Below are 72089 nucleotides of genomic sequence, written 5' to 3'. Positions count from 1 at the left end.
CGGCGACAGCGACAGTGGCAGCTGGCGTTGATAAGAGAAGGGAGAGAGCTCAAGATAGAGAGGTGATTGAGAGAGAGAGAACGAGAGAGTTAGAGAGAGAGAGAGAGCACTAAATAGAGAGATAGTGGTGAGGCGTGCGGCGGTGACGACGGCGACAGTGAGAAGTCATCGGCGAGGAGAGAAAGACAGAGGTAGTGAGGGTGGTGTTGCGACGGCGACGGCAGTGACAGCGGCGGTAGGCCGGCGTCGACAAGAAAATATGTGTGAGAGAGAGAGAGAGAGAGAGGGGAGAGGGAGAGGGAGAGAGAGAATATGTGAGAGAGAAAGAGAGAGAGGGAAGGCGGTGGAGGAGGGGGAAGGGCGGCGGCTGTGGCGGTGGCGGGGCCCGCTGCAGCTAGCTGGCCCGGCTAGCGGTTGTGGGCGCACGTAGCGCCTCCAACATGCGCCCACGTTGCATGGCACAAGCTCGTGCCATGCAACACCAATATATTTTTATTTTTTATTTCTTTCTTTTTGTCTCTTTTTTTCAATTTATACATTATTATTATATTTTTTTTGGTTATTACACAAGAGGGGTCGCGTTTAAACGCCCTTGCAAACGTCTGCATCAGGTTCACAAATATAGAGAACACGTAATGCGCGTTTGAACGCTTGCATCGCGTTCGCACATATAAAGAACGTGATTGGGCCCGTTTGAACGTGATCGGTGGGAATCCTCTAGAATTAGGGTTACTTATTGTTATTAGAACTTGTTGGTTAGCATCTATAAATATGTGAATGGCAGCCAAATTTATTATGCGATTGGAATATTAGTTTCTTGCCTCTCTATCTTTTATCTACCCTAATCTCCCTCCTCCCTCTTCACCATCCTTCTAACTCTATCGTTGGCAAGGTCTCTCCTAACTTCTAATCTCCCTTGTCTGTCGAGTCCTTCCCCTTCGTCTTTATCCCTTAAACAACACCACCCATCCACTCTCATCGTTATTATCATCCATAAGCCTAACTTCCACTCCACCCGTCACCACCACCATCATCCGCACTAAATCGTACGTATGTCTCAGTTGAACTTTGAATCTGTGAAGGGCATAAATACAGAAAACATAGATCAGGGAGTTTTGGATCGATTCCACTTAGTTTCGTAATTTTCTGACTATAGGAGAATATTTTGTGAATATTTTCCCTTGATTGCATAGACTACTTTCTACAATAAATTCAGATCTTAAGGAAATTGTTTCGTAACCTATCAAGCACATATCTAGCCATTGAAAGGCTAACAAGTTAAGGTTTGTCCAACCTTCGGTCACTTTTTGGCCGATATCTCAAGATCTAGCCATCCAAACGCTGCAATCTTGGATTCATTGAAAGCTTTCTTTAAGGGTGACAACATATCCAAAATTCAGCAAGATCGAATGGTTAGATCCTTTGCAATTCCCTTCGAAAGTCACGACCTCAAACTGGTCCAAAACCGTGACGCATCGGATCAAGTCAGTTCGTAACAACTAGTATCAGAGCCAACATTCCTCGGACCGTCATGTCTTCCATAAGATCAAAGGGAGCAAAGCAAACGAGTAACCAAGGCATGGAGATGGACCACATGGCTCCATCAAGATCGCCATCCCCACAGGTTCGCAAGGATGAATGGAAGGCCCTCCCGATCTCTCGCGATCCTTGGCATTCGTTGCACAAACAATGTTACAGATCAAAGTAACCCTGTGGACATGAACCAAAATCTTCCAAGGCATACACTTGAGCATATCAACCGTGGGAAAGTTAATCAAGGCGGTATCCCGCCTAGAAACGAGGAAGAACCAGCTAGGGTTGCGGCTTCTTTGGCTCCACCACTAGTTGCTAACCAACTAGATCGTCGACCTCCATCTTGTGATCATTATTGAAGACTAGAGGATTGTCTCGTACCACAAGATCGGGTCCAGCAAGAACCGATCTTGGTGGCACCATGGCAGCAATGTAATGAATCGCAAGGGCGCTGCATCAATTTGCCGCCTTTGCACCCGAGGGCTCCTATGACACCATTCCCAGAGGAACCGTGGGAGGAGTGGGAGGAGCCCCCATATCAACCAAGGGTCTGGCAACATGAACCGCTTCACCAAGGATGCGAGAACGAATGCGATCAAATGCTACACCCCAGAACCGTTCGAGTCGACTTTCTTAAATTCAGCGGGGGCTTGGATTGGATCTATAGAGCAGAGCAATTCTTCACTTATCAAGGGACACATGACTACCAAAAGGTGCTTCTGGCCTCATTCCACCTTAAAGACGTAGTGGTGAAGTGGTTTCAAGCAGCACATCATGCGCGCGCCTTCACTACTTGGGAGGAGTTCTCTGATACGCTTTGTGTGCGTTTCGGACCCTCTGACTATGGAGACTTCCAAACCACCTTAACGAAGCTAACCTAAAAGACCTCTGTAAGAGCCTACCAAGATGAGTTCAAATGAATTAGCAATCGAGTTCATGGGTGGTCAGACTCTACTCTTAACAACACCTTCATCTCTGGGCTTCATCATGATATCCAAGCAGAAGTCAAGGCGACTCGTCCTACTACCTTGTTGGAAGCCTTCTCAGCGGCTCAAATGATGAAAGAGAAGATATAGGAGTTAAAGGCGACACCGTCCAGCGTGGAGCACTAGCTACCCGTGCTCCAACCCTAGACCACCGATCTCGGGTGTGGCACGTTCGGGGTGGGTTCAACTAAATCCCAATTGGCCACCCCCACCATGGAAAGCCCCTGAACCTAGGGGACAGCCACGGATGATGGGTCGATGCCTCACACTAGCGAAAATTGAAGATCAACGTTGGAAGGGCCTATGCTTTTATTGTGATGAGCATTTCGTACTGGGTCACAAATGCACCAAACAGCCCACTGCCATCATACTCATGGAAGAGATGATCGAGAATGATTATGTAGAAGATCATGAGGTGCAGCAAGAGGAAGAAGGTGGCCACACCGAAGAGGACAGCCTGCTTGATGTACAAGCTTAGCTCTCCCTTCATTCTTTCACAGACGAGATGACTCTGAAAACTCTTCAAGTTGAAGGTACGATCAAGAAGGATAAAGTCCTAATTCTTATTGATTCAGGAAGTACCCACAATTTTGTGGATTCTCAGATGGCGAGGCATTTGGGATTGGAGTCGGAGCCTTCTAATGGCTTCGATATGGCTATTGGTGATGGCACCATGTTGAGAATGGAGGGCATAAGCTGCAAGGACCAACTGCAAATTCAAGGCCATATCTTTCGAATTGATCTATATACGTTGGCTCTACGAGGAACTAACTTGGTGCTTGGGGTGCAGTAGCTTCAAGATTTTGGACCGGTCACCTTCGACTTCACCACCATGGTGATAGAGTTCAGCTATAAAGGCCAACCGATCCATCTACTAGCCACGTCAAGCAAAGAAGCAAGGGGCACTACAGTCCCTAGAAGGGTTGCCAAAACCCAGGTGCCATAGGTACCTCATGCAACTCATCTAGGGGATTAAAGACATGGATGATCCAACGCATTTGCCCGCTGACTTAAAGGCTATTTTGTAGGAATTTGAAGATGTATTCGACCACATAAGATGTAAGATCATCATAGCGAGATCACATCCAGGGCGTGTCTAGCAAATGTTAGTTCATATTGATACTCATTCATTCAAAAGGAGGCTATAACGAAGATGGTCCAAGAGATGATATCTAGAGGGGTGATAAGACCAACTCGAAACACCTATTCTTCACTGGTTTTGCTCGTGCAGAAGAAGGATGGATCGTGATAGTTTTGCATGGACTACCGAGCTCTCAATTCCATCACCGTCAAGGACCGGTATTTCATACTGGTAATCGAAGAGTTGCTAGATGAATTGGCGGGTGTATGCTACTTTTCAAATCTTGGTTTGAGGGTGGGATACTATCAAATCAGAGTGAAACCGTCCAATGTGCACTAGACGGCGTTTCGAACACATGATGGGCACTACGAGTTTCTCATTATGCCCTTTGGTCTTACCAATGCTCCTGTCACCTTTTAGAGCTTAATGAATGATATATTTAGGCCTCATTTGAGGCAATATGTGCTGATATTCTTTGATGACATATTGGTATACAGCCGCACGTGGAAGGAGCACTTGTGGCATCTTCGGACGGTACTTGGCCAATTATGGCAACACAAATTGAAGGCCAATGACTCCAAGTGTTCATGGGGGCAGCGAAGGATTGACTACTTGGGCCATATCATATCTAAAGGTGGCGTGGAAGCTGACCCTAAGAAGATCCAAAGCATAGTAGAATGGCTGCTGCCTAAAACTACTAAGGAGCTATGGCTTCCTCGGCTTAACCGGCTACTACCATCGATTTGTGGCGAACTATGGCAATATTGCGGCTTGTTATGGAGTAGATCTGGACCAATTCGATCATAAGAAAATTAAAAAAATTTAGTGGAGGTAGCCTCATGAGTTAGGGTTCCAATGGCTCTAGTTTCACTTAAATTGGAAGTCGGGATGAAAAGATATAAATAAAATAGTGGAGATAGGTCAGAGAGGGCAGAACAGTAAATATTCGACGTTGCGGCGGTCGTTGGAGGGTGGCAGACGGCCAAGGGTGGTGGTGGACGACCGTAAGTAGGGTGGATGCTTGAGGAAGGTGGTGTCTAGGATTTGAAAGTGTTGGAGGTTCTATGACTATGATCTACTCCTAGAAAGATAAAACGATCTAATAGCTAGATAAAAGATAAGAATGAAAATAATAACTCGCTAAATTCAGATTTCTTCCAATTAATTCTAGTTAATGATTATTATCAACACATGTCCACTCCTATTTATAGGAGTAAAAATATTTAGTAGATCAGATCCACATGTGGATTATCCAATTTATTTGAAATTCAAAATAATAAGATAAAGCTAACTAACTAACTTGACTTAATCAGCTTTCCTTATCTTTGTTAGATTAATCATTTATTTCAGCACAGATAGATTCTGAATCTGGAGATGTTTTGAATATGAAAGTTGTAGATCTAGAGGTTGACGATCTTATCTAGCTAGTTTAATATTATTCTGACGTCTTTAGAATATTCTGCAAATATTTTCCCAAAATTGCACAGAGCTACATTTAGCTAATTAAATAAAATCATGTCCTACTAAAGCTTTAACTAAAACAAATAAGTAAATAAGATAACTAGACTCAATCCATTGAGCCTAATCTCCCCTTGATGTGATCCGATCTGACTCAGTTTGCATCATGGCTCCCCTCACGGCCTTGCTGTGGAAGGGTGCATTCACTTGGATGGACAAAGCAAGAGAAGCATTCGAAGCCATGAAGAAGGCAATGATCTCTACCCTGGTCCTTGCTTTAGCCAATTTCACAAAACTGTTCACCATTGAGCACGATCCGTCAAGAGTCCAAGCTCAACTCGACTTGAGCTCTAGCCGAGCTAGACCCAAGTCCAAGCTAAGCTCGACCTTGATTAGAGAAGGAGGGGGAGAAGGCGGAGGAGACGGGGGGCGGCGGCTTGTCAAATGAGGAGGAGGCAGCTTGCCAAGGCCGGATGAGGAGGATGGAGGAAAAGAAGGCCGACGAAAAGGAGAAGGCGGCAGTGACTTGTCGATGGAGTACAAGGAGGCGGGATGAGGAGGTGGAGGAGGAGAAGATGGTGGGGGTGGCGGGTTGCCGAAGGAGGAGGAGGCGGCTTATCGATGGAGGAGGAGGCGACAGAAGAGGAAGTTGAGGAGGCGATAGAGGAGAAAGATGAGGATACTGACACCGGGGCTGATGATGATAGAGGAGGCTAACACCGATAGAGTAGGAGGCCATCGGAAGAGACTGGATGAATTGGTCGATGGAGGAGGAAGAGGAATGAGTAAGAGATTAGGCGTTGGGTTTATTGGGAGTACTTTTATTAGATTTAGGGTTAGGATTAGGTAGAGATAGGATAATTGTAGTCATTAAATAAAGATCTAATAGTTATAAATATATTTATATAATATATATATAATATTAATAAATATTATATTTAAGTTGAGCCTGAGTGAGCTGGCTTCGGCTCAAGCTTGGCTCAAAATTCAAATTGAGCCTTAAAATAATCAGGCTCAAGGCTCGGTTCAGATCAAGCTAACGGAGCCGAATCCGAGCCGCTAGTTTATTTTAACACCCCTATCTTCCGTTTCCCAAATAAAAAGAAGAATGGAACGATGGTCCAATCTCTTTCTTCAAACTTTTTTGGTGCAACTTTTCAGTTTGTCTAGAAGGAGTGGGACATACAAACCCTTAATTTCTTAGTTGTTCCCATGTCTCCATCGCATGTAACGCATTGTTAAGTAATTGCTGTGGATCTTTGAAAAAAAAAAGTTGTCTAATTTGTTGTGTTTGGGTTGTTTCTTGTTGGATGCGGTTATTGCTAGGAAGTGGCTGAGTGCGGATTACAGACAGCAATGCTACGTGTTCGACGCTTTGTCGATTATTGTACTACCAATGTGTGGATGATGATGACATGCATGGTGTCACAATATATATCTTATTGTACTATATGCTCTGGCTTGTGTAATTAAACTAAAAAGCAAAATAACAAGCTATATTTTAATTATATGAATGTTAAAGCCCTCTCTTTCTATTAATCTACAAAAAATTATAAAAAATAAACAGCGAGCCAGACCCAATCATTTGCTAGATAGATTAATTTAAATCGGTCATCAGATTAATTTATTTATAGAACCAAATTAAGCCTCCAAAATATCTTAGAAATATATCAAAACGGTGATTTCATCAAAATACGATCAAATCAAGCTACTAAAATACTAAAATTGCATCCAAATGTTAAATCTTATAAAATCAACGGATTGAAAACTGTCATGTTTAATTTTAAAATGTCATATTAAAGGAATGGGACAAAGTTAATTTAGAAAATATGAAACTATTATTTAAAATGCACGAAAATTTAAATTTAACACAACATGTAATTAATCCATGTAATTACTCGGTATTATTTGAAATTTTCTTTAATATAAACCAGCCTTTGTTTTCTTGGGAAATTTACAAGAAAACATTATTAAATGCATAAATAAGGAACATAAAGAAATATTTAACATGAAATTAAGATAATAATGACGATAAATGTAAAAAAGAAAAATCATAATTCATGGGGAGATAGGATTTTTAGTTTAACAAAACTTAGAGATAGAAAAAATAAAAGACCAAGTCAAAATTCAATGTCAAAAATTAAAATTCGAATTTGTTTAGAAAAATCAAATTTCACTACGTTTAGAAAATTGATTAAGAATAGAACTTTGAAAGTCGAAATAGAATATGAGATGAAATCCGAATAGTACTCTTTTTGTTTACTCTAACTATGAAAATGAAACTCAAATTAGTGAGAGAAAAATCCAAATAAGAGTAGAATATGTAAAGTAGAATAAGAGTAGGAAAAGGCAAAGCATGACAAATACAATAACATGATTATTTTTAACATGGAAATCATCTCAATATATCAAGTGGTTTATTCCACCTAAACTAGATAAATTGTATCATATCATTAGTAGAAACCAGAAGTACTTACAACCATTTATACAGTTCATCTATGTGTTGGTCCATGTCTCTTCCTCAAAGTCTGTTTCAATTAACCACTCATGATTAGAATGTCTTTGCGGTCTGGTTCATAGTACATTGGTAGTAGAACTCCAGGGAACTGGTAGTAGAAGTCCTTTATACAGTTCATCTAAGTGTTAGTCCATGTCTCCGTTGCTTTAGTAATTGGTAGTAAAACTTCAAGCAATGGACAAAAGAAAGTTGTTCATGACTTTGATAAAAAAATAAGCTTCTTGAGAAAGATAGAACTCTCAAATATTTTATCTTGAATCTCCCATTGAGTTTCTCTAAGTTTTTTTGAGCTCTAGTATGCTTTTATAAGTGTGATAGTTGTTACGAATCAGATTTGGACCGATTTGGAAGGAAGAAAATTATGAAAATTTAAGTGGTAGTAGCTTCGTGAGCTAGGGTTCTAATGGCTTTAGTTTCACCTAAATCGGAAGTTAGGATGAAAAGCTAAAAATAAAATCATGGAGATAGATCAGAATAGGGCAGAACGATAAATATTCGATGTTGCGGCAATCGTCGGAGGGTGGCGGATAACCAAGGTTGGTGGTGAACGGCCGTAAAGTAGGGTGGCTATTGGAGGAAGGTGGTGGCTAGGTTTGGAAGCTTTGAAGATTCTACGGCTATAATCTACTCCTAGAAAGGTAAAAACGATCTAACGGCTACGATAAAATGATAAATGCAATAATAAAAAAAATAATTAAACTCAATTAATTATCAATGCTTGGATGCTTGGATTATTGGATGAATAATAAAGAAGCCCTACCCCTCTATATATAGAGGTGTGCTATAATGAGTCCTACTCAGACTTAGCCCTAGAGGCTAACACGACTCGAATTATGATTTATCTTAAAGGCTTACATGACTTAATTGGATTTGTTTTAAATACTTACTTGACTTAATTAGATTTGCCTTAAGTGCTGTCATGACTTATTTAGACTTACCTTAACTAGACTTGTCTTAAGGGCTGTTATGACTTATTTCGACTTTCCTTAATGGCTCACATGACTAAATTAGACTTGCCTAAAATGCTTATATTATGAAATAATTAAAAAAATAAACAGACTTGACTTGACTTAACCCACATGGTCGGATCGTAACAATAGAACATTCTTGTTTCACTCTAGAAGAATCATATAAGGAAATTTGAATTTTGAAGTTGATTCAGAATTTTCTTCTTTTGTTCAGCCTGTTAGGTATGCACCTGATAAGTCAATTATACACAAAGCTCGGTTGACACACTTGGGTGCACAAGTGACTTATTTATCAAACCCACAACCCTGCTAACATATAAGTTATATGTGTTTCTTTGTGCCTGGATGCGCACCAAACTATTATGGATGCGCACATAGACTATAGAACCAAAAATTAACTAGTTCACCCAGGCTCGGCTTAATTAGGCTTGTATATATATATATATATACATACATGCATACATGAACCATTAGATCTTAGATCGAATGGTTGATATGATCTCTCTAAATAAAGAAGAAACCCTAGCTTCTCCCCAAAAATTGTTGGACTTCAGACCTTCCCTAACCCCAAACCCTATGTAGTCTCCACCGACACTCTATCTTCACTGCCTCACTAGTCACCAAGTCACCACCGGTCACCGACAAGCGACCATCTCCATCTTCACCACCGACGCACCAACGGTGACCCTCTCTAGTCTCCATAGAAACCCCATCTTCACCATAGAGGCAACAACGACAGTGACCGTTTCCATCTTTACCAATGAAGAACCGACGACGACCCTCTCTAGTCTCCATTGAAACTCTTCTTAACCATCGATGGTGATCATCTCCATTTCACCATTAAGGACGGCAGCCCTTTCTAATCTTTATGGAAACCCCATCTTCACCACTGAGGCACCAACGATGACCCTCTCTTGTCTTCATTGAAACCCCATCTTCACCATCGAGGCGACACCGACAACGACCATATCTTTCTTCATCACAAAGGCGACATCTGCGGTGACCCTCTCTAGTTTCCATCCCATTCAGTCCAGGAGTTGGCAAGTCGAGCTCAAGCGTCATTGAACCGGACTCCAGTCGAGCTGAGGGCTGAGCTCTTCTAACGCGAATTGAGCTCGAGCCAGAATAAAATACCTATCGAGCCAAGCTAAGCTTGGTTAATACATAAAAAGGCTTATGATGGTTAAAAGGGCTTATGATATACGAGTATTCTCAAATTTAAATCCAATAGTTCACACCAAGAAAACCATCTCTTCTACAATATAAAACACAATATTTATTAATAAATAAAATGAGATAATTTCACTTAGACTCCTAAAATATTATTATTTTTCAAATACACACCCTAAATTTTTTTTATTATCCATATATACCCCCATAAACTAAGAATATACTTAAAAAAATTAACTATATATACGGATTTCTAAACCAAAAAATATTTTAGATCTAAGGATGTATGTGGTAAAAAGGAAGTTTAGGGAATGCATGCACAAAATAATAATAGTTCAAAAGATCTAAATAAAATACCGAATAAAGAGAACAACTAGAAATTGACACATAAGGTAGGAAATTTTGTATAAATTTCCTAAAGTAATCCCACACTTTAATGCATATTAATCAATTGCCCCGAGAGCTTAATCAGTGAAGTAGAAGGCCAGCAATATTTTTTTATCTTGTCCTACAATGCAAATACTCTTGAGATTAACTTACCATTCTTGAGAAAAAGAAAAGTAGACAATTACTTGGGGCTTTATACTTCAAAGTGTTCAATTTAAGCTGCAGTAGTAAATCTTTGACGAAGGAAAATATGATCACCTTTAATTATTGCGATTTGGTCGTTTGGATACGCGGTGGCTCGGAAGTGGAGAGTGGGGTTAATGGATGATGTGTCTCCAGCTTGGGGATGATGGATGATGTCCATTGCTTGTCTATGGATCATGGTGACATAATGTGAACACAACTGCAATCATAGCATACCCTTGCTTTTAAAGAAGAATAGGTAAAAATATTCAATAAATACTATATTTATGACATTGTGAACAGTTTTAAAGGAATAGTCTTGGAATATTCCCAAAGAGGTGGCCATAAAAGTTAATAGATATATGATCAAATGCCTATCAAATTTCACCAATTAAGGTTATTAGGCTTACATTCATTTCATCACACAATAATTTCATTTATGTCACTTTAGACACTTATTATTATATTCAAACTGAAATCATTACTTTTTTTATCCTATTTGACCAACCTAGTGATTATTTGAAAATACTTATTAAATATATAGTTGCAAATAATTGAATAAATTTTCTAACCCATCAAAATATATTAAATATATGTATATATTTTTTATATATTTATTATCTGAAATTTAATCAGTATTAGTTTAAATTAAGAATGTAAATGAGCCGAGTTTGAGCGAGCTCAGCTCACCGGCTCGAAAGGTAGATCTTTTAGGCTCAAGCTCAACTCGACAGCTTATAAGTAATCTACTATATGCAGCTTCAGGATCCTGACGATAGCGTTGTGCGATGCAGACTCGACAACCTAGATTAGGACAGACTGTTCTAACCTCTTCTCATGCTGCCAAATCGAGACATACCTCACCCATATCCACCATCGTCAATTCCATCACATCCCCAATATTCCCAACCTCCACTAACACCTCTACTCCTCGACCGAGCCTAAGGCACCATTTTCTAGCAAAAGATCAAAGTTCCCAAGGGTCTTGAGGTCCAAGGGCAGAGACAGGTATGTCGTAGGTGGTGGATGACGAGGAGATGTTCTCTTCGGCGTAGAGGAAGCAAGGGACATGGAGCATGGACACCTTTCTTGTGACTTTCTTCTTCTCTGGCAAGCTCTAGACTCCGATGAATGCACCCAAACCGAATCTTTTAAGAATGATTAATGGTCGGAGAGAATGATAGCGATCTCAATGTTAGATTCCCGATGTAGAGTTAAGAGGAAGAAGGTGCTGTTTTTTCGGAGGGTTTGGAGCTTGGAGATGGAGATGGTTTCGATGGCAGTGGAGATGGGTTTCAACCAAGAGAGTTTGGGGATGGGTATTAGAAAGACTAGGGTTTTAGCTTATATACTCATCATATTATCTGTTGGATCTAAGATCTAATTGTTCTAAATATGTTATATATATAGCTAAATCGAGCCGAGCCATAAGCCAATGCTGGCTCGGCTTGGTTCGATAATATATTTGAGCTTAAAAAGTTAGCTCGGTTCAACTCATTTAGAGCTCAAGTCGAACTCTAAACAAGCCAAGCTCGCGAGCCTCATGAGCCCACGAGCTTTTTTGACAGCCCTAATTTAGATGCGTTAAAAAATTTACTAAATTATTTATAAATATTGTCTCTAGTTCGTATATTCAAATTCGACCTCTAAATTGATCAAATATGATAACAAAAATGGTTTCACTATAGGTTATATGCATGTAAAATGAGTGTAAAATAACATAAATGAAACTATAAGAGGTAAAGTAAATTTATTACCTAATTATAGGAGATAAAAATGTAAATACCTACTAAAAATTCAGAATGCATTGTTGGATCCTAACAATCAATCCATTTTAAATAATTTATATAAGAATAAAATGGTCATATCAGCATCCTAGTTAAAATTGTAAGTATGGTTAATTTGATTGAGCTATCAAATAATTAAAGAGAATCAAAGAGAATTTTCAAACCGAGTGTGCATCTCAATCTAGTGAAGAAAATAAGAAAGAAGAAGAGAATAACTACAGAAAGAAACGTTTTAAATTAATGATAAACTTTACATGTCACACTAGATTGGTCCCCTTAATTATAATGACACGTTGGGCCAAAATAGCAAATCTGAACCCCACTCACTTAAAACCAACTGTGATTCAGCTTACCGAAATAAACAAATAGAGTCAATTAATTTATTTTCCAACCTATCTACCCCCACTCTCTCTCTCTCTCTCTCTCTATAATTCTATAAATTCTAACCAATATTAATTGTTCTAAGCTGCAACAAATTTGAAGCATACACAAAGGAAGAGAGAGAGAGGGAGGGAGGAAATGAGACCAAGAAGTCTATCAGGTGCTGCAAAGCCCCAACTCTTGCATTCTCCAATCCCGTATCTCTTTGGAGGAATCGGCGCCGTCTTGATCCTCATAGTTGTCGCCCTCCTAATACTTGCTTGCTCACAGAAGAAGTCGGCAAGTAGGGATTCGGAATCGGCAACGACTGCGAAAGCGGAGCCAGTTGCTCCTCCGTTTGATGCAGAAGCCGGCGTTATCGTCATCATGGCTGGAGATGATAAGCCCACGTTCATAGCGAAGCCTATCGCTCTACTTCATCATGGCCAACGAGCATCACCCTGTCAACCATCTTAAGCTTTTTTAACGTAGAGATTTGTGCTAGATTATGGGTTACTACTAACACCGGATGGTATAAATGTAAACCTTGAGTGTAAGTCTAATTTATATAACTTTTGTTTTGGTTATTTTGGTTTTTGATGGAGTTGAGAAGACACCAGATTAGTCCTTTGAAAGTTGTGTTTGATGTAACTGTGAGTAATTCGTTATGATGTAGTAATGCAATATGTATATTTTTCTATAGGATACTCAATTGGCAAGCAGAATATAAACTTTAAGGATCATATGGGAAGAACAAGTGGTAAGTACCAACTGGGTACGTAGATGATGATATTGACAGCTATATATTAAATCGATCTTTTAATTGCGGGAATTATATCTGCAATACTTATGCTAAGTACTAACTAGTTAAGATCTCAATTCGAACGTTGTCTGAAACTATTCGAAGTGGCTAGGATCTCCTCTTGAAATAAGTCCGTTAATTCAAATGGCCTGCAGAGTACATACAACGATAATTCAGACATTCACTGGCAGGCTGAGAACACCGTTCTATAGCTGTTTGGCCGAGGGGATTAAAGAGGGGTTCTCTATATATATCTCTCAACTATTGTTTCTAAGTCCCTCTACGGTGAAGCACTTGCTTTGTTGGAAGGACTTACAAAGGTTAGCTAGTAGTAGCACTGGTTCTCTGGAATCATGGCTTTTCAGTGGCTCCTCATTTTAGCCAAATTGGTAAGCTTTTTAAGTTATATAAGTTTTTAAGTCAAATTCTAGTTTGAATCTTATAGGCTTTTAGGGCTAGTCCTAATGAGACTCATTATACCTGACCTCTATATATATAAGGAGTCAATCTTTTTTATAAAATTTTGAGCAGACAAAACAAATAGTATAGAGTGTGATGGATTTTGAGCCAAGCCTAGCAATTATATAGAAACAATGTAGTAATAGAAATCAATTAGCCCCATTCATTTGTACAATAGAAATAACATTTTTCTAGAATGAACTATTCTACTCTAGTAAGTAAATAACAACTTAGCTTCTTATGTATACTAATTAATTTAGTATAACTTTAAAATATTAATTTTATAATAATTCAAAATTATAATCTTGCCCTTAGATTAGACAACACCTAATTAATACTACTACTTTACTTCTAAACAAGGATATTTTTATTATTTTATTTAAAATATTATGAATTCTCAATATAAATTTACTATTCAATGTTACTTTAATATCAACTTTATACCACATTAAATATAATTATAATTTTTATATTAGTATTCAGCTAAATAATAAAATTTTGAGTCTCGATATTGTTAGATAACCGTTAGTCTTCCTCTATCGTACAACAAAGATGCATGTACATAATGTGATACAGTATCAGTTCAAATTTGATTTACAAAGTCTAGAAAGTGTTAGAATAAAGTGAAGCTTAAACTAGAGCACGTTGTTACTGGTAGTCTTCTTCAGTAGGTGGAAGTGATCACTCGAAGACATTTCCTCGATTGGAAAACTTTTTCAAAATATGGGATCGATTCCGTAGTGCGCTGCTTATCGTTTTTGTCTCTACTTCTCGAGCAATTTGAAAGCTTCAATTTTACTCCTAGTGCATTTTCTTTTAAGATAAATTTACAGATAGGGCCCTAGATTTAGTCATTTTATTATTAACGTTCTGTCTTTGAACTACATGTCACTATACTAACAAATTTAAGAGTTAATTATATCTTAATCCCACCTTAGTTATCATTTTGTATCACTTTGACTACCTAAAGAAAACACTCCCTAAATTATATTAAATCCCCTCCATCAATATGTCATTTGAAATTCTGATAAAAATAATTTTAAAAGATGACTAACTTAATAGATAGATAAAAATATCTTCCTTCCTTTCATATTCTTCACTTTATTTTATTTAGTGATCTCTATAATAATTTTAAAATATTAAACTCTAAAAACAATTTTTAAATAATAATATTTTGTCCGTCTAATTAGTTAGTTAATTTTTAACATATTTTCTAATATAAATCCTAACTGAAAAGGCTTAGTAATGCAATTAGATAATTTAGATAATTTAGGTGGTATATATGTTGAGAGGTAAAAATGTTACCACGTGATAGTTGAGAGAGTAAAAATATAATCTAACTCTAAATTTAATTTTATACTATAATTTATTTAATAGAATATTATAATTAAAACTCCATATTTTGATTATATTACCAAGAAAACCTATTATTTACAAATTGAACCCTCTATATGTGAAAATGATATCAGACCACACTCTATTAAGCGATAGATACATGAAATTTATCCCGATCATGTGTTACGAACTGACTTGATCCGATGTGTAATAGTTCTGGACAAGTTTGAGTTCGTGACTTTCAAAGAGAATTGTGAAGGATTTCACTGTTGGATATTGCTGAATTTTGGATATGTTGTTGCCCTTGAAGAAAGCTTTCCAACAAATTCAAGATCACAGGGTTTGAATGGTTAGATCTCGATATATCGACCGAATAGTGATTGAAAGTTGGATTAACCCTAGCTTGTTAGCGCTTTAATGGTTAGATAGGTGCTAGGAGAGCTCTTCTACTGTGAAGAGGGGAGAAATTACTGTAGAAGAAGGGGATTAGGAGTTAGAGAGAATCGACCAAGAACTTGGGTAGTGAAAGGAAGGAGGTGGGAGAGGGCGCCAATGGCTAGAGCATGAAGGAGTAGTAATGTGTTGATTAGGGGAGTCGCGAGTTGACGATTAACTTAAGTTATTTCATTATCTCATCTTTATCATTTACCATAACCATTAGATCGTCTTTATCTTTTGAGGAGTAGATTATAGTCGTAGAAGCATTCCGATCTTCCAAACCCTAGCCAACTTCCTCCACTAGCAGCCACCTTACCTTATGGCTGTCCACCACCATCCTTGGCTGTCCGCCACCCTCTAACGATCGCTGCAATGTCGGATATTTACTATTCTGCCATATTTTGACCTTTCTTCACTCTTTCATTTGTAACTTTTCATCCAGATGTCAGATTCTTGCGAACTAGATCTATTAGAACCTAACTTTCGAGGATACGTCTAGATAAATTTTCACAATTTTCTTACATCTAGATCATTCCAGATCTAGTTCTAATATTGGTATTAGAGTCGATATTCCTCGGACGATAGTTATCACACGATCTAAGACGAACGAGGAAGGAGTGACCATGGAGGACCAGGAACTCATCTTCGTTCCTACGGGAGTTTATTCAGCGCTCCCTCCACCACCAGCAACTTACGACGACGAGACACTGATGGGTTCTTGTACCAAGAGATCGGCTATGGAACAATTCCTTTAAGATATGAATTTATAGTAGAAAATAGTTCGCGCAACTATGGGAAAATATTCTTTAGATATTCTCATGTAGTCAAAAAATTACTAAACCAAGTGGATTAGATTCATAATTCCTAATCTACAACTTTTGTATTTACGCCCTTCGCAGATTCGAACTACAGCTAGGACGAAAATATGGAATAATGTGGGTGATGATGGTGATAACGGGTGGAGTAGATGTTAGGGTTATGGATGGCTATGGAGATGAAGGTGGATGGTGGATATGATTAAGGGATATAGACGAAGGGAACGAAGTGGTCGAGATCCCAAAGAAGAGGGGTGGCTCGATAGACGAGGGAGATTAAAAGTTAGAAGAAACTTTACCAACGGTAGAGGTGGAAGGATGGTGAAGAGGGAGGAGGGAGAGATTCTAGAGAGAAGATAGGAGGCAGGAAATCAATAATCCAATAGCATAATGAATTTGGTTGCCATTCATATATATATATAGACTAGCCAATAAGTTCTAAAACAATAAGTAACCCTAATTCTAGAGGATTCTCGTCGATCGCGTCGCGTTCGAACGCGTCCAATCGCGTTCGAACACACAAAAAAAATTCTCTATATGTGCGAACGCAATGCAGGCGTTCGCACGCGCATTACACGTTTTATGTATTTGCGAACCTAATGTAGGCATTCGCAAGGGTATTCGAACGCGACCCTACCTGCGTTCGAACACGACCTACAAGAATTTTATTTTAATAAAAATAAACAACTAATGCAATAAGAAAAGATCATAACTAAGTGTATCAACCCACCATGCTTCCCCCACCTTGCCGTCAAGGTGAAAAGTCGAGGAAACACTCCAAAATGTCAATCTCTAACTCCCCATGTCACCTCATCAAATGGCTTGCCAAGCCACTCAACTAGAATCTCCATCTCTAATCTAGTACCATATCATTGTCGACGCCTAACAAGTACTCGAACTGGCTCTACGATCTCTATCTCCTCCAATGGCTCCAGTAGAACTAATCCAATGACCTCATGATCTCCAATGCACTCCCTCAGCAATGAAATATGGAAGACAGGATGCACTCTCAACCCCTCCAGCAGTTTCAAATGATCCAAACCGGACCAATACACTCTAACACCCGAAACAGACCATAGTAGTAATGTGCTAACTTTGGTTTCGCATTGGACGCAAGGTCACCTATCAATACGGCTATAGTCTCACGAACACCCAACTGCGATGTCGAACTCTTGCTCCCGATGGCTATGATCGTAAACTTGCTTCATGCGGTTCTAAGCAAGTTTAAGATGGGCAAGCAACCTCCTCAATGTGGCGTCTGTATCTATCAAAGCTAAGTCCACCTCTGTCCGATCTGCAAATGCCACTAGATCATAAGCGCGTAATGTTGGAGCCGTGTGCCCATACACCACCTCAAATGGAGTCATGCCAATGCTGCTATGATAAACAGTGTTACAAGCCCACTCCGCCCATGGTAAAAACTCCAACCATCGTCTCGGCATCTCTCAACAAAGCATATCAAGTACTGCTCAATGCTTCGATTGACCACCTCGGTTTGGCCGTCCGTTTGTGGATGGTAGGCCAAACTGAAGTTCAATCAAGTCCCCTACAATCTGAAAAACTCTGTCCAAAAGTCACTCATAAATACACGGTCACGATCCGAGATAATCGTGCATGGCATGCCATGTAATCGAGCAACATCTCTAACAAAAATTTCAACCACCGACTTGGCTAAAAATGAATGTGACAATGCCGAAAAGTATGCATACTTGCTCAATCTATCAACCACCATAAAGATAACAGAATAACTAAGCACCAGCAGAAGACCCTCTATGAAATCCATAGAAATATCTTCCCAAACATGGTCCGGTATAGGTAAAGGCTGAAGTAATCCAGCCGGTTTCAATGTGGTTGTCTTAGCTCTTTGAAAGACTTCACAAGCCCGGACAAAACTCCTCAAATTTCATCTTAACATTGGCCACATGCAACTCTAAGATATCCTCCTATAGGTCCTCAAAACACTCTAATGACCAACCTCTAGAGTTTGGTGGAAGTGCTCAACCAATTTCTGCTGCAATCGCGGTCTAGCAACAAACCGCCTCGGTTCTCTAACTCTGGATGGCGCTCCGGATCATCCAACACCTCCTACAACAACCTCAAAACATCTGGGTCAGATGTACATGCATACGTCAGCTCGTCAAGGAAGGGAAAGGTAGGAGAAGAATAGGCTGCAAGCTCGGCGGTATTGGGTTGGCGCGATAGTGCATCCGCCGCTCTATTTTCCGTTCCCTTCTTGTATTATATTTCATAATCATACCTCAATAATTTTGTGACCCATCTTTGCTGTGACGGAGTGTGAATACGCTGTCCTATAAAGTATGGAAGGCTCCTTTGATCGATTCGGATAATGAATTGCCTACCGATCAAATAAGGCCTCCACTTGGTCATCGCATGCATAATTGCCAACATCTCTCTCTTATAAGTCAATAATTGCTGATATTTTTGTGATAAAGCCTTGCTAAGATAGGCAATGAGACATCCTCCCTGCATTAGTATAGCTCCTATGCCAACTCCTAACACATCACATTCTATAACGGACTCTTTGGTGAAATCCAGTAGAGCTAGAACGGGCGTCGTTGTCATTGCTATTTTCAGTTTTTCAAAGGCTGTAGTGGCTTCATTCGTCCATCTAAAGGAGTTCTTCTTCAACAAAGAAGTGAGAGGAGCAGTGATCTTGCCATATTCCGCAATGAATCGATGATAATATCTTGTCAGCCCTAAAAATCCTCTCAATCTGGTGGTAGTAGTAGGAATAGGCCAAGCGGTCATGCATGCAACATTTTGCGGATCCGCCGCTACACTATCCGCTAAAATGATGTGGCATAAATACTCCACTTGTGGTACTCCCCATAGGCACTTGGACTTCTTGATCTTTAATTGGTTTTGCTTCAACAAATTCAGCACATCCTCTAAATGCCGTCAATGCTCCAATTCAATCTTGCGTTACACTAAAATATCGTCAAAAAATACTAAGATATACCTTCGCAAGAGAGGCCGAATATATCATTCATGAGGCCTTGAAAGATAGCCGGAGTATTGATGAGAGCAAAAGACATCACTCGGAACTCCTAATGCCCGTCCGGAGTCCAAAATATAATTTTGTACACATTCGTCGGTGAACTCTAATTTGATGATACCCGGTCCTCAAGTCAAGCTTACTGAATATGGTCGCCCCTGCTAGCACATCCAGCAGCTCCTCTATAACTAGAATGGGATACTGATCCTTGATAGTAATAGCATTTAGTGCCCGATAGTCGACACAAAAATACCACGTCCCGTCCTTTTTTCGTGCTAATAGCATGAGGGATGAGTATGAGCTTTGACTTGGTTGTATGAAGCCTTGCTCCAGCATCTGGGCTACCATCTTGGAGATAACTTCTTTTTGCACATGTGGATACCGATTTAGCCTCATGTTCGCCGGTGTAGCCCCGGGTGCAATCTCTATGCGATGGCCCACCGCTCTTTTCGGTGGCAACTCTTTTAGCTACTCAAATAGTCCATAAAAGTTATCTAATAAATTAGATAATTCAATTGTAGTACCTAAACTCATTTGAGGCTCATCTCCTACTGGTCATAACTGAAGAAGATATGCCAAATCATACGCACAAGGCAGCCCCATCATAGTCTGCATTGCAGGAATCGGTGAAGACGGGTCCCAAGTTTTGTAATCACCAAGTGCCAAGGACAATGTCTACTTCTCACAGCGCCAATGGATACAAGGCCACAATGATGTCGTGTCCTTAAACCTGTATACCGACCCGGCAACACAAGCTCTCCACCTTAAGCTTTGTCCCGTCTCCAATAGCAACGTCAAATCCCGTGGTCAGTTCTGCATCCAAACCCAATCTCCTCACTAATCTCTCGTCTAGAAAGCTGTGTGTATCCCAAAATCGATGAGGATGTGCACATAATGCTTTCTAATGAGTCTGTTCACGCATAATGTCCTCGATGCGAAAGTACCCGAGTATGCATGCATCAATATTTTAGCTTGGATATCTTCCTCCGCACTCTCCTTAACAGCCTCCTCATGGACCTCATCTGGACACTCTCGATCATCAGCAACATCAACATCCTTCTCGAGACCATCGATGAGCATCACACTCCCGATCGGTTAGAACACCTATGATCGGGGGTGAAACGTTCATCACATCAAAAGCAAGGGCCTTTCGCTCTTCGCTCCTCCACCTGGGCAGGTGTGAGAGTTCAAATGGGGGGTCTTGTGCCTCCTCTAACATCGGAAGAAGGTCTCAAGGGTGGTTGTGGTCTAGTACTAGCAGCCGCTACCTTTGAATTTGTAGAATTTTCAGTTGGGATTCTAATTACAAACTGCCTATCTCGGTTGCCCTAACTTGTTTTTGCTACCATCTTGAGAACTTTATATTTTTGCTCCATCCTCATGGTCTTCTCAAAGGTCTCCTCAAGAGTGGTAGGACAAAAAGTACGAACATCCGCTTGTATCTCATCCCATAGTCCTGAAATAAATGTGCTTATCAATATTGGTTCGGCTAAGGTGGCTCACAACGACTATTAACTCTTTTAAATTCTACTTAGTACTCCAATATGGTCGTTCTCTGAACCATCTTGCTTAATGTGGTAGCAAAATCTTCATATGTCGTTGTACCAAATCTGCGTATAATCCTCCTACAAAAATCAACCCAATCGATAAATCCTCCACCACGAATAACTGATCTATACCAATGAAATACCGTTCCTTGGAGGTGAAAGCTTGCCATCTAGACTTTTGTGTCCTTCACTGTCCCTTCACAATCAAAGTATTGTTCAACTTGAAACATCCAATCCGTTGGATCACTGCCATAGAATTTTGGAAAGTTCAAGCATGTAGTTCTCCCTCAAATAGCATTGTCGGGTTCACGAAAGATCCTTGGTTCAGGTCTGAACCTTTGTGCATGCTTGATCAACTTCTCTAAATCCTCGAGCATGTACATCACCATCTCCAAAGGAATCAACCTCATCCTTAAAGTGCCAATCCTCCTCATCGATGAAGCGCACCGGTGTCGCATGCCTCTCAATTTCCACCACCGTTGGTCTTGGGTTTTGTAATAGAGGTAGGGATGATATGTAGGCATAGGTAAGAGGGGATCATTGACACTCATATGATGCACCTAGACTTATGGGGTATCGGTTCGATGGGGTCCCACCGCTAGTCTTTCTTGAGGCTCCGATCTTCGTTGAGGAGATGACGAACCCAATCGGTTCATGACATATTCCTTTAAATCATTGTGATCCTTTTGAATTCCGTCAACTCTATGTAGCAATGTTTGGAACATGCCCCTAAGTTCATTATCTAAGCTCATATTCACACCTATGGACGTTGGTTGACTCAGTCCTGCCGTGGTCGCTCCAAAGGAATCGGCCTCACGGTTAGGGTCATCGTGGATTGAGTCTTCCCTTGTCGGTGTGCTCTCCATAGGTCTCCTTGTTGAAGTCATCTTCCTTGGCGCTGTGACTTACAAAAATTTTATTTTAATAAAAATAAACAACTAATGCAATAAAAAAAGATCATAACTAAGTGTATCAGCCACCGGCGTGGGCAATAACATTTTTTAAAGAATTTTTAGCCGAGTCGAATGAGAACTTGAAGGAGATCCAAACCGCCGTCGAGGACTCGATCTAGGCCTTCACAGATGCCCTACTAGCCACTCTCTACCAACTTGCGTTGCCAGCGCGGCCGACCATGATAGAATCCGGCTAGATGTAGCTAGAGAACTCCACCTATGAAGGAGGCGGAGGGGAGCCCCAAATCGCGATCTTGACCCCTCCTTTGGCCACGATGGAGGTTCCTCCACCATTGTAGTCCTAGGCCGACACCATAGTGACACTGGGGAAGCCCCTAGCGGCAGCCCCGACGCCATCTTCCTTAGCCACAGTGGAAGCTAGGGTTGAAATACCTAGCTTTCCACCTAAGGCTATCTAGCAGCTTCGGGCCCCTCCGCCGCATCCGATACCTTCCACTGGACTCCCGTATAAGAGCCAGGCCGACGACAGCCGTAATAGGAGGTCGAAAGAGCGTCGTCAACGACCCTCCTCGCTGTAGCAAAACCATGGCAGGTGGTCACGGGTTCGATGTTCCAGTGACCACCGGCGACCATGATCGGCTCCCACTAGCTGACTACAAGACTATGGTGGCCACCGCAACCACCGGTGACCACCGCATGGCGGAACCAGACGGCCACGCTCGCGGCTATATTGCTCGAGCGAAGCCATGTCAAGGTGGCTTCCACAGGCCTTGCCACCAAGGGGGCCCCATAGTTGCTGCAACCACTTGGAGGTCGATTGCCGACGACCCACAACCTTGCCCTACTGCCGCCGATGCCCATGCAACCCATAGTAGTGCCCCTAGGCTGAAATATAAATTCAGCCTTAGGGTTAAGTTTTTGCTAATTTTTTAGGCATGCTAAATTTTTGCTCATATCTCGAGGCATGCTGAATTTTTGCGATCCCGTTTGATCAACTTGTGTGAACCAAATGGGAGGCCATGAACACGACTTGGACCTTGAGGTCAACTGGTCGAACGAACCAGCAGGCCGCTATCCAACTAAATCGTATCTGCATGTAGACCCATGGGCCTACAAGCATAATGTAAGTCAGAAGATTCAACTCATGTACTAGTTATCTTGGAGACAAGGTGTTTGGAAGCATGGTGGATTGTTACGATCCGACCACATGGGTTAAGTCGAGTCGAGTCAAGTTAGATTAGCTTTATCTTATTATTTTGGATTTCAAATAAATCAGATATTTCATATGTGGATCTGATTCGTTAGAGATTTTTACTCCTATAAATAGGAGTAGTCATGTGTTGGTTAGGCTAATCGTGAAATAAAGATTAAGTTAAGTTATTTCATTATCTCATCTTTATCTTTTACTATAGTCATTAGATTATTTTTATCTTTCTAGGAGTAGATCATAGCTGTAGAAGCATTTCGATCTTCTAAACCTAGCCATCTTCCTCCAGTAGCAGCCACCCTATCTTACGGCCGTCCACCACTACCCTTGGCCGTCCGCTACCCTCCGACGACCGCCTCAACATCGGATATTTACTATTCTGACCTATTTCGACCTTTCTTTACTATTTTATTTATAACTTTTCATCTAGACGTCAGATTCTCATGAAACTAGATCTATTAGAATTCTAACTTCTGAAATTTTTTTATAATTTTGTTACATTCAAATCATTCTAGATCTGGTTCGTAACACAAGGGGAGAATCCCATCAGTGGTCAAAGGGTGAGAGTGGGCTAGGTAGTGATTTATAATTTTCTTACATTCAAATCATTCTAGATATGGTTCGTAACACAAGGGGAGAATCCCATAAGTGGTCAAAGGGTGAGGGTGGGCTAGGTAGGTGGGAATGATAGGAGAAAAGGAAGGAGGGTGATGGGGGAAATAAAGAGGGAAGAGGGCAGCAACTCTTTGACAGAGAGGCTGGCCACCTAACACACCGCTGATGGTGTGTGTAAAGGCCCTCTTGGCTTGCCCCTTCTCGTCCTCTATCTAACAAAGGGCCTTCCCCTCTGTCAAGCAAGTAGGGAAGAGAGGTAAGAGGTGGCAAGATTGTTTTTTTTTTAGGGTGTTACAAACAGAGTTACCTAGATTGAAACACTCCAAGATAGTGGTACAAAAGTTTGACAACTTCATGATATAACATTGGTATAGTTGTTACAACTCAAATCTCCCTTGCTACTTTGAAAATCTGAAAATTTGTATATTATGCCACTCTTTTATGTAGATGACATATTAGTTGTAGGCTTTAACCATAATAAAATTAAGAACTCAAAGATTAATTGCCTCGTGTATTATCTATTACTTGTTAGATCTGTTTAATTCCTTAGAATCAAATGTTTACTACAGTGATTTTAGTATAATTATTTAGCATCAAATGTTTACTGTAGTGTTAGTTCAATGTTTACCATGGTGTTTTTAGTTTAATTTTAATTTAGTTTCATGGCTATTATTTCTCTTATTTAATATTGATGTTTTACATGAGAATCTCAACTTTATCTTTCTCTCTGTAGTGTTAGTCCAATGTTCTCCTATCTTGATTATTTACATTCTCTTTTGTTCTTTTTGATAGGGTCATGATCTTTGGACAATAAAATGGACGGCTTAATGTTGTTGTTTACTAATTTTGAACTATTTGTAATTTGTAATGAATTGTAAACTTTAAAGTTTATTCTAATTGTCATGGGATTGTTAGATTTGAGAGTTATAACTAAAATTTGTTGTATGTATTTGTTCTAATTGTTCTAAACTTTGTTCCATACAATGGATTTGGCTTAGAGTTGAAACTTTGTTCTAAACTCCAAATTTTGTGTATGGATGTGCTATTGTGAATTATTAGAATTGTAATTTTTGTGTTTGTATGAGTTTTGAGTTAGAAATAAGTTATTTTGTTTATATAATACTAGAAAAAATCAATAAATATTGAATTTTATATAAAGTTAATATTATTGTGTTATTTATGAAACGGGTTAGACGGGCCGTCTTAACGTGTCATGTTAATATACGACCCGTTTAATAAATGGGTTAGACGGGTCATGTTAACGTGCCGTGTTAACAAAACCCATTTATTAAACGGGTTAGACAGGTCGTGTCATGTTACTTGTTTAATAATGGGGTCGTATTTGTGTCTATCAAATGCAACTCGTTTATTAATCAGGCCGTATTCATGCTAGAGGAAAGTTGACCCGACCCAAATCTGACCTGACCCGAACTCGCTTAACTCGACCCAATTGCCACCCCTATACAATGCCAAAAGAGTTGCAATGCTAAGGTAAGTGCGCAAAGCCAACTAAGTATGCATTGCAAGGGCTTCGGTATACAAATATTTTTCATACTATATACAATTAAATACTATATTACTAAGAATTTTATTTAAGTATATACAATTAAAATAATATTTAATAATAATAATACTTTTTAAAATGTGCTTATTTTTAAGAAATATTAAATTTTTGATATTTATGCTGCTTACGTTGAATTTTATTTATTTAGTGTAAAATAAAAATATGAGTAGAGAGGAGATGATACAATTGGGGTTGGACGTAGTTGTCTCAAGCTGAATCACTTTTGTTTTAAAGAATAAGAATTTTAGCTGTCGCGTTCAAATTTTTGCATACGTTGGTAAATACAAAGAATGTGTTTTGTGTGACCCCGTTTGAACGCGCTTGGCAATGATGCATTATTTTTAGGGTTATCTTTTATTTGTTTTGCTTGTTAGATTACCCTCTAAATATGTGGAAGGCAACCTTATTGTGGGTGAATGAATTGAGTTTCTTCCTCAAAGATTCCCCTCTCCATCTCTGTTGTTCCCTCCTACCATAGGTATGCCGCTTCTAACCTCGTCAACCAGCCTACCATCCTAGACCCTTAGGGGAGGCCCACTTCTCCCTCTTCTTCTATTCTCCCTACTATCACCTTAACCCCATCCACCATCCCTAACCTTCCACCACTATCAACCCTACCGATGCCACCTCATTATCGTTGGTTTATCACTACCATATTCCACCTAGTAGTCGGTGCCTTCACCCACGAATCTCAATTCTCACTCGAATCTGAATTGATTAGTTTAAACCTTCCGACCTTACGACCTCCGTACACTATGTTAACGATATCTGTCGATCTCGCCATCCGATTCGAGTGAAATTAGATTAATTAGAAAGCTCTTTCAAATCGATTCAATAGTTAGATCCATCAGAAAATATCTCGAAAGTTTTGTGCAAATTCCTACCATACCTAGTTTCAAGTCGCATCAACCCTTTTGAAGGGGATATTTACCATAAGAGATAGTAGAAATGAGTAATAAATTATGATAAGATGTTTGAAAGAGATAAAATATAAGTAATAAATTATAATAAAATATTTAAAAAAAATTATAGTCAAATTAAGGATATATTGATAATTAGATTAGTGTGTGGTATAAAATATAATTTTAATAAATAGTGTTTATATTCTGGAATACAATTAATATGATGTTTAGATGTTATTCTAAAATAAGAGGTTGTATTCTTGAATAAAGATTTTTGTTATTCTTGAAATGAAAGTTCCAAGTTATGTTTCCTATTCCATAATCATTTAAACATCCTTTTGACACTGAAAGTTTCAAGTTATAGCTTTAAGTTCCACAATTATTTAATACATTCCTTTGTTTTTACCTTTTATGTTCCATCAACTATCACCTATACTCATCCGACATAAATGCTCCCATCATAAAATAGACCTTGTTGATAGAATCGTCTACCCATTATCAACAACTAGTTGCTACCCATATGAGCTCGCGGTTCAACTTCATCGCATCACTTGTGTTAAAATCATAAGCTGTTGCTCAAGTATGCCTTCATCTTATATCATCGGGTACCGTTATGTCTATGTCATCATACTCTTCGATCTCCAACTTAAATATCCTAAATGGTTTGTCTCTTGTCAACTAATAGTATAATTGCTCCTTTCCCGGCAAATGACATGCATGGTTATTTATAATCCATAGTCTAAGGAGGTGTCGAGTATTATCGAGACGTAGAGACCACACTTTTTATGATAGTGCATGTGTGCTAGTTACATGATATTATGCAAATTAAGCAAAACAAAAATGTTATCATCATGAAGTAATATGTGCTATCATACAAAAACATGCTAATAGATATGCATAGCTATTATGATAAAAACAATCATATCAACAAATAGGTTATATGAACACGTGCAACTACAATATTCAGGGTACTATGTCATATGTAACTATTTTAAAATATAGCCAAGCACATCATATCAAATAATAATAGCATGGAAAATAGCCCACTTATCTAAATATGCTAAATCTCCAACTAACAAGAAAGCCCTAATCTAAAGTGGGTTTGCTTTGATTTCACATTGGTCCTTGAGAAATCTTTGGCAAAATACCAAGTTACTGCTAAAATTATTAGGTTTTTTAGTGTTGGTAAATGTGGACAAAATATCCTAAGTATTTTATTTCATATATATGAGCGTATCTACAAGTTTTCATAAGATTTAGATTGAAGAATTTTGAGATTTGAAGATTTTATGTTGGCAAGTTCGAAGGGTGTTCGAATGCACCTATAGGTGTTTGAAGATACAAAGATAGGGTTTTGAGCGTTTGAACGCACTTTGCGGCATTTGAAGATACAAAGATCTATTTTGGGTCATTCGAATGCACTTGGAATTCAAGTCAAGCTGTTTAAATGGGCACAACTTATGTTGAATGGGCCACAAAAAATTAGCAAAATATAGGACTATATTTAACTTATATTTGGCTTTAGCTTCATAAGGTTATAAGGGTTAGGATGCCCTAACTCTAGGAATGTTAGTTATTGTTTTAGAAGAGAAGTTTTTTGAAGAACTAATATTTTTCATCAACGAAGATTTTGCTCATTTTCTTCAACTAAAATATTCATCTTAAGGGTCATAAAGATGGAAGATCATTCTAGAGGGTTACTAAGATTAGAGATTAATCATAGAACGAAGTGAATCGTTGGGACTAGCAGTCAAGACCGTGTCAAATAAAGTCATGGGGATCGACGGGTTGTTTTGTAAGTTAGTCTTGTAAATTGCTACATTTATTAGTGATTGATTTGATCCGAGTTTGGATCCATAGTTTTTTATCCGTTTAGAGTTTCTCCACGTAAAAATTTTGGTGTTCATCTTTGTTTTACTCGTTTGACTTTTATTCCATGTTTTTTACTTAAGCAAAGGTAAGAATCGTGTCTAGATTGAGATACATACATGTGTCTAAGTATTTTAAAAAATGATAACACAAAAAAAAAATCAGAAAAATAATAAAAATTTAAATCCCACTAGGCTCAAGCTAATGCCCAGCATGAAATAGGCTCTCGCCAGCCAGCTCAAGGGATCAAGCCTAGCCTACCATCCCAGTCTAGGCCAAGCTTGCCTGGGTTTAGGCTAGCTCAGCCAACTTGCTCAAGCTTGGGCCAAGCGTGCTTGTCCATACTCAGTTGCCCCTTGCCTAAGGGAATTCAGCTCCCTCTCTCATTCGCACCCCACAACAAGAGGGGAGAAGAGAAGAAGGTGAAGTGGACGCCTAGATGGGTTTGACATTGGGAAGGGAAGAAATCAACATGGCAAGTCAACATGGCAAGGCATTGGGAAAGGTGGTGAGGTCAGGGAAGGTGATGAGAGGCTCGTTGTGGTCTGCGGACAACGCAACCAAAAGAAAAAGAAGCCCACACTAGCACAAAATAGGGTGGCACGGTCGGGCTCACCTTGGTCATGGACGATTGGGAGGGTCCCAAGCCGCGGTAACAACTCCCGCAAGCTCGTCGACCTTGAAGGTTATTGATAGGGGCTCATCCTTTGGCCAAGCCATCCCTTCCAAACAATGCTAATAAGTGGCCCAAAAATACCAATGTGATGAGTGCATGTGAACAAAAAGGAACTACAAGTCTTCATCGACGATAATACCAATGTGATGAGTGCATGTGAACAAAAAGGAACTACAAGTCTTCATCGACGATAAAGGAAGCGGGAAGGGTGGTTGTCGAATTTCGATTAGGATAGTGATGACTCTGATCGACAAAACAGGGAGAGGTCGATTGGAAGAGTTATAATGGAAAAAAATGGAGGAGGGGAAAGAGATACGGCAGGGCATCCAACCGTCAGTGAAACCTGGGTGAGGTCAACCGTGCTACCTTATTTTACACCTAATAATAGGCCGAAATGCACACTGCTGTTGTAGCTACTGTGGCTGGCTATTGCGTCTACAGTGGCGAGGGAGGCTGCGGTTGCTGTAGAGTCAGCGAGCTCGAGGAGTGACGCGGCAGCTCTCAACCGCGACGATGGTGAAAAACAATCAAAGAGGGACATGACTATTGGAGAATAAGAGATCCAACTTAAAATATCTCTAGAGATCGGGATGTTTTAATATCATGAAACGATAGTGAGTTTACAGTAGATTGGGTTAAAGGAGAAAGTGCAGAAGAAGAGAAGAGTTTGGTAAAAAAATGTTGTGTATTTCATTGATCATCAAAGAGGGGGCTGATCCCCATTTATACAAAAGCACAGTGAAGTGAAATAAGATAAATAAATAATATATAAATCTAATAACTCTAATAGACCCAAACATGAGAAGATTGCATACTAATACTTATTTGTCAACCACCCGGAATTGCAATACATTCTCTTCTACAAGCTCAAAGATGCATCTGTCTCCTTCTTTTATGTTGTTGTCCCCACATAGCTTCGCCCATCCCTTTCCCAGGTAGTTGTTATGACCGCTGATGCCAAAGTTCACAGGCCATGATGTTTGCTGTGAGTTCCTCAGTATAATCTCTCGCTTTGTCGAGAGACCGGCTGATGAGCAAAACCCTTTTGGAACATTCTGCATTAGCACAAAAGTTTATAGACATTGTTAGTTTAAGATAAACTATTTTATTTAATGAAGCACTCACCATAGACTTTCTAGTTAAGTGATAAGCTTTAATTGTCCTCTTAAAATGAGGTAGAGAGGGCTTTGCATAGGCAGAAATCTTCTCTGCCGAAGTAATCTCATTCTTTCTTTTCGTGTTTGACGATGGCATGTTCCTCTGCTCCTCGTCTACACAGAAACATTTCCATGCTCAGCAAATCAAATACTACAAAAATGAGACTGTAACTCAAAAGATCATTCAATTTTGTAACTTTTACCATGGCTAACTTGGTCTCTCGTGGCAATGGGATCAGAGAAGTCTTTGCAGCATGCGCTGAGGTCAAACACTTTTATGGTGAAGACCAAATTCCCTTCGTAGCGAAACACTAACAGGTAACCAGCAAGTAGATCATGAGCCTTCAAAAATTCCTTCCAACCCCTGCCGAAGAAAACTTGTGATCCATCTCGAATGAGCTCGACATGCCAAAACTTGCCGAGGGGACTGAAAATGGTAGCCTCTCGACCATCAACGATATTGTTATTCAGAAGATGGACTGCAAACTTAGGCGGTATTCGCTGCAAGATGCAAAGTTAATATAGTTTGTAAGGTCATCAAATCCAAATAACAAATAGTATTGAGATAGATAGATAGAGAGAGAGAGAGAGAGAGAGAGAGAGAGAGAGAGAGAGAGAGAGTTGCACCAATTTCTCCAAGGACTCGGGAAGCAACACCTTGAAGAACTGGAGACGCTTATGGCTGTGAGCAGCACTTGAGCTCCCGTTTGTCGCCATTTGTGGATGCGCAGCAGCAATAGAAGAGCAAGAGATATGTAACGTATGAAATTTTAGAGCTAAATCTTAAGACTTCTGAAATGCATCAACAGCAGATAAGTAGTGTGTAGTCCTTCCTCTGCCATCTCGCACTGAAACAAGTTTTCTTTTTAAAGCAATCAAAGGGGTAGGTTATTGATAAAGATATATATCCTTTTGGGAAAAAAAAAATATATATATATATATATATATATATATATATATATATATATATATATATATATATTTGTTCTACTTTGGTCAAAATTCCATCTGCCCTTTAAACTTCCATTTGTGACATTTAACTATATTGTGGATGGGAAATTTGCATCCAAAACACACTATGGTTTTCGATTTTGTCACCAAAGCCCACTATGCATTTAGTACAGTTTAAGAATTTTTGTATAATATACTATTATGTCTTTTTTTTTGTTTGCCTCGAGAAGATGGGCATAATAATAAGTATTTACTCTCTCTCATATATTTATATACTACTTGTACCTTCTGCGACTTATTGTGACTTTTTGTAAAGATATATTGTTATGTCAATTTTGCTACCACAAAAGTAGTAATAAATATTTAAATATTTTATAAATTATATCTTATATTATATCTATTTTGTGATTCACACGCATTGTTATTGAAGATTTTATAAATCGATCATTTCTTTTTCTTTATAATTTTTATTTAACAACTTGCAATTATTTTTATTAACTAATATTAATCAAATTACTAAAATATGCCTATCGCTCGCTTCTCTTCTACTTCTTCCCATATCCTCCTCTTATGCCATACTTTCTCTCACCAAGGGTTCGCCAAAAAAGATAGAGTGAGTCGGATTTCGACCAGACTCTAATTTGAGAAAGATGGGAGAGAATGAGAGGATGAAGGAGATATGGATAATTCAAGTATTATATAAATTATTTAGTATATTATAACAAAATATATCTTTGCTAATACAATTCAAGTTAATCTGGGGTTTAAATAAAAATTAGGGAAAAACTGAGGTTGCTGGGTTACAAAATAGTTAAAAGACGAGGATGTGAATCATAAAATAGGTAAAACATAAAATGTGATTTATAAAATTTTCTAAATTTTTACTAACTACTAAAGACTAGGAATTATGTATTAACTATGACCTAAATAGTACAAATTAGGAACTAAGAAGCTATGAAGTTTGAAAAAACAAATTAAACACCCTAGGAAATAAGATTACAGGATATCAATAATAAATATGCGAAAGTAAAGCGTGAAAAAAATATAGCAAACACAAAAGTTTTTATGTGAAAAATCACAAATAGTTGAATGCTGAGTTATTCCAATGTTCTTATGAATTTTTTCATACTACTTCAATCGTCATGACACATTTTAAGCATTTCATTGATGATTCTAAAATCATTTTGAATACTTTGACTTCAAAATTAATTTTCAGCTTTAATATTCTTTATCAAACATCTCATGACTTTTGCATATGCTCGTATATAAAATATAAACACATTATATAAATAAAAATTATATTTCTGAAACATAATATGCCAATTAAATAAGCACAAATAAAACCTTACAAACTTCCTATAAATACAAGTTATAAAACTACAAATAGAAAATACAAGTACTTTTTTTATAAAAAAAGATATTTTGATAACTGAATTATATAATAAAACTGTGAAATTCACAAAAGTACAGTTGTTTAATAACTATGCCTTTTGGCTCATTTTATGCTATTATTTGCCGATACTGCAATTATAGAACAGGAATTGCATTAAACAACTATAACATGGAGTGTTAAATGCAAACTCTCTAGAAAAAGAGATCTGCCAAACCTTTACCAAAATTTAAAGCTGCAACATCCAAAAATAGCTTTTGCTATTCCAAAGCTAGAATTTAGTCCCAGGCCTTGCAGCTTCCTGACAACTTAATACCCAAAAATCACAAAATTATTCCGTCACAAAGTACACAGCGAATAAAGAGTACTTGCGGATTATTTGCTTTTCTTTTCAGCTCGAATATTCTTCGATTAATTTTTAAGGAAAATTTACATATAACACCCTGTCTTTTAATAAAATTATAGTTTATACCCTATATTTTTACTATTTATAAATCAAGCCCTATTATTTAGTGAATATGTTTAACAAATACCCTATCATTAGATTAGTTAGTTAAACTTAATTAAATTTTTGAGTTAACTTAACTAAATTAAAAAGATTACGAAAATATCATCAACCAGTCATATTAAGAGCATTTTAATCATTTTAAAAGTAAGGGTATTCTAGTCATTTTAAAAATAAAATATCTCTAATTAATAGAATATTCTAACGATGTTAGCTTAAATCTAGCCCAGAGTGTTTTCTGCACATATTTACTAAAATTAGATGACTCGATTTGTAGTGAAAATATAGGGTGTAAACCATAATTACATTATAAAATAGGGTGTTATATATAAATTTCCATTCTTTTAACACCCATTACGTAACACTCAGACACTCAGCATAAGAAAACAGTTGGGAAATAAGTTGGAACTATAACCATGTGAATTAAGAACCCATTTTATGCTTGCATGAATATTCTTTGATTAGTTTTTGTAATTAAATGTGAAAATTTGAACCAATTTTAACACAGATGTTTCTGTATTTCTTGGCTCAGTGCCTACCCTGCCTTAGCCGGTGTGCACCTAAGTCATATATTTGCACTAGGCGTGCATCGACCTTTGTTACGAACACGCTTGATCCGATCCTTGACTGTTTTGGATAGGTTTGAGGATGTGACTTTCAAAGGAAATCCTAAAAGATTTAGCCATTGGATCTTACTCAAATTTGGATATATTGTTGCTCTTGAAGAGAGATTTTCAAAGAATCTAAGATCTTAGAGTTTGGATGGCTAAATCTTGAGATATAGGCCAAATAGTGACCAAAGGTTGGTGAACCCTAGCTTTTTATTCCTTCAATAGCTAGATAGATGCTAGGATAACTCCTCTTAAGAGTGAAGTGGGAGAAGTTATTGCACAAGAGGTGGATTAGGAGTAAGAGGAGGCCAACCAAGGACTTGGGCGGTTGAAGAAAGAAGGAAAAAGAGAGCGCCAATGGCTAGAGTAAGAAGGAGGGGGATAAGGGCAATGATGCCGATCCAATTATCCGATAAAACTCCAATTAGGGTTACCTCCACATATTTATAGAGTCTCACCCTTTTGGCCCAAACAACCCAATTAAAAACCCTAAAAACTAAAAGTTCTTGTCGCGATGCATTCGAATGCGCCCGATCGTTTTGAACACGCAAATACCGTTCTTTGTCTTTGCAAATGTGTGTAAGCGTTCAAATGCGCAATTTCCATTCTCTATTTTTGTGAATGCGTGCAGGCGTTTGCATGGCCCGTTCGAACGTAAGTCCCTAGCGTTCGAACGCCCCCTAATAAAAGGTTTTATTTTCTCAAGCAAAATCAAACTAGATAAATAGGCTCATCCCAATGAATCCAATGTCGCGAGTGGATTCAATCTGACCGAGTCGTATCACTCCACAACGCTTCCGTTCACCTTGTCCTTAAGGTGTCAAATCTAGATAGCAATTCATGAAGTCAGATTCAGGCATCCAAGTCCCCTTGTCCACGGTGCTTCCGCACCACTCCACGAAAATCTCAGTCACCCAATTATCTTGGACTCGAGTGCGTTTTCTGGCTAGGATCCGAACTGGAATAGGGGGGTACTTAATTCGGCTTCAAACTCATCCGGATCAGTCCTTATTAGCTCGGGTGGAATAGCTCCAATCAGCTCGGGTGGAATAGCTCTGATCACATCAAGAGGACATTAGACTCAATAGATTGAGTCTAGATATCTTATTTGCTTATTTAGTTTAGTTAGAAGGTTAGGATTTTATTTAATTAGCTAAATCCAGCTCTGCGCAGTTTCAAGAAAATATTCGCAAAATATTTTACAGACGTCCGAATAATATCAAACCAGCGAAATAAGATCACAGCCTCCAGATCTACAACTTTGGTATTCAAGACTTCTCCAGATTCGGAATCTATCTATGACAAAATGAAGGATTATTCTGAGAAAGATAAAGAAGGCTGATTTAGTTAGTTAGCTAGCTTTATCTTGTTGTTTGAATTTTAAATAAATCGGATAATCTGCATGTGAATCCGATCTGCTATGGATTTTTACTCCTGTAAATATGAGTGGACATGTATTGATAATTATATGAAAGTGAATAGAGAGAAATCTGAGATTAGCCAGTTATTATTCTCGTCCTTATCTTTTTTTTATTAGCCGTTATATTGTTTTTATTTTTATAAGAGTAGATCATAACCGTAGATCCTCTTCAAGCATCCAAACCCTAGCCACCTCCTACCTCCAACAGTCACCCTACAATACGGCCGTCCACCACCACCTTGGCCGTCCGCCACCCTCCGACAACCGCCACAACGTCAGGAATTACTATTCTGCCCTCTCTGATCCATCTCTACTATTTTAATTGTATCTTTTCATCCCGATATCAGATTTAGGTAAAACTAGATCCATTAGAACCCTAACTCATGAGGCTACTTCCACCTAAATTTTCATAATCATCCAATGGACGGATCATTCCATATCTAGTCCATAACATTGGTATTAAAGAAGATGTTCCTCAGAAGATGATTAACACACGTTCCAAGGCCAACGAGGAGGCATCGACCATGGAGGACCATGATCTCATCTCCGTTCCTATGGGAGTTGATTTGGCACCCCCTCCAATCCCAGCAATTATCGATGAGGAGCCACCGACATGGGCAAAAGCTTTTTTTAAAGCATTTTCGATTGAGTTGAAGGAGAATGCGAAGGAGAACGTGAAGATCCAAACCGCCCTCAAAGACTCGATCCAGGCCTTGACGGAGGCCTTACTAGCCGGCCTCCACCGACCTGCGCTGCCAGCGCCACCGGCCATGACGAAACAAAGCCAAACTCAGCCACTATTAAAAACCCGTGAAGGAGGGGATGGACCGGCCCAAATCGCGGCCTCAACCCCTCCTCCGACCTCGGTGGGGATCCCTCCGGCCTTGCAGACCTTCCCGGAATGCCGCTTCCATGCCTCGGTGGGGACCCCTCCGGCTGAAAACCCTAGCTTCCCACCGGCGGCTGTCTAGACGCTCACGGCCCTTACCGCCACGACCGATCTTTTCCATGACGTCCCCTACACCCGAGCCGAGGCTGCCTTTCGCGCCGGCATCGGCTGGAAGACCGCCAGCCACGACGGTTCGTGTTGTAGTAAATATGTGGTTGGTGGCCGCAGGTCCGACGACCACGGCTGGCTTCCTAGGGCTGACTATCGGCCAGTGGTAGCCGTTGCAGCCACCAGTGACCGTCGGGTGGCCAAACCCGACAGCCAAAGCCGTAGGAAGCTACCCCTACGTCGAGGTAGCTCCGCCGTAGTTTTCCGTCGCCACTGCTCCATTATAGTGGGGTCACTATCCCTTCCGCAGCCGCCGGGGGTCAGTGGACCGACCGACGACACACTAGGACCGCCGCTGCAACAGCTCGAGCCTGAGCTCGAGTTTGGCCCTCCACCGCCACTCACCGCCATTCCACCATCGCGAGGACCAGCTAGGGGTCGACTGTCAGTGATCCTTGACCGAGCCCAGCTGCCGCTGCCCCCCATGCAGCCTGTGACGCACCCGTAGGCCGAGTTCTAAATTTAGCCCTATGGTTAGGTTATTGGAATGAAGGAGATAAAGTGCACGATTTTTTAGGCACACTAAATTTTCGCGAATCGATTCGATCACCTCATGCGAACTAGTTTGGAACCCATGAACAAAACCCCGAGCATGAGTACGAGCCTGAGGATGAATAGTGGAATGAACTGGTGGGCCCGTGTCGTCAGACTGAGTCGAACTCGCGTGTAGCCCGAGGGCGACATGAGCCAAGCCCGAGGGCGACATGAGCCAAACCCGTGGGCCTATGACCCAAGAGACCAGCCTCGACCTCGAGGTCACTTCGCCCGTGATGACAGGCCACATTTTGGGATCCAAGCTTGGAGCGTCAAGCTTGACTTTTTAAAATTCTATGGAGGAGACTCACTAGATTGGACCTATCTAGCGAAGTAGTTTTTCACGTACCATGGCACGCCCGACCACCAGAAGGTCCAGCTAGCCTCATTTAACTTCAAGGGCGTGGCGATTAGGTGGTACGAGTCGGCTGAGCGGACTCGACCATTTGAGTCTTGGCAGGACTTTATGGATGCGATTTGTGCTTAATTCGGTCTGACTCAGTACGAGGACTTTCAGGTCATGTTGACTAAGCTAATTCAGTCAACAATAGTTCGAGCTTACTAGGAGGAGTTCGAGCGGATACGCAAGCGAGTCACTAACTGGTTTGACTCGGCCTTGAAGAGTACCTTCATTAGTGGGCTTAGGCCTGATATTCAAGTTGAGGTCAAGGCTTTGAGGCCCACTACTTCTGAAGTGGCATTCTCCTTAGCTGTTCTGATGGAGTCCAAGTTGGATCAACTGAACCAAATCTGCATGTAGGAGAGAAGAAAGACGGCCCAAGCCCACGGCCCACTAGAGACGGCATCTGCCCCGACTCAGACTGCACCAATTGCTCAGCCTAACTGACAGATGATCACGCGTCGCTTTTTACCCAACGACTTCGAAGAGCGCCGAAGAACAGGCTTGTTTTTTTACTGTGATGACCGATTTACCCTCGGTCATAAATGCAAGCATCAGCCAGCCCACGTCATGTTCCTAGATGGACTCGAAGAAGACGAACCTGAATCTACTGATTGGCACGACAAGTTATATGAGTACAAGGGTGCGAAAGACTAGTCACCTTGAGGACAAGGTGATCGGAAACGTGGTGAATTGATGCGAACCGGGTCAGATCAGATCACATCAAGGGGAGATTAGACTCAATGGATTGAGTCTAGTTATCTTATTTGCTTATTTGGTTTAGTTAGAAGGTTAGGATTTTATTTAATTAGCTAAATCCAACTCTGCGCAGTTTTAGAAAAATATTTGCAGAATATTCTGCAGACGTTTGAATAATATCAAACCAGTGGGATAAGATCACAACGTCCATATCTGCAACGTTGGTATTCAAGAATTCTCCAGATTCGGATTTTATCTATGACAAAATGAAGGATTAATCCAAGAAAGATAAAGAAGGCTTATTTAATTAGTTAGCTAGCTTTATCTTGTTGTTTGAATTTCAAATAAATTAGATAATCCGCATGTGGATCCGATCCGCTATGGATTTTTACTCCTATAAATAGGAGTGGACATGTATTGATAATTATATGAAAGTGAATAGAGAGAAATCTGTCCTTATCTTTTTTTTATTAGCTGTTAGATTGTCTTTATTTTTATAAGAGTATATCATAACCGTAGATCCCCTTCAAGCATCCAAACCCTAGCCACCTCATACTTTCAGCAGACACCCTACAATACGGCCGTCCACCACCCTCCGACGACCGCCACAATGTCATAAATTACCATTTTGCCCTCTCTAACCTATCTCCCCTATTTTATTTTTATCTTTTCATTCTGACTTCCGATTTAGGTGAAACTAGAGCCATTATAATCCTAACTCATGAAGCTTCCTCCACGTAAATTTTCATAATCATCCAACGGATGGATCGTTCCAAATCTGGTCTGTAACACTCGGTAGGAGGAACTCGAGCCTTAAGGCTTGAGACATAAAAAATCAGATGTATCCGTGCCTCCTCAAGTAAGTATAGACAGTATGCCACGAGTCCAATTTGCTCAATCACTTGATAAGGCCCATAAAATTTTAGAGCCAACTTCTGATTAGGAATGGGTCTAACGTTCGGTAGGGGGTGACGTTGTACAGACGAAGCAGGTGAAGCATGTGAGCCACTGATGTCAGTTTCGCATGAGGCATCATATTGCCCTTCCAATGTTCCCCTTTAATTAACATAGTACTAGCAAATTCATTGACATCAGGGAGTGGAGCTGACGACGGATACTGCAACTCACCATCAGGAAGTTGGAGTTCTGCAAGAATAACATCGGAGTCCAAGTAGATCGAAACCCCACGGACAGTAGAACGTATACATCGTTCTAAAACCGTGGCATTACTAAAATATTCCCTAACCACTTCCACATATGCAGTCCCGCTCATCCGACACACGGATAACCATCCTCACTTAGTAAAGATCTGTTCGATCCCTAAGGCAGAAATATCAGAAATGACCACGGGCCGTTCCCAAATAACAGGTCGAGTGTCAAAATTGTGTTTGTAACGCCCCGCAGCCGTAGATGTCGAAAACTTGGGAGCCGAAGTAGGTGAGGAAGGCGGCCTAGGTTTCTTGGAAACTGCAGCTTTTCTTGGCATTCTTGAGAAAGAAACAAGATGCAAGATTCAATACATGCCCAAAGCAAACAAAAAGATAGCAAGAAAATAAAAAAAATTCAAGAAACCATGAAGGCCCTAAATGAAATCCATCATCCACTTGAAAACGCTAAGATATCACGTTCAATCACACAAGAAACATCAAGATTGTAACTTTAACGTGATCAAAACTCGAAAATGAACGAAATCAATCAAGATCAAGAGACTTAATTGAATAAAAAATAGGAAAATTGATAGATGATCATACCTCACAAAAGTGAAGAAAAACTAGGAAAATTCGGCCGAAAGATGCTAGATCCGGAGAACTACCCTTTAAAAGGGTTTGTAGTGAGAAATTTGATGAAAAAGACCAAGATCTTGAAGATTTGGAAGGGAGAAAATGAAGGGTTTCTAGGGTTTGGAAGATGAAAGATAAAAATACTTAGGTTTGGACGCAATATATAAAGAATCCTCGAGTGCGTTCGAACGCACCAGTCTGCGCGTTCGAACACGCCAGTCACCGCGTTCAAACTCAAAAATTTACGTTTGAATGCCCCCTTTTTTTTAAGTAAATTAAAATTTAAGAAAAAATAAAAAATCTTTTTGGAGATGCACCTCTAGAAATTCAAAATAGATTCAAGACATAGAATATGACAATCGAATGAAATAAGTCATACACAGATAAATCAAATCATCAAAAATATATTATAATCAATTCTAATGCATCACTCAAAATTAAATTAATCTTGATTGATCATAACAATATGCATATGCAAGGTGAGCATAGATAACATGAAACATTCTTCTTACATAAACTTTCATATTTAAACAATGATACAATACAGTAGTCAAACCGACTTAGTGTTTAAATTTACACTTTTCGACTTATTCTCCATAACCGAACATGAATTTTTCCTGTATTATTCTTTTATACATAAACCATATAGGTGCAATGATGGCTTTCACACATGAGTAGGTAGCCCTTTTCTTGTAGTACATATCAAACAATGTGCAAGAATATATTCACAAACATCAAAAAAAAATATTTAATTAGCAAACAATGTACTGAGTCAAACTGGACTCTAAACAAGATTGCTTTCACACAAACTCATTGTAGCCCTTTTCATTGATCTTTTATGAACACATTTGTGATAAATAAGCATGAGGTCAAACTGTGCAAATCAACGTCAATAGTGAGCTATTTAAAAACAAATTTCATGATGTCATGCTCACTCAAGAATATACACACGTTAAGAGTACATTAAATTTAGTTTAATTATCATAGAAGTCGAGAGAGTGAACAAATCATAAATGATACAATATACTGCAAGATGACAAAATTGACTATCATAACTCATAATCAAGAGAAAAATTATATTTATATGTCAAGAGTATATTATTGAATCTAGGAGTGCATCAAATTTTTTTTATGACAAAAACTCTTGACAAATCTGAAACTAAAACCAAAAAAAAGTTCAGAGTAAAGAAAACCTAAAAAGAAACGAAAAGAAATAATAAAAAAGAAACACGCAAACTAAACAAAAAAAAAATCAATCCAAAGCACAAATCCCTAAAGAAGTACAAAGATACTCAAATCTCTGTAAATCCAAAGGTTTTGTAAATATATCACCCAACTGTTTCTCCGTCTCAATATGTTCTAGTGCTATTGTTTTGTCTTTAACTAACTCGCGTATAAAATGATGTCGGATATCAATATATTTTGTACGCGAGTGTTGAACAGAATTTTTTGATATATTAATAGCACTCATGTTGTCACAATAAAGCACCAAAGTATCTTGTTCAATGCCGTAATCTTTGACCATCTGTTTCATCCATAGTAACTGAGAACAACAACTTCTCGCTGCAATGTACTCGGCCTCCGCAGTAGATAAAGATATCGAGTTTTGTTTCTTACTGTGCCAAGCAACCAGATTGTTTCCAATATAAAAACATCCACCTGAGGTAATTTTTCTATCATCACATGAACCTGCCCAATTAGAATCCGTGTATCCAGATATGATAGCTCCCGAGTCATACGTAAACCAGATACCTAAGTCAACTATGCCACCGACATATTTTATGATACGTTTCACAGCAAACAAATGTGTCTCCTTAGGTTCAGACTGAAACCTAGCACACACACCGACACTAAATGCAATGTCTGGTCTACTAGCAGTTAAGTACAAAAGACTACCAATCATGCTCCTATACAGTGTCTGATCAACACTTTTTCCTGAAATATCTTTACCTAGTTTGGTAGTTGTACTCATAGGAGTTCTACCATGTTTTGCATTTTCTAAACCGAATTTAGTCACAAGATTCTTAGCATACTTGGTTTGAGCGATAAATATCCCTCTTTCCAATTGAGTAATTTGAAGTCCCAAAAAGAACTTTAACTCACCCATCATGCTCATCTCAAAATGACTATGCATAAGATCTACAAACTCCTTAGCTAATGATTGACACATTGCTCCAAAGACAATGTCATCCACATATATTTGTGCCACAACTAAACTCTTGTTCGACTGTCTAATGAACAATGTCTTGTCCACTCCCCCTCGAGTGAACCCCGCATCCACTAAAAAAGTGGTCAACTTCTCATTCCAAGCTCTTGGAGCTTGTTTTAGCCCGTAGAGGATCTTTTTCAGTTTAAACACATGAGAAGGAAATTTTTGATTTTCGAACCCTTTCGGTTGTTCCACATAAACATCTTCATTCAGAGTACCATTCAAGAAAGCACTTTTAACATCCATTTGAAACAATTTAAATTTTAAGTGACAAGCAATAGCAAGCAGTATACGAATAGATTCTAATCTAGCAACAAGAGCAAATGTCTCATCAAAATCTATACCCTCAACCTGAGTATATCCTTGTGCTACGAGTCTAGCTATATTTCGAACTATATTGCCATGTTCATCACTTTTATTCTTGTAAATCCATTTTATTCCAATGACGTTCACATTCTTAGGTCTAGAAACTAAATACCAAACATCATTCCTAGAAAATTGCTCTAATTCCTCATGCATAGCATTAACCCAAGAATCATCTAACAATGCTTCCTTCACATTTTTAGGTTCAAAAGAAGATGTATAACAAGTAAATGATACCTCACTTTGGATTTGTCGTCTTGTCTTAATTGGTTCATTCACGTCCCCGATCACTTGTGACAGTGGATGATTTGATTTCACTCTGGTAGATGGTTCCGGTACGTTGCAGTCATCTTTGTTCATTTCAACTTTGTCTTCGTCCTGATTCTCAATTTCCAGATCAAGCTCCTTTCTTATTTCTTCGTCATATGTATCTGCAGAAATAGAAATAGGAGTAGCTTCAGTTAAATCAGTCGTGGATTCATCTATCATAACATTAGCAGATTCTATAACAATAGAAGTGTCAAGATTAAATACTCTGTAGGCTTTACTATTATTCGAATACCCCAAGAAGATGCCTTCGCTACTTTTAGTGTCAAATTTAGTCAGATATTCTCGATCACGCAAGATATAACATTTACTACCAAAAACTCAAAAATATTTAACACTAGGTTTCTTACCTTTCCAGATTTCATAAGCAGTCATTTTTTTACCTGATCTTAGATAAACACGATTTATCACATCTACCGCTATATTGACCGCCTCTACCCAAAACCTTTGAGTAACCTATTTAGCGTGAAGCATAACCCTAGCCATTTCCTCCACAACTCGGTTCTTTTTTTTTCAACAATCCCGTTCTGTTGTGGAGTTATAGGAGCTGAAAACTCATGTTGAATACCAAGAGAATCGCAAAATATAGAAAAAATTTTATTTTTAAATTCTCTACCATGATCAGAACAAATTCTAACTAGGGTTGTAGATTTTTTATTCTGCAATTTTAAGCATAGTGATTTAAAAACTTCAAAGGTTTCAGACTTCTCACGTAGAAAGGCAACCCAGGTATATCTGGAGTAATCATCGACCATTAAGAATATATAGCGTTTACCTCCAAGACTTTCCGTTTTTGTTGGACCCATCAAGTCCATATGAACTAATTGAAGCACACGGTCGGTGGAAGCTGCATTTACCTTCTTGATGCCAAAGATCTGTAATGTCGAAAGAGGCACTGTTACATTTCAGTTTATGTGACGTTCCAACAATATAACAATTATCAGATGTTATAGATCCCTAACATATAACATTACCACCATGATCTAGAATAGTACAATCATTTTTGAAAAATTTTACCTCATAATCTTCATCACAAAATTGACTGATACTCAGAAGATTTGCTTTCAAGCCCTTAACATAAAGAACATCTTCAAGAATAGGAACCCCTGGAGAACTTACCTTTCCTTTACCTATTACTTTGGATGAATTACCATCTCCGAATGTCACAACTCCCCCTTCATGTTTTTCAAGATTAGTAAATAACGACTTGTCACCCGACATATGTCTTGAACAACCACTGTCTAAATACCACAAATCAGAATTTAAAGCTTTCAAGGCTGTATGCACAATATAACATTTCAAATCACTTTTCTTGACCCATATGGCATTTGTTTTCATCCCATAAATGAAAGCAGTTCTAGGTTTTTGCAAAAGTTTATAATGAGGTCGAATATGCCCTCGAATGCCGCAATAATAGCATGTCGGAACAAACCCTTTTCTACTCACCTTTTATCAAGGAGTGTGACTAAAGTTTACCTTTGGTGCCGTTGATGATTCACCAGTTTGTAGATTCACCTTTAGTTTAGAAGCATTCATCTAGGATTACAAGTTCCAATTTGTACTTCTCCTCAAATTGAATTCTTTCTAGTTCGATTACCTTGAGTCGTTGAAGTAGTCTAAGATTGCTTTTCTTGAGTTTAAACGACTTTAGGTATAGGTCATTATATGCCTTTTGAATTTCATATTCATCTTCCTCAGCTGGTAACATATCATGATCATCTGTACTATTAGTATCAATAACAGAATCGATATTAAGTAGAGAAGAGGCAAAAGCAACAAAGTTTTCTTCGTCTTTTCCAGAATCATCATTAGATTCCATCCAACTTTTTCATAGTCTGACCTATCCCATGACTCTATTGGTTTATCAGCAAGTTTATCATCCACCATGTACATTGGTGGACTCCAACCGTTCATAACGGCAAACCATACTCGTTCATCTATAGACTTCAAGTAAGCTCTAATCCTAGCTTTCCAATATCCATAATTTGATCCATCTAGGATAAGGGGTCTAATAGATGATGGTCCATCTCTATGAAAATTCATGCCTATCTGATCTCTCTCAAAGAGTGAGAGAACCTGCTCTGATACCAATTGAAAAACCCCTGGACACAAGTATGTATCTAAATACTAGGCAATGATATCACTTGTTCGCTTAAGTAAAAGTCCGTAGAAATATTAAGAACGAAAGCAGAGATGAACGCCAAGATTTTAATGTGGAATAACCCAAACGGGAAAAAACCACAGATCCAAACTCAAATCAAAACCAATCACTATAATAGTAGTAGTTACAAGACTGATTCACAAAACAACCCGTTGATCCAAACGACTTTGTTCCTCTCAGTCTTTCTCGCTAGAACCTACGATTCACTGCTTCTCGTGATTGAAGACCAACCTCAGTAACCCTCGAGATTGATCTTTCGTCTAGATAGCCTTTAAGACGAAAGATTAACTTTTATTGATGAGTGAAACCTTGTTAGTTAAAGAACCGATGTAGCCTCAAGAAGTCTCTTTCAATAATGCTTTTTCAACCTCCCTAGAGATAGGGCATCACAATCCTTATATATGATCTCCAAGATAGAGCCAAATCCAAGTCTTATCTGTACTCACGAAAGTCCAATTTTATCAAACTTCATTGGTGCGTTCGAACGCGGCCCGGGTGCGTTCGAACAGCATGACTTGATCTCAGGTGCGTTCGAACGGGCCCGAGTGTGTTCGAACGTGACAACTTGAATTCTTCAGGTTGCGTTCGAACGCGTTTGTGAACACGGCTCTCGATCTATTTGAACGCAGTACCCGCGTTCGAACGCGTTTGTGAACGCAGCTCTCGGTCTGTGTGAACGTAGTACCCGCGTTCGAACGCGTTTGTGAACGCAGCTCTCGGTCTGTGTGAACGCAATACCCGCATTCAAACGTGTTTGTGAACGCACCGCGTTCGAACGTGTTTGTGAGCGCGGTGTGAACTCAAGAGCCTTTCTCCAATAATTTTGCAATTCTTCAAACCAGATATATTCTAGACTTGTATAAAGCTCATATACATGTAAAAATACACTTAGAATATTTTGTACACAATTGCCAATAATTAAAAACCTAACACATATAAGATAGCCACTGCCGTAGTCACTCGCCGACAAAGCACCACAAATATTACCAAGCATCATTTCAGCAGCTCGGATTGGCCATCCGTTTGAGGATGATAGGCTAAACTAATATGAAAGGTAGTCCCTTGGAGAGCAAAAATTTTTTGCCAAAATTGACTCACAAAAAGAGGATCACGATCTTTTTTTTGCATACCATGCATCTTGGCCATGTCATGCATATAAACCTCTGCAACCTTCTTTGTCTTGTATGGGTGCGCTAAAGCCGAAAAGTGTGCAAACTTTCGAAGGCGATCCACCACCACCATGATCACCAAATGACTTCTGGCCTTAGGTAGACCATCAATGAAGTCCATGGAGACGTCCACCCAAACCTGCTTGGGAATTGAAAGCGGTTGAAGCAAATCGACGGGTTTAGCCAATTCGGTCTTCGCTCTTTGACACACCTTGCAAGCCCAAACGTAGGCTTGCACATCCTTCTTCATTCTAGCCCATGTGCAACTTTGATTCAGCCATTTATAAGTGCGCAACACCCCTTCATGTTCAGCCATAGCGGTGTCATGGAAGTGGTGCACCAACTCTATGCGCAAGCGGCGATCATCTGGAACGATTATCTTCCCATGGTCCACTATGAGTCCGTCCTTCACCAAAACTCGTTGCATTCTGCTGGGATCTTCAACAAGGTCATTCAACATCCTCATGGTGTCAGGATCCTTCTCATAGGCCTCCCGCAGCTGCTAGAAGAAAGAAAAAATCGATGCTGAAATTGCTGCCAACTCGGCTGGATTTGAACACCTTGATAAGGCATTGATAGCACTATTTTCGGTCTCACTTTTGTACACCAACTCATAGTCATATCCAAGTAGCTTGGACACCCAATTACCTGCCCTCAAATCAAGCTTTGAAAAGTATCATCTCCAACTCGTAGTTGCCTTATCTCATCGGTGCAGATCGTGAAGCGACGCCCGATGAGATAAGGCCTCCACTTGGTGATCGCATGGATGATGGCGAGCATCTTTCTTTCATAAGTGCATAGCAATTATGAACGGTCCAAAAAAGCCTTGCTCATGTAAGCCACGGGTTTGCCTTCTTGCATCAAAATAGACCCAATGCCGACTCTTGACGCGTTGCACTCAATGGTGAACGGTTTGGTGAAATTGGCTAAAGCAAGGACTAGGGCTAAGTTTATCGCTTTCTTCATGGCTTCGAATGCTTCCCTTGCTTTGTCTGTCCAAGTGAATGCACCCTTCCACAGCAAGGCCATGAGGGTAGCCGCAACCTTGCCATAGTTCACCACAAACTGACGGTAGTAGCCGCTAAATCCGAGTAAGCCGCATAGCTCCTTAGTAGTCTTGGGTAGTGGCCATTCCACCATGCTTTGTATCTTCTTAGGGTCAACCTCCACACCATCATTAGATATGATGTGACCTAGGTAGTCGACCATTCACTGCCCCCATGAACACTTGGAGTCTTTGGCCTTCAGTTTGTGTTGCCACAATAGGCCAAGTATTGTTCGAAGATGTTGCATATGCTCTTCCCACGTACGGTTGTTTACCAATATATCATCAAAGAATATCAATACATATTGCCTCAAATGTTTTAAAGATGTCATTCATTAAGCTCTGAAAGGTGGCGGGAGCATTGGTAAGACTAAAGGGCATAACGAGAAACTCGTAATACTTATGTGTTTGAAACGCCATCTTGTGCACATTGGACAGTTTCACTTTTATTTGATCCCACCCTCAAATCAAGCTTTGAAAAGTAGCACGCACCCACCAATTCATCCAGCAATTCTTCGATCACTAGTATGGGATATCGGTCCTTGACGGTGATAGAATTAAGAGCTCCGTAGTCCACGCAAAATCACCACGAACTATCCTTCTTCCGCACGAGCAAGACCGATGAAGAATAGGTGCTTCAACTTGGTCTTATCACCCCGCTAGACAACATCTCATGGACCATCTTCGTTATAGACTCTTGTTGGACGAAAGAGTAATTGTATGACCTAACATATGTTGGACCCGCCCCGGGTATAATCTCGATACGATGGTCTTATGCCCTAGGTGGAGGCAATCCATGTGGCTGCTGGAATACATCTTCATATTTCTGCAAAATAGCCTTTAAGCCAGCGGGTAAATGCATTGGGATTGCTCTCGTCTTTAGCCCATTCGATGAGTAGTATGAGGTACCCGCGGCACCTAAGTTTTGGTAACCCTTCTAGGGACTACAGCGTGTGCCCTTAGCTTCCTTGCCTGACACGACTAGCAGTTGGATCGGTTGGCCTTCATGGTTGAACTCCATCGCCATGGTCGTGAAGTCAAAGGTGACCGATCCAAGATCTAGAAGCCATTGCACCTCAAGCACCAAGTTGGCTCCTCGTAGAGCCAACGGACAAAAATCAATTCGGAAGACATGGCCTTGAATTTGCAGCTGGACCTTGCGGCATATGTCCTCTGTTTTCAACATGGTGTCATCACCGATAGCCACATTGAAGCCATTGGAAGGCTCCGACTCCAATCCCAAATGCCTCACCATCCGAGAATCCACAAAATTGTGAGTACTTCCTGAATCAATAAGAATTAGGACTCCTGAATCAATAAGAATTAGGACTTTATTCTTCTTGATCGTACCTTCGACCTGAAGAGTTTTCGAAGTCGTCTCGCCGACGAAAGTATGAAGGGAGAGCTCGGCTTGGACATCAAGCGGGCTGTCCTCTTCGGTCTGGCCACCTTCCTCCTCCTACTGTACCTCTAGATCTTCTACGGGATCATCCTCAATCATCTCCTCCATGAACATGATGGTCGAGCTGTTTGGTGCATTTGTGGTCCCGTACGAAGCGCTCATCATAATAAAAGCATGGGACTTTCGAGCGCCAATCTTCGATCTTCGCTGGTGTGAGGCATCAACCCATCATCCATGGCTGTCCCCTAGGGTCAGGGGTTGTCTGTGATAGGGGTGGCCGATTGGGGTTTGGCTGAACCCACCCCGAGAGCGCCACACTTGAGACCGGTGGTCTAGGGTTGGAGCGCTGGTCGTTAGTGCTCCACACTAGATGGTGTGTTGCGTTTAACTCCCATATCTTCTCTTCCATCATCTGAGCCACTAAGAAGGCTTCCAATAAGGTAGTAGGACGAGTCGCCTTGACTTTTTCTTGGATATCACAACGAAGCCCGGAGACGAAGGTGCTTTAGAGAGTAGAGTCCGACCACTCGTGGACTTAATTGCTAATTCTTTCAAACTCCTCTTGATAGGCTCTTACAGAAGTCTTTTGGGTTAGCTTCATTAAGGTGGCTTGGAAGTCTTCATAGTTGGAGGGTCCGAAACACACACAAAGCACATCGGAGAACTCTTCCCAAGTAGTAAAGCCACACACGCGATGTGCTGCTTGAAATCACCTCACCGCTACATCTTCAAGGTGGAGTAAGGCTAGAAGCACCTATTGGTGGTCAGGTGTCCCTTGATAGGTGAAGAATTGCTCCGTCCTATAGATCCAATCCAATGGTCATTCCCACTGAATTTAGGAAAATCAACTCGAATTATTTAGGGTTGTAGCATTTGATCGCGTTCGTTCTCGCGTGGTGAATCGGCTCATGTTGCTAGACCCTTGGTTGATATGGGGGCTCCTCCCACTCCTCCCAAGGTTCCTCCTTTGGGTATAGGGCCATGAGAGCCCTCGGATGCAAGGGAGGCAATCAGTGCGGCGCCCTTGCGGTTTGGCACGTTGCTGCCAAGATCGGTCCTTGTTGGATCTAATCTTGTGGTAAGGGATTATCCTCTGGTCTTCGATAATGATCACAAGATGGAGGTCGATGATCTAGTTGGGCAGCAACAATTGGTGGAGCCACAAAAGCCGCAGCCTTGGCTAGTTCATCCTCATTATTTCTAGGCGAGATGCCGCCTTGATTATCTTCCCCATGGTTGGTATGCTCAGGTGTACGCCTTGGATGATTTAGGTTCATGTCCACTAGGGTTGCCTTGATCTCCAACATCGTTTGTGCCATGAGCGCTAGGGTTTGCGAGAGATCGGGAGGGCCTTCTGTCCATCCTCATGAGCTTTGTGAGGATGGCGATATTGACAGAGCCATGTGGTCCGTCTCCATGCCTTGGTCGCTCATTTGCTTAGCTACCTTCGATCTTATGGTAGCCATGATGGTCCGAGGTTCGTTGGCTCTGATACCAGTTTGTTACGAACCAGCTTGATTCGATCTGTAATAGTTTTGGACAGGTTTGAGGATGTGACTTTCATAGAAAATTCCTAAGGATCTAGCCGTTGGATCTTACTGATATTATATGTCGTCGCTCTTGAAGAGAGCTTTCCAATGAATCTAAGATCTTAGGGTTTGGATGGCTAGATCTTAAGATATCGACCAAACAATCACCGAAGGTCGAGTGAACCCTAGCTTGTTAGCTCTTTAATGGCTAGATAGGTGCTAGGAGAACTCCTCTTTAGAGTGAAGGGGGGAGAATTTACTACAGAAGAAGGGGATTAGGAGTTAGAGGAGGCCGACCAAGGATTTGGGCGGTGGAAGAAAGGAGGTGAAAGAGAGCGCCGCCAATGGCTAGAGCAAGGAGGGGGATAAGGGTAACAATGCCGATCCAATTATTCGACAAAACTCCAATTAGGGTTTCCTCCACATATTTATAGAGGCTCACCCTTTTGACCCAAACAACCCAATTAAAAACCCTAAAAGCTAAAAGTTCTCGCCGTGGTGCGTTCGAACGTGCAAACACCATTCTCTGTCTTTGCAAATGCGTAAATATCGTTCTTTGCCTTTGCGAATGCGTGCAGACATTCAAACGCGCAATTCCCACTCTGTGTTTTTGTGAACACGTTCAGACATTTGCATGGCCCGTTCGAACGCAAGTCCTTGGCGTTCGAACGCCCCCCAGCAGAAGGCTTTATTTTCTTAAGCAAAATCAAACTAGATAAAATAGGCTCATTCCAATAAATCCAATGTCGCGAGTCGATCCAATCTGATCTAGTCATATCAACCTCATGTGGGTCTGCAACAAATTGCAAGCCCTAGCCATATATACCAACCAAGTGTACAATTTTCTTTTATTGTTTGATTGCAACATCCAAGTGCGCACCTTGTGATTCCTCTTTCACTCCACTAATTTATGTTTTTCTCTAAATTTGGGTTTTTGAGATTTGAGGTTTCCTAAAGGATTTGTGTTGATACATCATGTCTAACCCAAAAATGAGTTTGCAAAAGAAGAAATCTACTACTCTCAAAGTTTTTATGTCCAATGAAGCCAAGAAGAGATACCATTCAATGTACAAGCATAGGAAGGTTTTGAGTGAAAGGGAAGTTATTTTGCATGATCTCGAGGAGTATGATCTGCTAAAAGTAAATTCTAGGATAGATTTTGGAAAGGCATCTTGAAGCCTCAATGCCAATGCCTTTGAACAAGTGGTGAGACAATTTATGCAAATGGCACTGTCAGAGAGGACGAGATCATTTCATATGTTCACAGGGTAAATCGACAATTTCAGCGGCTACATTCGCTGACGTACTTCGTCTACCACATCCTAAGATTTACTAGAGCTTTGATACTAATTATTGTATAATAAGCTAAGATGGGTTTTGATGGAGATGAGGTGGGAGATTAGTTGGTGGAATCAATGGACATGATGAGATTTAGAGATTTGAAGCGGAATGGATAATAGAGATGATGATAATGTGGGGGTAGATTTATGTACTTTCGTGTGTAATTTTCCTAATAATTCAAATGTCAAAGTGATCAAAATATTTTCCTAATAATTTGAATGTCATGAATCTATAATCAAAGCTCGAGTTCGTGATGTCGCTCTACTTTACATATAACTCGTCAAATATTCTAATTCATCGAACCTAAGAATCTCAAAAGAAGTAATCAAATTATATAGTTTAGATAATTTAATAGACTATACCTACCTTATGTGTATCTTATAAAATATTCCATGCTCCGTTTGCTACTTCAAAAGTACAGGTCCTTCAGAATTCTTCTCGGTGGACACTAGATATGATCATCGGGTGGGCCGGGCCGAGTTCAGGCCGGGCTTTTCGGGCCAACCGTGCTTAAGTATTTGTTCACGGCCCGACCCACCAGTCACTCGGGCCGAGCCGGGTTCGGGCTGGGCTAGAATAGTCTAGCCCGTTATCGCCCGTCGGCCCGTGAGAGATCGGGCTAGCCGATCGGGCCGGACCGGCCCGACCAACCAATCACTGGACCCAACCCATATTTTAGCTATTTTAGAATTTTTTTTAACTATTAGCTTATTTTTTAAAAAATATTTATATTCCTCCATTTAAAAAAAATTTAAAATAAATTAAAATTTTTTAAAGGTGTGCTTAAAATAATGCAAAACGATGCAATACCAAAAATTTTTACTATAGCAATGGTAAATTACTGTAGCAGACGGGCAAAGTACTATAGCAGACAGGCGGGCTACTATAGCAAAACGGGCGGGCCTAGTTGCGAGCCAAACGGTTGGACTTTCGGGCCAGGTCGGACGGACAAAAGGTTGGCCTGTGCCGCCCATGGATAGTTTGGGCTCGGGCCGGGCCGAGCCTAAACCGGGTCCAGGCCGGGCTTAGCCCGGTCCAAACCGGGTCGGGCACAGGCGGGCTGGGCCCTTTGATCATGTCTACTGGACACCACTAAAAAGTGCATTAATAGCCTTATTATTTGACCCCAACATATTATAGTCAATTTTGTCCTATTTTCTAAAAGGCTTTGGAACAATAATTTCTCTAGATTTCTCAATAGGAGAATACACGTGACCGAAAGCCAAATACATTTATTAATAGATTTAAGAAAGACTTTTATCTTTGCTTTCCAATAAGAGTAATTTGAACCAGTAAGAAGAGAAGACCTAATAATAGAGTGATATTCTTTAGGTAAATCCATATCTCTGGGATCTCTCTATGATAAGAGGAACATTACGATACTAATTGAAATTTTACTTAGGGGAAATATCGATATATGGACCAACTAGGTGAACGAGATACGAAAATCAAAGCCATGTCAAACTTTAAAAACCGAATCCTATTAGGTTTAGAAAAGAATCAAATTTTGAAAATAGTAACAAAGTACAATATGAAAATCCAATTACTACTCTAACTATGAAAACTAAACTCCGGTTAGTGAGAGAAACTAAGTAAGCATATGAAAAGGAAAAACACAATAAATATACGATCATGATTTTTTAAATCGAATAAACCTCCTTTGGTAAAGAGATGAAAAATAGCTAATCTTTTAAACCTCTCATATCTATCTATTTCACAATTAAAATGTAGATACAAGATTTACTTATAATTTGTGCTCCAAATGGTTTATAAGATTGAAATCTTTTACTTAAACTTTCTATGTGGATGAACTACTTAGTAAAATAGATTGCTCCTCGTTTATTGTAATCAACTTGACATGGTCACATGGATCAAATTCTGAAGATGGTAGATGTGCTCATTGTTCCATAAGCTCTTCCACTTCAAAATATGATAAAGGATCTCCAAACAATGGATATATGAAAGCTCCCCTCAACTTAGGTATAAAGTAAACTCATTGAAGAAACTAAAATTATAAATCAATTAACCTTTAATTCTCCCATGAGTTGTGTTAGTTATTTTAATTTCTGTGAAAAAATCTCTAGACACAAGTATGTATCTAAATACTAGGCAATGATATCACTCGTTCGCTTACGTAAAAGTCCGTAGAAATATTAAGAACGAAAGCAGAGATGAACGCCAAGATTTTAATGTGGAAAAACCCAAACGGGAAAAAACCACGGATCCAAACTCGGATTAAAACCAATCACTAGAATAGTAGCAGTTACAAAACTGACTCTCAAAACAACCCGTCGATCCAAATGACTTTGTTCCTCTCAGTCTTGATCGCTAGAACCCACGATTCATTGCTTCTTGTGATTGAAGTCCAATCTCAGTAACCCTCGAGATTGATCTTTCGTCTAGATAGCCCTTAAGATGAAAGATTAAGATTTGTAGATAAGTGGAACCTTGTTAGTTGAAGAACCGATGTAGCCTCAAGAAGTCTCCTTCAATAATGCTTCTTCAACCACCCTAGAGATAGGGTTTCACAATTCTTATATATGATCTCTAAGATAGAGCCAAATCCAAGTTTTATTCATACTCACGAAAGTACAAGATAGAACCAAATCCAAATCTTATCCGTACTCACGAAAGTACAAGATAGAGTCAAATCCTAATCTTATCCGTACTCACGAAATTACAAGATAGAGCCAAATTCAAATCTTATCCGCACTCATGAAAGTACAAGATAGAGCCAAATCCTAATCTTATCCGTACTCACGAAAATACAATATTCTTAAACTTTGTTGGTGCATTCGAACGGGCTTAAGTGCGTTCGAACGCGTTTGTGAACGCAGCTCTCAGTCTGTGTGAACGCAGTACCCACGTTCGAACGCGTTTGTGAATGCGGCTCTCTATCTGTGTGAACGCAGTATCCGCGTTCGAACGCGTTTGTGAACGCGTTGTGAACTCGACTGCTTTTCTCTGATAATCTTGCAATTCTTCAAACCAGAGATATTCTAGACTTGTGTAAAGCTCATATACATGAAAAAATATACTTAGAATATTTTGTACACAATTGCTAACAAATAAAAACCTAACAATCTCCCCCTTTGGCAATTTGTGACAAAACACCTAGGTTACAAGATATTACACAGACTTCAAATGAGCAATCAACAAGACTAGAATATTTTGCACATCAATCCCTACAAATAAACATATACCAATCCAAGATCAAGTGAAAATAACTTGAAATGAATAAACAATCCAACCACAAGTTATCAACGGAGCATAAGTTCAAAAGTACTTAAACAGACAAAGTTCACAATTTCTCCAAGAAAAGTTATAAGCAAGATTAGAAAGACAGAAAGACTCTAATAAACTCCCCCTATTGCCATGCTCCCCCTACACACGTAAACTCTAAAACTTTAAACTCGCACCACACATGACACACTAGACACTCTCCCCCTTTTTGACACAAATGCTAAATACTAGGAACTCGGAGGGAACTGACGATGAAGAAGCCATGAAGGCCCTAAATGAAACCCATCTTTCACTTGAAAACGCTAAGATATCACTTTCAATCGCACAAAAAACATCAAGATATTAACTTTAACGTGATCAAAACTCGAAACCGCACAAAATCAATCAAGATCAAGAGACTTAATTGAATAAAAAATAAGAAAATTGATGAATGATCATACCTCGCAAAAAGTGAAGAAAATCTTGAAGTTTTGGCCAAAAGACTTTAAAAGGGTTTGAAGTGAAAATTTTGATGAAAAAGATGAAGATCTTGAGGGTTTGGATTTTTTTTTAATTTAAACTAAAACAAATCAAAAATCTTTTTGGAGATGCACTTCTAGAAAATTCAAAATAGATTCAAGACATAGAATATGACAATCAAATGAAATAAGTCATACACAGATCAATCAAATCATCAAGAGCATATTATAATCAATTCTAATGCATCACTCAAAATTAAATTAATCTTGATTGATCATAACGATATACATATGCAAGATGAGCATAGATAACATGAACAAATCTTCTTAAACAAACTTTCCTATATAAACAATGATGCAACACAGTAGTCAAACCGACTTAGTATTGAAATTTTGCACTTTTCGACTTATTCTCCATAACATAACAGGAATTTTCCTATATTTTTTTTTAAAAAAAATAGGTGCAATGATGGCTTTCACACATGAGTAGGTAGTCATTTTCTTGTAATACAAATCAAACAAAGTGCAAGAAGAAATTCACATATATTTTTTTGAATTTGCATATAATGTACTGAGTCAAACTGGACTCGAAACAAGACGGCTTTCACACTACTTTTTCTCAAAGAATCCCAAAAGGAAACACTAAGTTTCAAATAAATTCAAAAGTTTTCGTTTATGATTAGACTGACACAGTGAGCACCTGACTTACTGCACGCGCACTCAGCTGAGAACATACCAACTCATATGTAATATTTTTGCCAAGGTACACACTACATTATTTTGTGTGTGCAACCACCTTGTAGAAACTGAACACTAATAATTGACTTGATTTTACTTCCATTCTTTGGTCCGTTTTGGATGAGCATTATTCCATAAGTCATATGTCTTGACATAATATTAAGATTAGATTGTCTACATCATATTTTTTAAAAATTTGCCTACAAACTTGCCATTATATAAATTTGCACAAATATATTTACTTTCTTCACCTTTGCCTGAAATTGTTCAGGAATAGACCATAGATTTTTCTTGTGACTTTACTTCCAAGGATCCTTCCGCGTAAAATTCATTCATAGTCTTTGTCCATTCTGCAAATCTCAAAAGAAGTAGTAAGCCTCTAAAGTTTAGAAAACTTTACTTTATGCATACCTTTGTTAGGAGTCTCAAGAATGTCCCAAGCCTATTTGGCTATCTCATAGGTAGTGATGCATCTAAACTCATCTTGAAAGACCCCATTAAAGATGGCATTCATTGCTTTACTATTCTAGCCCATGCCATCATAATCAATCTTACCATATCAATCAATGGTCTTTGGTACTATACTTTGTCATGATTTTTTTAGTAAGAGGCCAATACCAATATACCACCAACATAGGGGTGTAAATGAGCGGAGCCTAAGCGAGCCGACGCTTGCTTAGGCTCGGCTCGAAATTAATTTTAAGCCTAATTTAATATTTAGGCTCGGCTCAACTCAAATCGAGCCGAACTAGACCGAGCCCAAGCCTGATCAGAGGAGGATGTGACGACGGCAACGACTTGCCAAAGGAGGAGGAGAAGGTTGATGGAGGAAGGGGAGGCCGAAGGAGTAGGAGGAGGCCGAAAGAGATTTTGTTAGGCACGTCTTCTTTTATAGAATGTGGACTGCCTCTACGTTGAGTTCTCTATCCTCTTTATGTGAGTTCTTCCTCTCCTCGTTGCTCTCTCTCTCTCTCTAAAGTAGTCGCTGCTCCAAAATTGGACCTTTCACCCTCTCGCTAGAGTTTAGAGTTTGGTTGAAATGGGAAACCATGATATTAGTATTACTAATAAATGCTCTCTTTTGAATTACTCACTGAAATCAATAGGAATTGTTTTAGCTCAGCTCCATAAGCAATTGCTCTCTTGACTTTGACAAGCCTAGACCTCTGCTTAGAGATGTCAATGTTACGAACCGGCTTGATCCGATTCCTCGTGGTTCTACATGGGATTTAGGATCCACGGGTGGAGGCACGGATTCTTAGGTATAGGATGGAGGTGATGATAGAGTGGAGGCCGAGTAGTTGATGGAGGTGGCTCGGCAATAGATGATGGTGGTGGTGGTTTGCGGATGTGGATAAGATAAATGGTTGAAGGCTATGATTGGCCTACAACTGTAATAAAAATCGTATGGAAGATAGAGATGATTAAGATAAAGAGACGAAGGGAGAGAAGTAGGCCTGCCCAATGGGGCTAAGGGGATCGGTAGCAGAGGGAGATTAGAAGCTAGGCGAGACCGTGCCAACGGAAGAGGTGGCGCTAGTTGGTGAAGAGGGAGGAGGGAGATGTAAACGCTGATGGCCTAGTTGAGAGAGATGCCAGGGCAAAAGCCAATTAATCTTTTATTCCAAGCATGCCTAGAATATAAGCCATAAGGCCCTATTTATAGAGATTAAATCGAAAAGTCTAAAATAAATTTAACTAAACCAGTCTTCCTTATCTTCTCGGATTAACCCTTTATTTTGCCACAGATAGGTCCCGAATATGGAGAAGCTACCAAAGTTGTAGATCTGGAGGTTGATAATCTTATCCAACTAGTTTGATATTATTTCGATATCTGTAGAATATTCTGCGAATATTTTCTCAAAACTGTGCAGAGCTGAATTTAGCTAATTAAATAAAATCCTAACATACTAAGACTTTGACTAAACTACATAAGAATAATAAATAAGATAACTAGGCTTGATTTATCAAGCCCAATATCTTTTGAGGTGATCCGATTTAGTCCGAATCACATCATTCTACCACGCTTCCGTTCACCTTGTCCTCAAGGTGAGACGTAGTCCCCGTCTATAAAGAGACGTCTCTTTAGTAAGCTCGAAATTGCCTTCATGATGTTTGGTGTGGTCTTTCTTATGGTCAGCATCTAGTTCGAGGAAGACATGCTCTAATACCAATTGTTATGAATCGGCTTGATCTGATTTGTAGCTGTTCTACACAGGATTTGGGATCCGCGAGTTAGAGGCACAGATTCCTAGGTATAGGATGGAGGTGATGATGGTGTGGAGTGAAAAATCCCTAGACGCAAGTATGTATCTAAATACTAGGCAATGATATCACTCGTTCGCTTAAGTAAAATTTTGAAGAAATATTAAGAATGAAAGTAGATATAAACGCCAAGATTTTAACGTGGAAAAACCAAAACGGAAAAAAACCATGGATCCAAACTAGGATCAAAACCAATCACTAGGATAGTAGCAGTTACAAAACTGACTCACAAAACAACCTGTCGATCCAAACGACTTTGTTCCTCTCAGTCTTACTCGCTAGAACCCACGATTCACTGCTTCTCGTGATTGAAGTCCAACCTTAGTAGCCCTCGAGATTGATCTTTCGTCTAGATAGCCCTTAAGACGAAAGATTAAGTTTTGTAGATGAGTAGGACCTTATTAGTTGAAGAACTATCGTAGCCTCAAGAAGTCTCTTTCAGTAATACTTCTTCAACCTCACGAAAGTCCAAGATTTTCAAACTTCGTTGGTGCGTTCGAACGCGGCCCGGGTGCGTTCGAACGACCTGAGTTGATCTCAGGTGCGTTCGAACGGGCCCAAGTGCGTTCGAACGCGACAGCTTGAATTCTTCACGTTGCGTTCGAACGCGTTTGTGAATGTAGTACCCGTGTTTGAATGCGTTTGTGAATGCAGTACCCGCGTTCGAATGCGTTTGTGAATGCAGCTCTCGGTCTGTGTGAATGTAGTACCTGCGTTTGAACACGTTTGTGAACGCAACTCTCGGTCTATGTGAATGCAGTACCTGTGTTCGAACGCGTTTGTGAACACACCGCGTTCGAACACGTTCGTGAACACGGTGTGAACTCAACAGCTTTTCTCCAATAATCTTGTAATTCTTCAAACTAGAGATTTTCTAGACTTTTATAAAGCTCATATACATGTAAAAATACACTTAGAATATTTTGTACACAATTGCCAATAATTAAAAACCTAACAATCTCCTCCTTTGGTAATTTGTGACAAAACATCTAGATTACAAGATATTACAAAAAATTCAAAATGAGCATTCAACAAGTCTAGTATATTTAGCACATCAATCCCTGCAAATAAAAATATACCAATCCAAGATCAAGTGAAAATAAGTAGAAATGAATAACAATCCAAACACAAGTTATCAAGCAAGCATAAGTTCACAAGTACTCAAGCAAGCAAAGTTCAGAGGTACTCAAGCAAAGTTATTAGCTAGTAAACTCCCCCCCTACGCCAGTACTCCCCCCTACACCAGTAAACTCCTAAACTCTAAACACACGTCTAAGCTCACACACACTCTCCCCATTTTTGACACAAATGCCAAAGACTAGGAACTCGGAGGGAACTGACGATGAAGAATCGACAATACGGAGTCGAGTACGGTCCTCTAACGATCTTGCTCAGCTCGTAAATCATTCACGACCGAATGGAGGTCCTGCACCTGAGTGCTAAGCTGATCAAAACGGTCAGAGAACTATAGTAACTCTCCCTCAGTATGAGATGAATCATCGTCAGAACTATCATTAGAAATGTCGAGGTGTGATCAACATCCAATTGTAGATCTGAAGGTTGACGATCTTATCCAACTAGTTTGATATTATTTCTATATCCGTAGAATATTCTATGAATATTTTCTCAAAACTGCGTAGAGCTAGATTTAGCTAATTAAATAAAATCTTAACATACTAAGACTTTGAGTAAACCACATAAGAATAATAAATAAGATAACTAGACTTAATCTATCAAGCCCAATGTCTTTCGAGGTGATCCGATCTAGTTCAAATCACATCAGTCAACTTGACAAGACTTCATTTATTGCTGTAGTACTCTTTGCACTCTATCATATAAAGCATTTCTTAGTAATTTCAAAGAATGCCCCCACAACTCAGTTGTATCTTTAAACCTAGATCTTGGGATCTCCAGTCAACTAGATTTAGTTGTCATTGTGTTGTTACTTTAGGTGATAGGCTTTAAACTTATTCCCTCAATAAACAATACACTTGATCCCTTGCTAAGCATTTTCTTAGTGGAGCTGTGATGTTATCTTTTGATTTCATATAATCAATGTATATTATACCATTTGAGATCAATTATCTCACAATATTATGTCTATGACATATATGTCGTGTCTTGCCATTGTAAATTTGACTCTGTGCCCTTCCTATAGCCAATTGGAATATCTTCTAAGAAATTGCTGACATAAGTTTCGACTACATAGAAATATCTTCTAAGAAATTTTAAAGCCACTTTGCTTTTTCTCCAGCCTTATCTAATGCTACGAGCTTAGATTTTATAGTAGATCTAGGTATACATATTTATTTAGAAGATTTTTATGATATAAATGCACCCCCAAGTATAAAAACATATTTACTCGTAGATTTTGGTGTTTTTGATATAAGAAATCCAATTTGTATCACTGTACTCTTCAAGTACTGTTGGATATTTTGAATAATACAATTCATAGTTAGTTGTATATTTTAAATATTTCAGTACCCTAACTATCGCTTTTTAGTGATCATTCATTAGATTACTTATATATCTACTTAGTTTACTCACAAAGTACGGAATATCCGAACAAGTGAAATTCATGATGTATATCAAACTATCTATCCATCTCAAAATAAATCATACTATCATACTAATAAACATGTTAACATATCAATATGCAAATCCATAATAAATATGCTAGACTACTACATAATCTATTGAGACCCACACAAGCCATGGCAAACCATCAAGATACAACTAAACCAAATAAAACAAATAAAGCAATTGTCACACAAGTATAATAAAATCTGACTTATATTATACAATTCATCATCTAATACAATGGAGTACAAATATCTAATAATGATACATCTCAATTTGTATATAAACCATTTTCAATATCATCTCATGTCTAGCTCACCTTATCTTCAGTCTAAAATATCTATTTAGGATATCTTAAGTCGCTAATAGGTACTGCATATCTAAAAGGGGCTAGAAAAGAAACAAAGATAATCATAAGTTAAAAGCTCACTGAATAGATCTTTTCCGAAATCAATGATGCTAAATAGAGAGTAAATTATATGTAGAATAATATGAATCAGAAAGGAACATCTTGCATATCGTCTATAAAAGTAATAAAATACTTTTTCCCACATCTTGTAACTTCAAATTACATATATCGGTATGGACAAGTTATAGAGGTTTTATATTTCATTTAATAAAATGAAATGAATCTTTAGCCAATTTAGCTTCCAAACATGTTTCATACTTATTATTCAAATCAATATGAAAATTAGGCAACATGTTAAGATTAATTTTAATCTACGCAATGTACAATAATTAACATGTCCTACTCTATCATGCTAAATTTCACAAGATTCAAGCAAGTAGAAAAAAATTCATTTTTATTAAAGAGACCATTAGATAAGTAGCCCCTTCCTACATACATATCGATTTCTATAAGTACAAACTTATCAAAGTCAAACATCAGCTTAAAACTTTTTTTACTCAACTATGATCCCACAACATGTATTGTTTAGTGAAAGCATATAAGGAATTGTGGGAATCCTCAATAATATGACGCATGTGCCTGACGAGTTGTCCAGTCTATTGAGGATATAGTTCCTACAAAAGAAGTTGGCATGCTTCCATGCGTCCATTATAGCAACTACTTTCTATCAATTTTCACTTTTCACAATTTAGGCATATCATCATATAGAAATTTAGCCATGTTCAAGGTGGTTAGATAAAACTGCATTTTTTACTACCATCTTTAGGAGTTTGCAACATATAACTTTTCAGGGTTTCTCCATAAACTATAGTCATTGGAGGAGCAGCAATATGGGTAACAGTACTCTTACTATTTCATTCAGCTATACGATTAAAAGAAAAAATAAAAATTTGATCGTAGAAAAACAATAGTGACAGGAATAAGATTAAAAGCTAAGAATTGATCTTAAGATGGTTGGCAGTAATAATCTGATTCTAAAAGTCACAAAAAATCTGATAAAAAATATGTAATTAAGTTAAACAAACTTACAATTACAAAATATAAAATTTTATATAATCGAGTCTAATGTTGGACACTATTTTCTTAAGACCAATTCCTGCTCCACTGATTATTTTTGGAACAGTGGATGTTAGTTTTCTAAGATACAATAACTACCTTGCAATCAAAAGGATCCGATTGCCTTGTCGAACCATAATCGTCCAGTACTCTCTCTCAAATGCAAACGGAAGACTCAAATAGAATGAACAAAAATTTTGTTAGAAACTAATATTTCTCAAATATACCATACTCAAATGATGATATTTATATACCATACTAATATTCTCAAATATTTAATATGATATTAAACTCACTTCTCTTTATTTTTTATTATCATGATATCCACTGTAGAGCTAATTTTTATTCACTTCCTTTTATGAATTTGAATAAGTGAATATATAACATTAAAGTATTTTTTAAGCTCTTTTAGTTTCACCATCAATCGGTTAATATTGTATGGACCTCAATTAAATTTATGCTCAAAATTAATAAAACATTCATATTCATATACATAATATTTCCAACAAAAACTAGGTCTATTTCCTCCAACCGCAAACTTGGTGCATTTCGCTTGATCACAAGCCTACTATGAGCCTAAAATCTCATGAGCTAGTGAGCAGTAACATTGTAGTTTATTTTAGCCTGACTTGATAGTCCTACCTGTGGTATGGCGAATAGAAGCCTAAGCCAGTTTGACTTGAAAAATTCATCCCAAACTGGCTCGGCAGGCCGATAATCACCTCTAGCTCCCTACTTTAGATACATAAACTGCAATAAGAGTACAAGGTCTTTTAACGGGAGGACTCCTCGATTTTTAAGAAAAAAGTCCATTAACAATTTATTTAATGACTAGGGTTATAATTAAACACAACCCAAAAATGGATTAGTCCACTCATTACAAAATTATTGAATAGCTAGACGTGCTACATTGTGAGCCACAATGTTTTTAAACCCACTCGTGAAGATAACCCTACTATTGAGAAACAAGAATCTCCACCTAAAAAACTCCTGTACAATAAAAGCGATAGTCCAATTCGTGCTATTACTAGACCCATTAACAGCACTGATGATCTCCAAGCAGTCACTGATGAGCTAGTGGGGAGTCGAGATGCAAAACAGTTAAGACCCTTGAGTGTTGCAAGAATAGTTTCTCCTACTAACTAACACATTGTCATAGTGCTCTAGAATTAAAGACAACTTTTCCTAGAGTGATGGTGTTAGGGTGAGAGCAGATGAAGACGAGCACAAGTTGAGACTACTCGTGATAGAACCTGTATTACATTCACCATAGTTTGTATTGAAGTTCATCTCTTCGGCATAAATAAAATATATAGACCCTATCATACTGCTATTTATGAAAGAAAACATGCCTGTCCTATATATGTAGAGGCAGATCAGAGGGATGCCATGCATAGATCCTCTTGACTTTTAAAGAATGAAGTATTATTTCATTGATATGCATACAGAATCCATGGATATCTAAAACTAACTTATTTGGCTACAATATTTGATGAGCAGAATTAAACTAGTCAAAAAACTATTTTCTAGGTTACAAGAGCAATCGTGTCTGAATATTTCTGTTAGAAATATCAAACGGTACGGTAGTCTAACTGAAGATTATTTTTAATACATCTTTATAATTCTGGTAGTGTGTGATTATTGCGATTTTCACAAAGGGTGTAAGTAATATGAGGCCTTAGTGGGCGTAAATAGAATTAGACCTTAAATTAATTAACTAGTGCAGAATATTGACCATGACTATGTGGGTGCTTTAGATTCGAAGTGACCTTTGTTGTGCCTTGAAGTAATGACAATCTTTAGAATTTTTTTGGAGTAAGAAACCAAAAGTCATTTGTGATCTGACTAAGAGTCATATTTATAGTTGGCAATCTTTAGAATTATAACCTTATTCTAATAGAATGATGATGTAGTACAATCTTTATTCTTCTTCCTTTTCTTCTTAGGTATGATTATATTCTTTCTTTCCCTTGGGCCAAAATTTCAAAGCGAAAACAGAAAGGAAACTAGGGGCGCTCTCTAGCTCAACCCTCTCTTCTCTTGGACTCTCTTCTCTCTATTATCTATTAGCTCCCATTATAAGCTTTTAAGAACTTGAATAAAGCTTATGTTCAATTCCTAGTCATGGGTTCTCTTTGTTTTATTTTTCATTCATTAATGATTTTTCTGTTTAGATTGTAGATGTTATGATTCGACCACATGGGTTAAGTTGAGTTAAGTCGAGTTGAGTCAAGTTGGTTACTTAGCTTTATCTTATTGTTTTAAATTTTAAATAAATCGGATAATCCGCATGTGGATCCAATTCGCTAGACATTTTACTCCCATAAATAGGAGTGAAAATTTGAATTTAGCCAATTATTATTTTCGTCCTCATCTTTTATCTAGCCGTTAGATCGCTTTATCTTTCTAGAAGTAAATCATAATCGTAGAAATATCCCAACCCTCCAAACCTTAGCCACCTCCTACCTCCAGCAGCCACCCTACAATACGGCTATCCACCACCACCCTTGGCTGTCCACCACCCTCCGACGACCGCCACAACATCGAAATATTTACCATTTTGCCCTCTCTGACCTATCTCCACTATTTTATTTTTAACTTTTCATCCTGACTTCCGATTTAGATGAACTAGAGCCATTAGAACTCTAACTCATGAGGCTACCTTCACCTATATTTTCATAATTTTCTTACGTCCGGATCGATCCAGATCTGGTTCATAACATTAGTATTAAAGCTGACGTTCCTCGGAAGATGGTTAACACGTGTTCCAAGACCATGGAGGACCACAATCTCATCTCCATTCCTATGGGAATTGATCTGGCGCCCCCACCACCACCACCAATAGTTGATGATGAGCTGCCGACGTGGGTGAAGGCATGGGTAGAGTCCATGGACTCGTTGCGAGAATCATCGAGGAGAGCCATGAAAAGTTCTAAAAGGATCGATAAGGCAATCCAAACCTTGACAGCCATTCTCCTAGCCCAGCGTAGCCAGCCTGTGCCGCCAGCACTGCCAGCGCCACCGGCCATGGCGGAAATAGCCCAACCACGACCACCAACTTCAAATCGTGAAGGAGTTGGAGAGGAGACCCAATTGGCACTGAGAACCCTTCCTCTGGTCAAGGAGGAATGCCTTCCATCCCTACACACCGAGCCTGTCACCACATCGACGCTAGAGCAACCACCAGAGATGGTTCCCGAGCTATTTTCCCCACCCGTAATGGGAGCTAGGGTAGGAAACCCTAGCCTCCAACTGACGACCATCCGGTTGCTCCCAGCAGCCACCGCCACGTCCGGTCCCTCCCATGGGACCTCCGCACCCGAGCCCAGGCCATCATTTGTGAAGGCACCAGTTGGAAGATAACCAGCAACGACGGTTCACATTGTAGCAAACTCGCGGCTAGTGGTTGCGGGTCCGTAGCTCCCACGCCCATCGGCGGCCACTGTCGACTTCCTTGGGCCAACTGCAGACTAGTGGTGGCCGCCGTAGCCGCCGATGATAGTCGGTCGGCCGATCCCGACAGCCCTAGCCGTGGGAAGCTGCCCTTACGTTAGGGTGGCTCCGTCGTGGCTTCCCACCGCCACTGCTCCCCTGTAGTAGGGCTATTAGCCCCTTCCGCAATTGCCGGGGGCCAGTGGACCTACCGGCAACGCACTATGGCCATTGTTGCAACATCTCGAGCCCGAGCTCGAGTTCAGCCCTCCACTACCGCTCGCTACTATTCGACCGCCATGAGGACTAGCCAGGGGTCAACTGCCGGTTCAGCCATCACTACCCCTCATGCACCATGTGGCAGCACCCCTAGACCAAATTTCAAATTCAGCCTTAAGGTTAGGGTTAGGTTATTGGAATGAAGGAGATGAAGCGCATGATTTTCGAGGCAGGCCAAAGTTTATGAACCAGTTCAACCACCTTGTGCGAACCAATTCAAAACCCATGAACAAGACCCTAAGCACAAGTACGAGCCTGAGGAAGAATGGTGGAATGAACCAGTGGGCCTGCATCATCAGACTGAGCCGAATCCGCGTGTAGCCGGGGGTTGAGATGAGCCAAACTCATGGGCCTATGACCCACGAGACTATCCTTGAGCCCGAGGTCACTTTGCTCATGATGATAGACCACATTTTAGGATCCAAGTTTGGACCGTCAAGCTTGATTTTCTAAAATGTTTTGGAGGAGACCCGCTGGACTAGACTTATCTAGCGGAGCAGTTTTTCACGTACCATGGCATGCCCGACCACTAGAAGGTCCAGCTAGCCACATTCCACTTCGAAGGCATGGCAATTAGGTGGTACTAGTTGGCTGAGCGGACTCGACCATTCGAGTCTTGGTAGGATTTTGCAGATATGATTTGTGCTCGGTTCGGTTCGACCCACTACGAGGACTTTTAGGCCATGTTGACTAAGCTGAGTCAGCCAACAACATATTGAGCTTACCGGAGGAGTTGGAGCGGATATGCAACCAAGTCACTAACTGGTCTGACTCAGCCTTGAAGGGTACCTTCATTAGTGGGCTTAGGTTTGACATTCAGGCTGAGGTCAAGGCTTTGAGGCCCACTACTTCTGACGAAGCCTTCTCCTTAGCTGTTCTGATGGAGTCCAAATTGGATCAGCTGAACTAGATTTGCAAGGAAGAGAGAAGAAATGTTGCCCAAGCCCACGGCCCACTTGAGACGGCATCTGCCTTGACTCAGCTTGCACCAACAACTTAGCCTAACCAACAAATGATCATGCGCCGCTTTGTACCTAACGACTTGGAAGAGCGTCGAAAAAAAGGCTTGTGTTTTTACTATGCTGACCGATTTACCTCCGGTCACAAATGCAAGCGCTAACCAACCCACGTCATGTTCCTAAGCAGACTTGAGGAAGACGAACATGAATCCACTGATTGGCATGACAAGTTGTATGAGTACAAGGATGTGAGAGACTAGTCACATTGAGGACAAGGTGTCGGAAGCGTGGTGGATTGTTACGATCCGACCACATGGGTTAAGTCAAGTCAAGTTAGTTACTTAGTTATATCTTATTATTTTGAATTTTAAATAAATCGGATAATCCGCATGTGGATCCGATCCGCTTGGGATTTTACTCCTATAAATAGGGGTGAACATGTGTTGATAATTATCATTGGAAGAAATCTGAGTTTAGCTAATTATTATTTTTGTCCTTATATTTTATTTAGCTATTAGATCGCTTTATCTTTCTAGGAGTAGATCATAGCTATAGAAATATCCTAGCCCTCCAAACCCTAGCCACCTCATAACCTCTAGCAGCCATCCTACAATACGGCTATCCACCACCACCCTTCGATGACCACTACAACGTGGGATATTTACCATTCTGCCTTCTCTGATCTATCTCCACTATTTTATTTTTAATTTTTTATCTCGACCTCCAATTTAGATGAAACGAGAGCCATTAGAACCCTAACTCATGTAGCTACTAAATTTTCATAATTTTCTTACGTCCGGATCGGTCCAGATCTGGTTCATAACAGTAGAAGTAATTAGTTTCTTGGTGTGAAGGTAGGTTTAGATTGTATAAGGGTACTTTGGTAATATCTTTAGTTAACTTAACCTAGAAGCTAAGTTTAGTTTAGCTTAGTTAATAACTATAATGGTAGTGTATTTTCTCTAAATTAATTGGTAGGAATGTAAGGTGAAATATATAAATATAAAAAAAATAGAGGGTGTAAGTAAATCATAAATATAAGGTTAGATGCGAATTTTCAAAAACATAAAATCTGCCTCTCTTTATCTAGGTTGGTATCCTGCCAGCAGGCTCATCATTTATTTAGAAAATAATCTCTATTTATTTAAATCAAGTTCACTTTTGGGCTTATTAAAATATTTCAAACCAAGAAATAAAGAAAAATATTATGATATAAAATATAAATATTATTATTCTCTTTCAATATAAGTTTTTAAAGTATTCAGTGAGAGTTCCCAGCTTTACATGAATGTTTATAATGAATTATTAAAATTCTCTCCAAAAACTGAATCTCTCACCAAGTTTTTCTCTCTTCATTTTTCTGGGACATCGAAAAAGGAATTTCTTGCAACCTTCATGATAACTTACAGCATGCAAGAAAATATTGCAGAATCTCCTCAAATATGACATCTCAAAAATAAACTACCCGTTAACACGCATCTCATCATATGCATTTCATATTATTGGAGTACTTGCATGGAAAATCTATACAGATTATGCAGTAAAGTTACCCTTTAGAGTTCACATCTGCTGGAAAAAAGAAAACCAAAAAGAAGGAAATGAAAAGAGAAAAAGGGGTAAAAAAAAAAGCAACACTGGAACCTGCAGCCTCTATATCATCATGAATGAATGATTTTTGACTGAGGCTTTGCCAAGAAAGTAGCCTTATTCTCTCCGGCCATGACGACGGCAATCCGAGGTTCCATCTCTGAAGGAAGAACGTAGGGTTCATCCTTCATGCTAGACGATGATTCTGGGACCTTTCTTGAGGACCTCCAATGAGAGCATGCTAGTACCACAAGAGAAACAGCTACGACCAACAACAATAAGAAAATGAATGCATAGAGATATGGATTTGGGAAGTCCCATGTATGAGATCCACCACCGGAGTTTGATAAGTTTCCAGGCCTCATCTCACTCACTTTCTCTTCCCTTCCTTTCTCTTTCTCTCACTTCTATTAGTAGTAGATTTGTATATATATAGCTATTTGGCGATATTAGTAGTGTTGGATATGGTGGGGCTGCAGGAATAATTGAATGAAGTGGAAGTGGTAGTCACCATGCACTTAGAAGCATCTCTTTTGGCAATGTCTCTTAGAGGGTGATGCATCTAATCCCATGTATGCCTTCTGATTCAATCTCCACTCAAGGTGTCACTGTTATTCTCCAGTGTTCAGTTTCTTGTCGAAAGTATTTGGATTCAAACTGCAGTCGGTTAGTCGTTGATTAATTTTAACAACTGTCTTGCTTTGTGTTGTGCAAAGTAGATACAAATAGATCTAATTACTACAGTTATCTCAGATGACTATATTATGGGTGACATATTAATTGGAGCAACGTGTGGTTTTGCCTTAGAGTGAATATTATTAATTACACCTACAACCTGGCCTTAACTATTGCTCAGTTTATTTTTTGTGATATTTGGTGTCCTTATCTATCTAATGGTCAAATTTTATTTTACTATCAACTTCTTTCTCTTTCTTTCCTCTAAAATAAGTTTAAAATGGTTCTCAAAAAGCTTTAGTCACGTGATAATATTTTTTTTTTAACGGAAAAAGAAACATACAACTGAGGAAGGGATATTTGGGAGGTTTTATAATTAAAAACAAATGGTTAGGAATATACTTTGGAGTCAGTGACGCCACCAAAGCAAGAAAAGCCTTAACATGAAAAACTATCTAGCATAGAATTTAAAGATCTATCAATAAAAGAGAAAGATAAATGCTAAACTTAGTGGACTCTTACCAAATCTTCTTTCTTAATTAGCTGCTCCATATTAGAACATAGAACCATATCCCCCATTCAAAACAGCCACCAGCACCAGTTTCTATAACAATATCAAGTAAACCCCTCCCCATGGCTTCTTGGGCTGCCAGTAAGATGGCTTCGAGTTTGGCTTCAAATACCAAATTTGCTGAAACGGAATCTTACAAGGGCCAAAGCAAATCACTTGAAGGGGTAGACGCACAAAAGCTAATTCATACTGTGTCCGAGCATCAATAAAAAAGCTGCATCTTTTAGGTTAATTATATTGGTAAATTTGTGTTTTTATTTATTTACATGTATATGAGCATATCTATAAGTTCTGATAAAATTTGGATTAAAAAATTTTGAGTTTTGAAGATTAAATTGCCACATTCGAAGAGCATTCAAATGTACCCTGCAATTATTCGAAAATATATAAACATTTGAACGTAGCCTGCAACCATTTGAAATGCGTTCAAAAATATAGAGACATATTTTTGGCCATTCAAATATAGCTAGAATTCAAGTTAGGTCATTCAGATAGGCACGATTGGCATTCGAATGCACTATGAAGTTTCTGTGAAATATGAGATTCTATGAGTCTAGATTTGACCTTATCTGTTGTATAAGATATATAAAGATTAGGATGCCCTAACACTAGGGAGGTCCGCTATTGCTTTTGAAGTGAAGTTTTTGAAGAAACAAAATTCATTCACCCACCAAGGTCCCTCTAATCTTCTACACTTCAAGGGTTTCATCTTAAGGGTTAGAAAAATTCCACCCAACTAAGTAAAGAATTGTTACAAATAATGAAGAAACTAATAAATTTAGGTAAGAATCAAGATAAAATAAAGCATATTTTATACCCAAATATTCGGTTTGATAACCTGCTACTAATTCCTCCTCCGCCTCTAGTAAATCAAAAGGCAATCTCTCACATTTGGCTAGAGAAGAAATTATAAAAACTATAAACCCTATAGGCTGACACCAAAGATTCCACCCTCAAAAACCATATTTTGACTGTGCTTCAACTATATCAACTGTACTTGAACTATTAGATAATCATAGTCGATAATAACATCACTATTTCCATCGCTATTCCAAAACCGTACATGAAACCTCAACTTCATACGGCTCCTCTATGGCCACAAAAAATTGTAAGGACTGGTTTCATTATTATCGCCATCTTTACTAAGGCAAAAAATCAGTCTCGAGGGTCACTGAGATTAAAGACCAATCACGGGAAGCAATAAATTGTAGGCTCTAGCTATCAAGACTGAGTTAAACAAAGTCGTGGAGATCAACAATTAATTAGTGATTGATTTAATCCAAGTTTAAATCCATGGTTTTTTTTCGTTTGAGTTTTCCTATGTAAAAAATCTTGGTGTTCATTTCTGTTTTCCTCGTTGATTTTTATTCTACATATTTACTTAAACAAATGGTTAGATATATTACTTAGGGTTTAGACACATATGTGTATTTAAATATTTTTAATTAGTATCAAAGTAGGTTTTCTTATTAAAGAGAGAACCACTAAGTATGGATTTTCACGGAGATGGACAATCTTCGATTGGACCTCCTATTCATGATGGCGCGAACTATGGTTATTAGAAAGTTAGAATGAGAGCTTACATGAAATCGACTATGATGATAAAAACGATCTATAAGCTACAATAAAAATAATAAATGTGATACTAAGAAATAACCAAACTCAATTAATTTTCAATGCTTGGATACTTGGATTATTAAACAAAGAAGCCCAACCCTCTATATATAGGGGCCGGGTACAATGAGTCATACTCGGACTTAGCCCTAAAAGCTCATTCAACTTAAATTATGACTTGGCTTAGAGGCTTACACGACTTAATTAAACTTGCCTTAGTGGCTTACATGATTTAACTAGACTTGTCTTAAGGGCTTACATAAGTATGAATCAATTAAAAGATATATAAGCTCGATCCATTAAACCCAATGTCCTCATGATGCGATTCGATCTGACCCGGTTCACATCAAATTATGAAAATGTTGGCTGGAATAGCAAGGCAATAAATATTACTTTTAGTTATGTTTTTTTAGATGAATTTTGAAGTATTTTCACATGTGAAATTGCTAGAGATGCTTGGGTTATCTTAAAAACTATACATGAAGGAACCACTATTGTTAAGTTTTTGAAGCTTCAAAGATTGACAAGTTTTGAAACTCTTCACTTGGAGATGAATGAAACTTTAATGAGTTTTATGCAAAACTCAGTGCTATTGCGTGTTAACCATCTTCCGAGCAACGTCGGTTCTGATACCAATGCTACGAACCAAATCTGGACTGATCTAGATGTAAAAAAATTATGAAAATTTAGATGGAGATAGCCTCTTAGTTAGGATTCTAATGGCTCTGGTTTCACCTAAATTGGAAGTCGAGATGAAAAGTTAAAAATAAAATAGTGGAGTTAGGTCAGAGAGGGTAGAACGGTAAATATCTGATATTGCAGCGGTCGTTGGTGGGTGGAGGACGGCCAAAGGTGGTGGTGGACGACTGTAGGATATGGTGGCTACTGAAGGAGAAAGGTGGTTAGGGTTTAGAAAGTTGGGATATTTCTACGGCTATAATGTACTTCTAGAAAGATAAAGCGATCTAACAGCTACGATAAAAGATAAGGACGAAAGTAATAACTTGGCTAATCTCATATTTATTCCCTTCAATTCCTAATTATCAACACATGTCCAATTTATAGGAGTAAAATTCGTAGCGGATCGGATCTACATGCGGATTATCCGATTTATTTGAAATTAAAAACAATAAGGTAAAGTTAAATAACTAATTTGACTCGACTCGACTTGACTTAACTTAACCCATGTGGTCGGATTTATATCCTTGGCTATTACAATATTCTAATTTGTTCCAGCACTCAAGAACAACAAATAGGGCGGACTCATATGTGGAGGATGCCTTGTGGACCACGTACGTATAAACAATTCCTTTGGCATCTTTTACAAGGCAAAGTACCTATAGCAGATTCCTTATGGGTTTGTTTTTGTGACGTCGGATCGCATATGTACACGTTGTCAGGTTACGCTGGAGACCTTGAACCACCAGTTTTGTAATTGTGCTTTTGCTAAGCATGAAATCGGGCTGCTTTATGAGGTTGTTCACGAAAATATGTTCTTGATTTTGATGGTTTATGTGGACCTCATTATGCTATCTTCTTCAAAGAGGAATTTAGGCAATGGAAATGGTTATTGTATATATAC

The 72089-nt window shown here is 39.1% G+C and overlaps 1 protein-coding gene across 1 annotated transcript; it reads right to left on the bottom strand.

Moving 5' to 3' along the window:
* Nucleotides 1-29256: 29256 nt before the first annotated feature.
* On the bottom strand, nt 29257-30590 carry LOC140794035 (putative B3 domain-containing protein Os04g0347400). Its single transcript, XM_073145844.1, has 4 exons — nt 30375-30590; nt 29951-30248; nt 29716-29861; nt 29257-29645 (listed from the first exon to the last, which is right to left on the bottom strand). The coding sequence occupies exons 1-4, from the start codon at nt 30462-30464 to the stop codon at nt 29412-29414; spliced, it is 768 nt and encodes a 255-aa protein (XP_073001945.1). The 5' UTR covers nt 30465-30590; the 3' UTR covers nt 29257-29411.
* Between the last annotated feature and the right edge of the window lie 41499 nt (nt 30591-72089).

Source organism: Typha latifolia, chromosome 8, assembly GCF_019914945.1.
Source record: "Typha latifolia isolate L0001 chromosome 8, TyphaL0001v2, whole genome shotgun sequence".
NCBI lineage: Eukaryota > Viridiplantae > Streptophyta > Magnoliopsida > Poales > Typhaceae > Typha > Typha latifolia.
This window is presented reverse-complemented; position numbering and strand designations above follow the sequence as displayed.

Coding starts and splice junctions, on each gene's coding strand:
- LOC140794035 (XM_073145844.1), bottom strand. CDS start 30,464: ATGGCGACAAACGGGAGCTCAAGTGCTGCTCACAGCCATAAGCGTCTC. Junction 30,249..30,374: donor CCGAGTCCTTGGAGAAATTG/GTGCAACTCTCT, acceptor TGCATCTTGCAG/CGAATACCGCCTAAGTTTGC. Junction 29,646..29,715: donor ACTTAACTAGAAAGTCTATG/GTGAGTGCTTCA, acceptor GTGCTAATGCAG/AATGTTCCAAAAGGGTTTTG.